This window comes from Ptychodera flava, chromosome 18, assembly GCF_041260155.1.
Source record: "Ptychodera flava strain L36383 chromosome 18, AS_Pfla_20210202, whole genome shotgun sequence".
Classification (NCBI taxonomy): Eukaryota; Metazoa; Hemichordata; class Enteropneusta; family Ptychoderidae; genus Ptychodera; species Ptychodera flava.
In genome coordinates this window covers 5,547,391-5,608,338 of record NC_091945.1, presented here as the reverse complement: position 1 = coordinate 5,608,338, position 60,948 = coordinate 5,547,391, and the positions used below count along the sequence as shown (strand labels likewise).

Sequence of the window (60,948 nt, the reverse complement as noted above, 5' to 3'; positions counted from 1 at the left end):
TATTGTTCAGATTGCTGAATGCATTGACATTTCAGCATGGTTTCTGAGATAAGGGGAGAACCATTTGATTTCTGGGGGGGGTATGGAGGAAGTGGGTATGGAGCAATTTTTTTTTCCTGTCAGAGTGACATCATTTTTTTTTCTACTGTCAGACCTGCATCAATTTTTTTTCCAAATGGAGTAGCAGTGCAATTTTTTTTTATTGGTCATCAAGTTTGGAATGCGTTGTATACAAGGGAGTCGTCATTATTTATGGCCTGAAACTCCCAAATTTCGATTGCCCCGCCCCCCTCGCCAACCATGATGAATTTGAGTAACCTCCCTCTCTAAATCTGAAATTTTGACTGATCCTCCCACTTAGAAAACATGTAATTGTAAAATTTACAAAATACAGCAACAGTAAAGACCTTTCAAATCCTGATGTACCCTGCTAGACTATCATCAGTTATCTCATGATGGTTCAAAAAAGGTGCATTAACCCATCAAAATGAAATTCAAAGTCACAATAAAATAAAGATATAAAAGCTCACGCAGTATCTAACAATATAGTATATTGTTTAATTTGGATAGGTATTTAATGACAGGGTTTTCACTAGAATATCTGACCGGGCAGAATTTGAAAGTACAGGGCGAGAACACGCGAGAGGCTTAGGGGAAGTGTCACAGGGGCTTTCCCCTATCTTGCATGGAAATTTTTAAGATATTGATTTCTGCAATGGTGCAATCTGGTGCAATCTGAGAGGTGTTTTTAAAATTTTTTACTAAGTGAAACTGTTAGAATACCCCAAGGGGGAGAGCACGAGAGGGGGTTCCCCCTGTCCTATTGAAAATTTTGAGAAATTGATATGTTTAATGGTGCAATCTGAGAGGAGTTTCAGTTTATTTTGCATTCGGTAAAACTGTTTGAAAATGACATTGAACACTGATATTTTTTACATTTTTTGCATGATCAGTGTTTGAGTCACAATATTCAACAACCAAACAATGACAATACAATTTGTGAAAAACAGTTCTGTTTGCCAGAGACTGAAGACAAATGAATATACAGGAACGGAAAATCTGTGACCTTCTTGTGTCATTTCTCCAGCTGCCAGCTTCTAATGAAAAGCCGGAATATGGTATGTTGAACTGTCAAAATGGTCATTGAACTGAGGTAAATTAAAACATGTTTCTGTGATAATAAAGGATGAATTCACAACAGTTTAGTTTTGTCCTACATCCTGCGAAAATTTTGAGAAATTGATGTGCGCCACGGTGCAGTGTAGTGCAATCCGAAAGGTATTTTCAATTTGTCTTTTACCAGTAAAACTGTTAGAAGACCCAAGGGGGAAAGCACGAGAGGGGGTGCCCCTCTCTCGCATTGAAAATTTTGGATGTGTGCAATGGTGCAATCTGAGGTGTGTTTCAATTTATTTCGCACAAAAAAATTGAGTAACCCCATCCCCTTCTTCCTCTCCACATTTTGAAGTTTTCAATTTTTTAGTGACCCCCTCCCCCCTCACATTCCTCCGAATACATGGCGAGACACCGGTGAATCGATAGTGCTTTGACCCTGGTCATGTGATCTCAGTCCCCGGTAAACCAGTTTGTTGATTGAGTGATTTGTCTTAACGGTGTCTTAACATTAGTTTTTTTTTACTCCTGTCTTGTGTTTTAAATTTTCACAATTTACAGAAGTCAAATAGTCCCCTTCAGATGCATGTAGTGCCTATGCCATTGAGATATTGCAATAGAAATCCTGAAATATGATTTCTTGGGTCAGAAAAGGGAAGGAAAACATTGAGTGTACTGAGGTGTAAAGTAGACCTATGTAGTGCATGCTTATATCATAAGTGCTAGGGAAAAAAACATAAGAATTGCTTGTGGTAAAAACATTTGCGCCGCCTATGGCGGCGCGCCGGCAAGGAATACATGAGAATAAGGTTTCCAAATTTTGCTCATTTCTGGTGCATTGTGACAATTTTTTTTCCACTTCTGTCTGTTATGACAATTTTTTTCTCGGGCCATGACAGGATCATTTTTTTCCCTTCTATCTCACCTGGTGACAATTTTTTTTCTCAAAATCCTCCATACCCCCCAAAAACAAATGGTTCTCCCCTAAATGCTTTTAACGAACATGTTATTGTCACACAGAAGAACCTGCGATCTTTCGTTACCGTCATCGGCTAAACAACAAAGAAAAAATATATACCATGATGGAGACAACAGAGTATCTTGAAAAGGGGAATGAGAATCATGCTTTCTAAACTATGGATGTCTAATAAACAATTTTAAATACCGCGCGTGTTTTTTTTGTGTTTTTTTTTTGAAAATGATAAATTTATTTCAACATAGTCACAAATAAAATAAATCTACATAATTGTGAATGCATTAAAATTACAATGCGTCTTGAAAAAACCCCAAATAATTAGCTGTTCAATTACAAAGATCGTCATATGAATGCATTCAGAATGCATTCTTCTCCTTCAAGTCTTACAAGGCTTGAAAACTTTGTGATAAAATCCTCAGTTTTGTTCATCATCTTATAAGGTGAAATACAATGTATTCATCCATGAGGAGAGATAACATTTTAATTGCATAACATAGGATTGAAAAGAAACTTTAATCCCATCAAGAGTAACCGAATTTCGAATATTCCAAAATGTATATTTTACAAAAGAAGTAATACAGTAAATAATATCAGATGTTGCATTATTATCATTTTCGATTCCTGCAATTGCTAGTCTTTTGATATTGATATTATTATCAAAGTTGTGTTTTCTGACAAAGAAAGAAACACATTTCTGCCAGATTTCTTTAACATATTTACACTCAAATAGGATGTGTTCCAGTGTTTCTTCTTGGCCACAAATATGGCATTTCCCATCACTTAAATTGAAAGTTTTGGCAAGGCTTCCTGTGACTAGGCCTCGATGGAAAATCTTCCAATTTAAATAATTTCCTGTAGAATTAAGACGGCTGAATAAAGTAGCTTTGTAATTGTCAGTGAGACTTAGATTCTCAGCCAATTTTTGACCAATCTGACCTTTGACTGCATGCCATTTCTTATCAACTAATTTCCAATAAAGTGACTTGGTTTTGACATCACTTTTTGTCAGACCATAATTCTCTCAGTCTAAAATATCATAGTTTTCTTCATTTTGGATGTTTGAAGTGATGATTTGTTTCCAGGAATCTGGAATAGCATTGAGGAGTGTTTCATACTCTGTCTTAATTTCCTCTTGCCCATGTCTATTTGTACCTCCTCTAATTTTTGCAATTATTTCCCATGGTTGAAGCCAGTCATTTCTGTCATCATTCCAGATGTCCTCAAGCCTTAAAATTCCACTCTTTTACCAGTTTTCATACAAGAGGACGCTTCCTTCTTTCTTAATATTGTCATTATACCACAGAAGATTCCGTTACTGTATTAGGTTTGGGCTATTGGTGTTAGAATTTAGCCATCGCAAGATGAAGCCGGGTCGGTTTTGTCAGAGGAACCAATCTGATTAAAATCGAGCTGTAGTGATGTGCTCGGTATTTTCGCCCTTACCGTTGTGGTTGTTTACTTCCGCGTAGCCTCGCCTCACTAGTAGTGAGGCGAGGCTACGCGGAAGTAAACGACCACAACGGTAAGGGCGAAAATACCGAGCACATCACTACAGCTGGATTTTAATCAGATTGTCAGAGGAACGTGCACTACACGAATGCAATATAACAATGGTCACTAAACGAGTACAAAATCAGGCCATACTAATAAATACATTAAATCACGTCTCTTAACACAATGTAATAGCCGATGGATCTGCGTTCCCTTATTCTATCATTTCTCATATTGCATATCTCAACGAATAATTACAAACAAATTACCTCCACGCAAAAACAATAGCGACACATCAGTGAAGGCATGGAGGTAGTACTCTACTACCTCCAAGGTGAAGGTAAGTAACACAGTGCCTTTGTGCAAAACGCCCCCAACGGATGTTTCAAAGTCGAGTTGAGAGGTCAAAAGTTCATATTATACACAAACTACAGAGCTTGATGCCGGTACCGGAGGTAGAAAGAAAGATCTTGTACTTGACACAGCCGTAGCCGCGGTTTTCGAGGAGTGACTATGGTTTAACGCAATCTCAGATTTGTTGTATAAAGATGAAGTCGGCGAAAATAATGAACAAGTACAGTCTTCTTTCGGATCTGGAGTCCTGTGAAAGAACAAACTGCAATGGCGGCGGGGGCAGTGCGTTCATCAACAACAACTGCGGTGGTCCACAAGCCTGTCAAGGTATGATCCATGCATGGAGGTAGGAAGAGACTTCCTACCTCCATAATCCATGTAAAGTGGAGGTGAAACACCCGTATATAGTGCACAGTCGCTCGTGGCATGGAGCTAGGAACGACTAGCTCCATGCTCGTGGTCAATTACGGCCCCAGGTGACACAGAATCGTCAGAAAGTATTTTTCAGTCGCCTGTTGGCCTTCGCCAAATGCTCAAAGACGACGGAGAGATCCTAGACTAGGCCGTGTTTTACCAGCTTTAGCCTTAGGACTATAACCACGTGAGGCTATAGCTGCAGTACTGTAGCTTGAGGTTTTGCCAGGGACTTTGGGTCGGATGCATGGCGCTATATTTGCGGTGAGGCCACAGCCCTGGAACGTAGCTGTGATATCGCAGCGGTACTTGTGGCGTGTATCGAACGCGCTCGGGTCATTGAGGTCATCGCCACATTTTTACATTTCATGCCATCTGGCCATTATAGTTTTTTCCATGTCCAGAGCCATAACTCAGACATATTTCCACTAACATCATAGTTAGTACAACTGATTTTATCCAAAATGATACAAGGACATTGACTTATGTCATACATATGCACTTCAATTTTGTGAGATCAAATACAATGGCTGCGTGGCGGCCATTATGTTTTTATTGTTACAAGTTTTTCATGTCTGCAGCCATAATGCAGACATGTATCAACTGATTTTATTCAAAGTTGATACAGTGACATTGATGTACTGTCATATTATGTAATAGATCTGCATTTCAATTGGTTCCACAATCCGATGTAATATGGCTGCCTGGTTAGTTACGTTTTCTCATGTACCAAGCCATAACTGAGACATATTTCCACTAATATCATTCAAATTTGGTACAAGGACATTGATATGCACATCAATTTGTTTCACGACCTGTAGCAGTATTACGTCAATTATTGAATTTCCATAATTAGGCTGATATGTCAAGAAATACTGCATCAAATTTGATGAAACTTGGTACAGATGTTGATCTCATAGTGTTGTAAATACAATTCAATGACACTTAGCAGTATCATTTAAATTAATTGCTAATTTGCATTTACATGATGAACTGTTGTTTTCAGGGTGAATGTCCAGAAGCACTGCATCAAACTTTATAAAATATGGTACCGGCGATAATCTATCAGTGTTATGATAGAATGCAAAAATGTTTGGCAACATCCTGTCGATTAATTACTAATTGACTCATTGAATGACCTTTTATAATTAGGATGGAGGCCTACATTGGTTTTATATTTTCAACACCTCATTCTCAGACATTAAGCCCCAGCTGTATCACAGTATTTTTAATCACAGACCTAATTAATGAATAGGACTCTATCCTCTCCGAGGACTTGTAATTAAAGTTGGGACTTTGTCATCAACGATGACTTGCTTTATTGACATTTGCTAACGTGTGTAGGATCTGCTTGTCCCCTTGCTATAGAAGTTGATTATCAATATGTATCGGATATGTACCGGTATGTTCCTAAAGATGACCTCCAGTACCTAAGTTGCAGACGTTATTTGCTTTTGTCATTCTTGTTTTTCTGGTTTAAATATTTCTTGAATGGACCAACTCAAACCGAATGTGAGCACAGTGTCCTTGAAAGTATGTTTCTTGAAACTCAGTTGTGCTGGAGCACATTGTTGTGGTGCTTATATTTTAAGTGAATATCCATGATATCTGATTATTTTGTTGTTTCAGTTACGGTACATCATAGATTGGCTGTTAATGTAACTCTATGACTTCTTAACGTTTAACCTCTTTATATCTCTTTCAGAGTGTTCTGAAATTTTCAAATCTCTAAAACATTTGGAGAAAATGCATGAGCTAGTGAAACCATTAGAGACACTGACTGAAAGGATGTGCCAACAATATCAAGACAATACATTATCAATGAAAGGTAAGGTTTTGTTATACAGGCAGTGGTGAGTTTGTTTGGTAGGGTATGTTTATATGCATGTGTGTGTGTGTTTGTGTGTGGATCTGACACAATGTACCACATAGCACACAGGTCTTCACCATTTTGTTTTTTATTGCAAGCTTATGATACTGGCTGCCATTTTGTCATGCTGATCTGTACATAACTCTATAAATTTTATTCCAACTTGAGTATGAGAGTGACAATGTTTTGCCATAAATGTCAATGAGTCTGGTATCAAACGAGTTGCCTAATAAAGATTTCGCTAAATCCTACCAAAATAAAGCTGAACTACAGTTAGGGTATGTGGCTGAACTTGTCTCATTCATAAATTTTCACGGGTCTACACGTATTTGTGCATCAGCACATCTAACTTCTTTGCACTCTGTCAAGGTTTATGCTATTTCCTTAGGATAAGGCTGATAATGAAATGCTGCATAAACGGATGTTACAGGACCCTGGGCGCACAGTAGGGGAATACTGATGACACAGCCATTTGCATACACTGGATGGGAGTTTTTGAATTTCATAACATCGCTTTGACCGTATAATAAATTTCAATAATCATGATGGGCACTTCAGTGACATATGCAAAGAGGGTTCACATGGTCGTACAGGGAAGAGATTTTGAAACATATGCGTTTTCTGACAAAAACGTAACATTTTTTCATTTTATTTTTGAATCAAGTTTTGTCCCTATATATTCACTGACATCATATGCAAGGTTCAATGACAATGATAGCCTGAAATTTTGCAATATTATGGGTTTCTGGAACCAAACACGGCAAATCCGACTGGTAGCGTGGCTTTTTTACATTTGCATAGATTAACGATAATCTGGCTTTTATATGGGAAGTTCCAGTTTAAAAAGAAATTATCTGACTTTGCACTTAATGTCATGTACTTCTAACTTTGCACTTAAGGCAAAATGTCCAAAAAATGCTTTTGTTGGCCACCATTGTATGATGTACCTAACATTACTAAACATTAATGAGTAATATATATGAATTCTGGCATTCATTTATGTTACTCATTAATATTTAGAATTATCGTTGGTGATCAGTCACTTAGTAAACGTGTACAATGACAAACTGCTTGTCAGACATGTTCACGTCTGACAAGCAGTCTTTTGCAGAGTTTTTTACTTGATATCGATCTTTGTGATCACCCATGATTTAAATACCGGTAGCCATGCTTTTATGTATGCTTGTATTGGACTGTAGTGTTAATATACATTGCTTTCATGACTTTGACTTTAATACAAGTGTACCTGTACTTATACTTTGCTGATAGTTTGTACCCTTGCTGTGCTGTGCTGTGCTGCTTTTGGTGTGTTCAGTAACTGTGTATGTGACAGTTGACCTATAATTTTTGGATTAAAAATTGGTATCATCCTATGATGGCTATTGCTTTGCTCTTAACTAATCACATGAAATCCATGAAAAGTGTCTCTATTTTGTCCAATATTATGTGAAGTTGTTAAAAGAAACATCAAAAGTCTACATCTCTCTGTCTTTTGTTGTTTACTACCTTACCCTACTGAATTCTTTCATATTAATCTCTCTAACAACAGATGCATCAATTATTGTACAGAGCATCATGCAACATGGCTTTATAACATTGGAATATGACATGTCCAACCGAGAGAACAGCAACGAAGACCTGACTCCAAGATATGAGGGTGATCATATTGAAGACCGAACTACATTACACAAAGACTCCTTCCATATGGTTGAGTGCAATTCTCATTATGGGGACAACTGTGATGGTGAAATCAGCACTGAGTGCGGTAAACTTTATATGAGAAACAGCAAAGATGGAGCACATAGCTTGAACTATTCAGGGGCACAGGAAAGTGAATTTGAAGAAAGTGTTGAGACATTCACACACAACATGCATCTCAAGGGGCTTGCAGTGATCAATTCTGATTTCATATCATTCCAACACAGTGAATGCAGAAAAACATTAATTGAGAATGGCAGTCTTGAGACACAAATGTTGACCAACCCAGATATCAGACTACATCAATGTGAAGAATGTGGTAGAACATTCACACAGGAGAGTGATCTTAAAAATCACATATTGACCCATTCAGAGATCAGACCCCATAAATGTGGGGAGTGTGGTAAAACATTTAAAAGGAAGAGCTATTTACTCAACCATATGTTGATTCATTCTGATGTCAGACAGCATGAATGTAAAGAGTGCGGTAAAAGATGTAAACGTAAATGCGATCTTAGGAGGCATATGTTGGTCCATTCTGGTGACAGACGATATATATGCAAAGAGTGTGGTCAAACATTCACACGTAAGTGTGATCTTAAAAATCACATATTGACCCATTCAGAGGTCAGACCCCATAAATGTGGGAAGTGTGGTAAAACATTTAAAAGGAAGAGCTATTTACACAACCATATGTTGATTCATTCTGATGTCAGACAGCATGAATGTAAAGAGTGTGGTAAAAGATGTAAACGTAAATGCGATCTTAATAGGCATATGATGATCCATTCTGGTGTCAGACCATATAAATGTAAAGAGTGTCCTCTAACATTCACACACAAGGGCTATCTTAAAAAGCATATGTCGACCCATTCAGAGATCAGACCCCATCAATGTAAAGATTGTGGCAAAACATTCACACGAAAGGGCTATCTTAAAATACACGTATTGACCCATTCAGAGATCAGACCCCATCAATGCAGGGAGTGTTGTAAAACATTTAAAAGGAGGAGCCATTTACTCAACCATATGTTAATTCATTCTGGTGTCAGACAGCATGAATGTAAAGAGTGTGGTAAAAGGTTTCCACGTAAATACGATCTTAATAGGCATATGATGATCCATTCTGGTGTCAGACCATATACTGGTATATGTAAAGAATGTCCTCTGACATTCACACAGAAGGGCAGTCTTAAAAAGCATATGTTGACCCATTCAGAGATCAAACCCCATCAATGTAAAGATTGTGGTAGAACATTCACACAAAAGAACTATCTTAAAAATCATGTATTGACCCATTCAGAGATCAGACCCCATCAATGCGGGGAGTGTAGTAAAACATTTACAAGGAGAAGCCATTTACTCACCCATATGTTGATCCATTCTGGTGTCAGACAGCATGAATGTAAAGAGTGTGGTAAAAGATTTATACGTAAATACGATCTTAATAGGCATATATTGATCCATTCTGGTGTAAAACCACATGAGTGTAAGCAGTGTGGTAGAACATTTACACAGAATAGCAGTCTAAAAACTCACATATTATTGGCTCATTCAGAGATCAGACCCCATAAATGTGGGGAATGCGGTAAAACATTTAAAAAAAATAAGGGCAGTCAAACCAACCATATGCTGATCCATTCTGATGTCAGACCACATAAATGTAAAATCTGTGGTCAAACATGTAAAAGGAAGGGCAGTTCTTAAAAGGCATATGTTGATCCATTCTGGGTGTCAGAAAACATAAATGTACAGAGTGGTAAAACATTCACACAAAACCACTTGTCTTGGAATGCATATGTTGATCCATTCTGGTGTCAAACATCATGAATGTACAGAATGTGTAAAAACATTCACACAGAAGGGCCATCTTAAAAGGCATATGTTGATTCATTCTGATGTCAGATAATGTTAAGAGTGTGGTCAAACATTCACATTTAGGTTCCATTTCAAAAGCCATATATTAACCTACTCAAAGACCATGTGAACACAGTGGCTCAAATATCTGACAGTATAAGAGCGTGGTGACACCTTACCTCAAAATATGATTCTATGAGACTTATATTGATCAAATTTGATGTGAAATCATACCAGTGCAACAAGTGTCATACGCCATTCAAACAGATGAACAAGCTTAAGTGAGCATGAAAGTTCACCAGTTTTTGAAATTTTCGCTTGTCCAGCCTCAGTGAATCTACATGTTAAACAATTTGGGGAATTCCTGATAGGACACAATGATAAGTTTTCTGTTGCTAACAACGGTCTAATCATTGCAATCCTAGCTCTTACAAATTAATAGAATGATGAAATACTGTGAGGGAACATTCTCATCACAGTATACCTCAAAAACAACGAAAGAGAAAGTACTAGTACATTACAAATTTTAAAATACCTTTAAGCTAAAAATAGAAATAATAGTGAAACAATTTGTCTAAATGGTAAAAAGGAAATGAGCTACAAGTCTTAATACCGCAGAACACATCATAATCATGTTTGCGAGTGTTTCAGTGAAAAGGATGCCTTGTAACAAACAGTATTTCTTTTTCTACATTTATGTAATTAGAATCGCTATGTTGAAAAGGTTCCTGCACCATTGAGTCCAATCAGTAACTCCACAATACATTTACAAGTGTATTTTGAACATGTAAGTTTTATATGATGCTGGTCTAGCCGGTCAATTCCCAAAGCTACTGCACTTTCACACTCACCTGTCCATCACGAATAAAAAAGAAAGATACATGACATTGCAAAGTGTGGTGATTTGTTTATGTTTCTCTGTCTGACATGCATGGAGTGGCCCTGGTGTGTTGTGTAACTGAGAGCATGTAGCTGATTAAAGATGTAAACAAGACCACATGAAGCCCAGTGTGTTAATGTCGTAAAAGTCGCTGATACACATCGATTAAAACAACACCTTGGTTAGTTTAGTTCTGCAGTTTGATCGAATTTCACTGTAACTGACTGTCAACTTCAATGTGTTTTTGGTACATAGGGATAACTATGGGAGCAAAGTTTTTTTGACAAAATGTCATATGACCAGCCACTTCCTGTACCTCATTTATTATGCACATACCTAATTCTGGGCTTAATAGTAGAGCTTGAGGTCTGATTTCTGGTATGTAGGGATAACTATGAGATACAATTTTAAAAAATCTAAACCTAACTCTCACGTGACCTTGATGACCTTTGACCCCAAATATACATATATGTCCATAACTCAGTAACCACAAGGGCTACACCCTTCATATTTTGTATGATGGGTGACCTTATCACGCCACAATCTGTACCTCATTGATTACGCACATATCTAATTTTGGGCAAGCCAATAGAGCTGGAGGTCTGATTTTTGGTATATAGGGATAACTGTGGAATACAATTGTTTTGACATGTCATGTGACCTCGATGACCTTTGACCTCAAATATAGATATTTCTCCATAAGTCAGTAACCACAAGGGCTACACCCTTCACATTTGGTATGATGGGACACCAAATGATGACACATCCTTTTCCTCATTAATTATGCACATATCTAATTTTGGGCAAACCAATAGAGCTGGAGGTCTGATTTTCGGTATATAGGGATAACTATGAAAAACAATTTTTGTACAAAATATTATGTGACATGAATGACCTTTGACCTCAAATATACCGTACATACATGGCCATAACTCAGTAACCACAAGTGCTACACCCTTCATATTTGGTATGGTTGGAGACCTTATGGTGCCATATCCTGTACCTTATTAATTATGCACATATCTAATTCTGGGCAAGCCAATAGTGCTAGAGGTCTGATTTTTGGTATATAGAGATAAATATTGGATACAATTTTTTGACAAGATGTCACATGACCTCGATGACCTTTGACCTCAATTTCACAAATAGTACTATACCCTATCATGTTTTTTGGCAAAATACGCTGTGTATGTGCAAAGACCTTAATTATTATTATTGATTACAAATTCATTCTAGTCTGGATATGAATTTAATTTTGAACAATAATAATGCTGTCTATACACATATGGCTGTGTTAGACTACTTTTCACCACACTTCAAAGAGTAGAACAAGAAAGTCCAGTAAATACAGCACACAAAACCACTAAGACTTTTCATCACGCTTCATAGTGGTGCGGCATAACCAAAATTTTCATAACAATTGTGCATTTTGTGATAAAAGCATGAAATTTGGTACGAATGTAGATTATCATGATATGAATCAATTTGGATACCGAGCCACCACGGGTTAAGCCTCGTTCTGGTGTGGCGGCCATTTTTAAATATGGCGACCATCAGTCACTATAAAATCCCATAGTTGCTGCTCTACAGATGATTCTGTGGTGAATAAAGGACGTATTTCCATCATGAATGCCTTTTAAGATTACCATTTGCATATTTTTTGTTTTAAAATCAATTTTGATACAGATCCCTTACAGGTAGAGCCTCGTTCTGGTGTGGCGGCCATTTTTAAATATGACGACCATCAATTACTGTTAAATCCCGTAGTTGCTACTCTTACGGATGATTCTGCAGTGAATAGTGGATGTATTACCATCATAAATGCATATTAAGATTACTATTTGCATTTTTTATTGTTTTATAATTTCATTCTACCAGAAAAACGGGTTCTCTTAATAAAATTATTGACAATATGGTTGCAACAAGGCAAAAGTGGAAGATTCAAAATTGTCAAATTGAATGTTTTATACGATGATCAGCTGTCAGCTGTTCTGTCTAGTTAGACTATCAGAAGGTACTATTCAGAGTTTTTTTTATTTATTCTTATTTGTAACCGTTGATGCACCAGTTTTAAGCATTTTTAGACTTGTAGCTGGTACGTGCGACACTCACCAGGTTTTGCAAATAGGCCTAGATCGGCCCATGGCTGTGGTGGGCAGAGTATGATGCGTCCGAGTGTAAAAACAGCGTGTTCCATGTTCTTCCAATGGATGGAGTGTTCTTGAGTAGAAATATTGAATATGTGCAATATTTTGACATTGACTAATTATCTTTTCTAATTTTTATTAGTCAACCATTGACAAGTTTTGCAGGGTGTTAAATCACAAGGCCTGACATGGAAAATTGTGGGGAAATTTAACCCAATCTCTTACTCTTGTTCATCTACATTCACTGTAGGCCTACATACCAAAAAGCACAATGATATTTACTGTATAACAAACCTTCTAGTTTTAACTTTAAAAACAATAACATTTTGGGCGGAAATCTCTTATATATCCCCATAATTGTCAATGTTAGAGATTTATCATGTAACTACAATTAGTACATAAGTGCAGCCGTTTAAATTTTGACCACGTGGAGAACACGATCATATTTTTATATTATTTTTTTGGCTATATGTACCATATTTTATACATCACTTTTCATTATTTATTTCAAATGAAACTGATCTTGTGTAATTTGATATCTATTTCATAATTTAAATATTGGTTTTAGAGTTATTTCAATGGTCTATTGCATAAATATATATATTGATTCATGCCTATAATATTTTGAACATGGTATATTTTGGTACTAATTTCTTGGTCGTACATAATTTGTTGTTGAAATGCAAAAACGTGGCACCATAAATTAAATTGTATTACTCCACTTTCTTTTTAACAAACATGAAAGGTAGGGAAAGCAAAGCTAAAGCACAATGCTGCACTTTTGTCCGTCATGTCCGTGCATGGCACTCCCCGGATCTCTGCTTGCTTTTACATGGCTATTCAGCTGGCGAGTATTTTATTCCTTTCCATGGTGTTTACATAGCCTAGACAACAAGTTTAAACGACAATCCTAAATATTTGCCAATCATTTTCTTGTTATCCACTTGACACATACACCCAAGACCTAAGCACGGTAGTGTTGGCTGGCCAATTATCTGATCAAATGGGAACCTTCCTATACAAACAGTGACACTCCAGTCAAAATTGAAACATAAACCTTAGAGATTTTACGCAGTTCAGTATTCACAATAAATCATTTGCACATTCAGTAACACACAATTACAGAAAAGCTATTACCAAATTTTGAACGTTTTCAACATGCCAGCCCAGCTAAATCTGAACTACTTTATAAAGTATACTGAGTGTAGAAGCAATAATTAGATCGATCAAGTATCAGATACATGCTTTTAAACTATAGAACATCCTTTGATTTAATTCGTAAAGATTAGAAATGATAATTAGATCGGTTCAATATCGGATATATCCTGAAAATATTTTACTGGTGAATGCCATAAAGTACTGAAGAATGGCTAGCTATATTTCTGCTTATTTATGAAGTTAAGAAATTATCATTAGAGCAGCTAAATATTGGACATATCCCTATTTTTGTTAATGAAGAAAGTCCGAGCTATATGACATATCTTTAGACACTTATGCTAATTTATGAAGTTTAGAAACGATAACTAGAGCAGCTAAATATCAGGTATATCTATTCTGAGGCTATAGAACATCCTTTGATTTAATCTATTCGGAGGCATCATGGGCCAGTGGCTAGAGCAGTGGACTCACGATCAAAGGATGGTGAGTTCGAGCCCCGGCATGGCTGTGGTGTTGTGTCCTTGGGCAAGGCACTTTATTCCTCATTGCTTCTCCCCACCCAGGAGTGATGGATACCTGGTAGGACAGAGGTTGTTATGTGTGCGTTTAGCTCTGCTGCGCTTATTGGCTGCACATGTGAGCTGTTGTCTGCTCCCCAGGGAGTTGAGTGGTATCATATTAGGTCCAGTGACCAGGGGTAATAATAATTGTAAAGCGCCTTGATCACATCTACTTGTGGATATGTGCGCTATATAAGAACCAAATATTATTATTATTATTATTATTATTCCATAATATTTTGTCAATGAAGAAAGTCCAGCTTTCTGATATATCTATACAAGTTTTCCTTCAGGAACGCCCTGGTAATTTTGATGTAATGTATAATGTTTAGAAACGATTATTGGATCAGCTAAACTGTTGAATTAGCTATGCTCATTGATACAGTTTAGAAAACAAAACCTGTAAAGGCTCAATTCCGCACCTTGCTTCTCATTCAGTTGGTTGTATAATTCTGTATAGTGCCTTTCTTTTTTCATCTCCATTACAGCGAGTAGAACACATACCATAATTAGTTTTCAAAAATTGTTCTGCCAAATTAAATTAGAGTTCCACATGAAAACTTTTCAGGTCAAATCTTACAAAACAAACTTGAAACAAAATAATTTAATATGCGATGCTGATAATATTTTGAGATCACCCGTGACCATGATTTTGGCTGACTTCTTTCATAAAGACGTGTTTGATAAAAATTTATATGTTTTAGGAAATTTGCCGTATTTGTGTACCCTTGAAATATGATCCCAGTGGCGACTAAATCTTATTAAGTTCACTTCATATTTTGACATACGTCTGATACAAACAAAACCGATTTCATATAAGCATGATATTGCCTTCTGTATTGTGTGGAGCAAAAACAAATGGTAGAACGTAAGATAAACCGTAATTTGAAATGTAATCTTTTGGGGTATTCGGTAAGTTTTGGTCCCATTTCATGAAAACTGTAACGGATATTTGTATGTTACAAAAGGTCAACTTAAAGAAAAATAAATCGCTTTAATAATGATACCCACAGCCAGGTTATGTATAAGTTAGGCTCGGCATATGACTTAAACAAAGACAGGTTTAACAAAATGTTCGTGGGTCTCAAAATCGTGATTTTGCGGCACCCTTCAACATATGACTGTGACAGCTGTTGCATCCCAATATTTTTTCAGTTAAAAGTCTATTTCATATTTGTGACATGGCCTCGTAGCAAATAAAACAGATTTTACACAAGGCATTGCCCAAATCTATTTCGTATTTGTGATAGGTTCTTATAGCAAATAAAACATTTCATACAAGGCATTACCCTTTATTATATGTCTAGGTTAAAAAATGGTAGAATTTGACGTTTAAAAAAAAGATGCGATTCGCAATACTTTGACTTTACAGTTCCCTTTTCCAATGCTTTTTCTGTTAAAAGTCTCTTTCATATTTTGATATGTCTCCGTAGCAAATAAAACAGATGGCATATAGAGAATTGTCCTTTTTAATATGTTTAGGTAAAAATTGGTAGAATTTGAGATAAGCAGTGACAGTAATTTGCAATATAAAGTTTGGGGTATAGGGTAAGTTTTGGTCATATTTTATAAAAGCTATGGAAGATATTGCATATTAAAATATGTCATCTAAAAGAAGAATAAAATCCCTTTCCAATGTTAGCCCACAAGCTAGGTTATGTAAAAAAATAAGCTCAGCAGATGACTTACAAGAAGACAGGTTAAACGAAAATGCATGCGAGTTGGCAATACTGTAATTTTGCGGTACCCTTCAAAGTATGACCGGTAGACCTATAGCATCCCAATATTTTTCCTATCAAAAGTCTATTTCACATTTTGACATGTCCTTGTAGCAAATAAACAGATGTCATACAAAGAATTGCCTTTTGTGTTATGCCAAGGTAAAAAATTGGTAGAATTTCAGATTTTTTGGGTATTGGGTAAGTTTTGGTCCCATTTCATAAAAAAATCTATCAAAGATATTGCAAATTACATATGTCATTTTAAAGAGGAATAAATTTCCATTCTAATGATATCCTACAAGTCAGATTACGTTAAAAAAACTTAGTAGATGACTTACATGTACTACAAGAAAAAAGCACATGGATAGCAAAATGGTTATTTTGCGGTACCGTTCAAAAGTCGACCATAACAGTTATTGCATCCCTATATTTTTTCTGTCAAAATTCTATTTCGTATTCTAGGGATCCCAAGTCTTCTAAAACGATAGGTTTGTTATCCTGGGGGTGCAAGTAGACTCCTCTGGCCCACGGTCTAACATATCTTGACTGCTTACATAGCGTCATACTTTTATAGGATCTAATACCGTGCATTTTATGCATAAGAATTGTGTTTTTTGCCCGTATTTACCCGTTTAACAAGTCAGGTGGTGAAAGAAATTGAAAATAATTTTCAAATAACACTTTTCACAGTTTCTTATTGAAATTATTCAACCTAAAGTTACCCAACGACTTATGTAGTTGACATTTACTAGGTGAGAAATACCTGTCTGGTAGCCATTTTGGGAAAATGGTTGCCATGGCAACGCTTTGGTAGATTTTCAGTGGCTCGGTATCTGAATTTGTTCAGCACATATTAAGACACATCTGAGCCAAGTTTGGTGCTTTTATCACAAAATGCACAATGGGTTTGCCATGCCGCACCACTATTCAGGGAGTAGAACAAGAAACTTAGAAGACTACAACAAAATTAACCAAACGTTACAGCTCCTTTTGGAGTAAAGTCACACTCTGGTCATGTAAATTGTCAATCCTCACCCATAAATCTGAGTTATAAAAAGGCCAGAGTGTGTATGCTGTTCTATTTGTATTCTGTGTCTCCCACTGCTGCAGTGCCAATACTATGGAAAGAGAGTCTCACAGGTTGGTTTAAAGTACGGTTTTCAAAGTTGCTCTTTAGTCTTGCAACTTTTAGATGTGACGTTTTGGTTTCAAAGTCCCTGCTATAGAATGCTGCAAAGGTTTTGGATGAGATGTTTCATAAATGCCAAATTTTGTGAATGGGTACAAGCGACTCGACCACTATAGTCTTTGTACAGCTTGCACTGATTTGCGGAACGGAATGAGCAGAACGGAACGGAACGGAACGGAATAGCACACCAAAAAGAAAAATAGTTTCTCTTAACTAGAGTCCATTTTTTTTCGTCCACCGAATATTGGAGCGGAATAGCATGGAATTTCGGATCTAAAACAGAAATTTGGATTTAAATAAAATATCATTTTTTCAACCCTTAAAGTAATACATCTGTTTTTCGAAGTTTTTCTTGCCATGATGAAAATCGTGAATAAGACTACTAATAAGAACTTTATTCCATAGAAACACACTTTGGAAAGTGTGGTAGAGCAAGTACAATAAATCAAACATCACACATATAATCAGGCGAGACTGCTCCCGAGACTGCTGCCGAGACTACTGGACTGTATGACTGTATGACTACTGAGAATGAATAAGACTACTGGACTGAAGCTATAATTCAAATCTGAAACTACACCTGAATCCAAACCTCACCCTGGATATCGCATCTGCTGGAGGATGCTATGGCTACCGTGAGGTGGCGGTCTGTGTATGAAATATTCACCTCGATGGCATGGCGCCAGATTACATTTGGCGCGGAGGTGAAAAACAAGGGAGGTGGTGACGGATTCTAACTTCTGATACATTGTAACTGCATTGCTGACTGTGTGTTCATTGGCGCGGATGCAACCCCTGACTAACTTACCCTAGGAGATAGGTGGCTTTAATCAGAATTTTAGGTGAGGAAGGTTTGAAAAGTCCATTCTATGTAAAAAACGGCGCTGATTCCAAAAAAAGCAGTCTTATTGACCCCACTCAAGACAAAATTGCCATTTGGCCACTTTTTCCTCAAAAAATGGTCATTTTGGTCAAAAACTGAAAATCACTTGTTTTTTTTGGAGATCAAATGATGTATGAAAAGTTCATTCCATGTAAAAATGGGTGCTGATTTCAAAAAAAGCAGTCTTATTCACCAAACTCCAGACAAAATTGCCATTTTGGCCACTTTTACCTCAAAAAATAGTCATTTTTAGACAAAAATAACTTGAAACGATTCGTTTTCTTCGCAATAATAGATAAAACGATGTGTGGAAAGTTCAATCCATGTAAAAATGGGTGCTAATTTCACAAAAAGTAGTCTTATTTACCAAACTCAAGACAAAATTGCGATATTTGGCCGATTTTCCCTCAAAAAACGGTCATTTTTAGACAAAAACGGAAAACCTATTGTTTTCTTCACATTCGGAGATCAATGATGTATGAAAAGTTCATTCCATATAAAAATGGGTGCTGATTTCACAAAAAGTAGTCTTATTTACCTAACGCAAGACAAAATCGCCATTTTGGCCACTTTTCCCTCAAAAAATAGTTATTTTTAGACAAAAAAAAACTAAAAACGATTCGTTTTCTTCAGGTTTGGAGATAAAACCATGTCTGGAAACTCTGTTCCATGTAAAATCGGTGCTGATTTCAAAACAGACAGTCTTATCGACCTCACTTAAGACAAAATTGCCATTTTGGCCACTTTTCCCTCAAAAATAGTCAATTTTAGACAAAAATAACTTTAAATGATTTCGTTTTTTCACATTTGGAAATAAAATGATGCATGGAAAGTCCCTTCCATGTAAAAATTGGTGCTGATTTCAAAGAAGGCGGTCTTATTGACCCCACTCAATAAAAAATTGCCATTTTGGGTACTTTTCCGTCAAAAACGCCCTTTTTAGTAAAAAAATAGCCACATCTTCATGATCTGTATTTGTGACTGTTAGTTTCGTTCCTTTCAAAATAAATGGCAAGCAATCGTCACCAGAAATTAAAACTTCTCCTTTCCCGTTACATTATCTGTCTGTCATCTTCATTTTTCTCATTGTTAATATGATCACTCATCATCATCATCATCATCATCATCATCATCATCATCATCGTTGTTGTTGCTGTGGTCATCATTGTCGTTGTCATTGTTGTCGTCATCGTCATCTTCATTAGTGATATCTTGTGGTTGAATGATCTGAGCAAGAATGGTTGGCATTTGATTACCAGTAAACCAGACTGGTAGAAAAACTCCATCAACCTCTTTCCAGCCATGATTTCTCCACCCTAGATCTAGTTTCCACAACATCAGAAAAAGTTTTTCTTTCTTTTGAATGTACCTGATATGATGTAAAGTTACTGTAACAACTACTGTGAAAACCATAATGTGGCAATGGTTCAACTTCAAAGTTAATAGAATCACATAAAACAAGGTACTTTGATCTCTTCTGATATGCTTGCCGTAATTGAGCTATCTCGCCTGCTGTCTCCCATGTCTGTTTTGTAAAATGAGTTACTGCCTCATTTAAATGTTCTCTATCACCACGCACATGCAGCACACACTGCAAAGGCAACTCTAGATTATCATTCATCTTATTAAAAGACAGGAAGGCTGTTTAATAAAGAGAATATAGTATGGAGGGATAGACTTGAAAGTAGACACCTACTTGATTTCTTTTTAAAGGTACTCAAATATCGATCCACTGTATTTTGTTTTTCAATTCAATCAGTTACAAATTGTACTGTATACTCTGAAGATTTTTTTGTATCTCGGAGCCACAAAGAGTTACTAGTAACTTGTTACTTCATTTAATAGCTGTAGATTGTTCTGATACAGGATTTTAGAGAAATTATCTGTAATTAAACTTTTATGGAAGCACAAGTGTACAATACGCCTATTATATCAGCACAGATGATGAAAGCTTTTCTCTCAGCTCTGCTTCATCAAAGCCAACACGAGTAACTTAAACGAGAAGAACATGAATATCTCGTAAAAATCTCTTGAACCTTATTAGCATTCAAATGTACTTGTAATTTTTCGTATAATGTGAATGTTGCTATACCTTTCTTTACTTTTTAGGAATAATGAAACAACACCAAAATCCGAACCACATGGCAAAGAAATCAATCTTTCATCACAAAAACTGCTAACATTTGGCGAACAACGTCATTCTATGTTCTAAATATAACCTATCTGATGTGATATATTACTTTTTTAATTAATATCGGTCACCGACCGGTCTTGATCCGACACTGATTTTCGGCACCAATTCGCCTCGCAAATAGTCGCACGTAGACAAACCTAATACGCCTCACTGACGTCACCAAAGTGAACTCAGTGGCGCACTGTTAGAGATGTTGCTATCCATATGAGAGTCTATTTACGCAAGGGGATAATTCACACTTACGCAACACACACGAACAGAAAGCACAAAACAATCATACAAAACCAGAAACAGTGGGTTTACGCCAAACATCGGGGAGCTTTTTAGTCCACCATGACAGAAATGATAGTGGTCAAACACACGATTTAATATGCATCAATAGATCTCCAATTGTGAAAAAAAAAATAATTTTTTCCTTAATTTCTTCTAAAATGATCTTTTTTAACAAAGAATTGGTAAAAATGGCAAGTAATAAGACTGCTTTTTTTGAATCAGCACTATCTTTTACATTGAATGGAATTTCCATACATCATCTGCTCACGAAATTTGAATAAAACATTTTTTTCATTTTTTTTTCTAAAAATGACAAGTTTTTTGAAGAAAAAGTGGCGAAAATGGTAATTTTGTCTTGAGTGGAGCAAATAAGGCTGTTTTTTTTCAATCAACAACAATGTTTACATTTGAATGGATGTTCCATACATCATTTGATCTCCAAATGTGAAGAAAAGAATAGGTTTTCCGTTTTTGCCCAGAAATGACCATTTTTTGAGGGAAAATCGGCCAAAATGGCAATTTTGTCTTGAGTTTGGTGAATAAGACTACTTTTTGTGAAATTAGCACCCATTTTTACATGGAATGAACTTTCCACACATCGTTTTATCTATTATTGCGAAGAAACGAATCGTTTTAAGTTATTTTTGTCTAAAAATGACTATTTTTGGATAAAAGTGGCCAAAATGGCAATTTTGTCTGGAGTTTGGTGAATAAGACTACTTTTTGTGAAATCAGCACCCATTTTTACATGGAATGAACTTTCCACACATCGTTTGATCTCCGAATGTGAAGAAAACAATAGGTTTTCCGTATTTGTCTAAAAATGACCGTTTTTTGAGGGAAAATCGGCCAAAATCGCAATTTTGTCTTGAGTTTGGTAAATAAGACTACTTTTTGTGAAATCAGCACCCATTTTTACATGGAATGAACTTTTCATACATCATTTGATCTCCGAATGTGAAGAAAACAATTGATTTTCAGTTTTTGACCAAAAATGACCATTTTTTGAGGAAAAAAGTGGCCAAAATGGCAATTTTGTCTTGAGTGGGGTCAATAAGACTGCTTTTTTGGAATCAGCGCCGTTTTTTACATAGAATGGACTTTTCAAACCTTCCTCACCTAAAATTCTGATTAAAGCCACCTATCTCCTAGGGTAACTAGCCCTGCGTACGATGCTGTGTGTTCAGCTACAGCTAACCGCCCGCTCACGGGGGCGATTAGCTGTAGCGGAACACACAGCATCGTACGCAGGGCTAATAGGCGAGCGGCAGGCTCACCTATTTTTCACACTTAATGTACCCACCTTACATACGGCCACATCATACATCATTTGAAAGCTTATTATCTCTACTTCAAGAAAATTGACGATGTGGAGCTGCCAAGTAGGGCCATAACCCCCTAATTTGCATAATTCACACGGGTACCCAATTTGCATAAATGTGATATAAAATTAGGTTATTTATTGTTAACTACTCTAAACATACTTTTAAACTATCGAGTGATATATCAAATGAAAGGTATTTACATATAGAATACAAAATTGATATCCAAAAAGATATTTAAAATGGTTTTACTGAAATATTTTCATATTTATATTGACAAAAATATTTTCCCCTTTTGAATAACAATATTTTAAAAATTTGAACACATACAGCCACATCATATAGCCACATTATACATCATTTGAAAGCCTACTGTCTCCACTTGAAGAAAATTAACAACATTCAGCTGTCAAGTACGGCCGTAGCCCCTAATTTGCATAAGTCCGACGGGTACCCAATTTGCATAAATGCGATATAATATTAGATATTTATTATTCACTACTCGAAACATACTTTTAAACTATCGAGTGATATATCAAATGAAAGGTATTTGCATGTAGAATACTAAACAGACATCCAAAAAGATATTTAAATTCATTTTACTGAAATATTGTCATATTTATATTGAAAAAAATATTTTCCCCTTTCCAATAACAATATTTAAAAAATGTAATACAAAAAGCCAAATCGTACAGCATCATCATACGTCATTTGAAAGCTTACTATCTCTACTTCAAGAAAATCGACAATGTGGAGCTGTCAAGTGTGGACGTCGCCCTAAATTAGCATAATTTACATGGGTGCCCAATGTGCATAAATGCGATATAAAATTAGAAATTTATTAACTACTATAAACATACTTTAAACTATCGAGTGATATATCAAATGAAAGGTATTTGCATGGAGAATACAAAATGGATATCCAAAGAGATATTAAAATGATTTTACTAACATGTTTTCGTACTAATGTAGAACAACATACTTTCCCCTTTTGAATAACGATATTTTAATAATTTTAACACATAGAACCGCATCACACAACCACATCAAACGTTATTTGAAAGCCTATTATCTCTGCCTCATGAAAACGAGGATATGCAGCTGACAAATAGGGCTGTAATTATTTAATTTGCATAATGCACACGGGTACCTAATTTGCATGAATACGATATACAATTACAAAAATCCATTGTTAAGTACTCTAAACTTACTTTTCAACTATCAAGTGATATATCAAATGATAGGTATTTGCATGTAGAATAGAATAATGAACTCCAAACGTGTATTCAAAATATTCTTATTGAATATTTTCAATTAAATCGTAAACATCTTGACTAGTTTTTAATATTCAAAATATTGTGTAGTAAATACGAATAATGCTCACGTTATGGGGATAAATATCTGAATTTGTTTTGCAATTGATTTTTTGTTTATTAAGGATACGCAGACTGGAACCTTTTCCTGTCTAATTCCCACATAGCTGAACAACAAGAATACATAAAACCAATTGGAACTAATTCGGGATAATTGGGTCTTCATATTTTGCAAATTTTCTAAAACGTGTTTTGTGCTCTATAGTTGAGTGTTGAAATATAACAAGTCACTCTTAAAAACAAGTAAAAATAAAAGCAGATGAGCATAAATTTGCAAATTAAACCGACATTACTTCACCATCCAATTATCCCAAATTAGTTCCAATCTCGTTATAAATAGCTGTGTGGGTGTGAATGGCCCTTTTGTATTATTGATGTCATTTTTGTTTCAATTTCTCTAGAAATCTTGTTTTGATGGAGACATCATTGGTTACTACATCTGTGTTACATCTGTATTTTCAGTTCAGTTATGTGGAATATGTAGACGGAAAGCACCATATTTCATTTATCGTATTTATATAATGTTATATAATGAAGGAAAAGCAACTCAACTCACCGTTCATATCTTCGTTGTTTGTATTTTGTGTATGATATTATGTATATTTTCAGTGTTTATTATGTTTGGCTGTTTTATATAAAGTGTTAATTAGCCATGGCGATTATTCCAGTTAACAGTAAAATACTAGCACCACTTACAAGTTAGTACCTCATGCTAAAAATACAAGTGAACAAAATGACGCCCACCAGGAAAGTTCGTGGGCCGCCCAATTATAAGTGGATGATGCAGTCCAACCTTTCACAGATCAAAATTCATTGACTATTTTCTCAAACAAATCTTGAAGAAATAAACAACATACATCAAAGATACGACAGATTTTAAACGGAAAATTGAGACAATGAAAGTTCCGGCCACAGCGACATTGGTAACACTAGACATTGTTTCAATGTTCACTAATACAACGCACAATGAAGCAATGGAATCAGTTGACAGAGCATTAAATCATGAAAGATCTTCAAATGATATTGCATAATCAAACAACCAACAACAAAATACATGATAGCTGTGCTGAAAATGATCTTGAAAAACAACACTTTGAATTTTACCGTCAGGTATTTGGGTTGCGGTATGGGATCTCAAGTTTTACCAGAAATTCCCGACATTACATTTTACAAGACGAAATGAGAATAATTCAGCAACACACTGAACAAATATCACTCTGACTGAGATTCAGAGACGATGTATGATTCTCATTGGAACTGAACAAGAGCTTAATGAATTCATATCAAACATGAACAAATGCATCATGCTTTCAAATTTTCGAAAGCTCTTCTCAAGAAATCATATCGTTAGACCTCATTATCTATAAAGGTCATCGGTGTAACAAAGAGAACATTCTCGACTGCAAAACACACACAAAACCAACAGATACAGTGCGGTTCATGTAACCAAACGGCAACATTTAAGGGCCTTGTTAAACGCGAAACATTACGATACATAAGAACAATCATGCGACAACAAGACAATACAGAATACAACTTGAGGATATTTTTGAGATAAAAGTAATGAAATGCGACAAAACGATTCTAAATCTTGTTTAATTATTACTAACTTTGGACAATCGGATGACATTTAAATGTTATTAAATTTTCATTAAATTAATTTCAAAAGCTTGGAATCGTAAAAAGTAAAAGGGAACCAAAACATTTTCAGGTCCCCTATAGGCAGATCAAAAACTCCAAGTACCCCTCTACAATCTCCCGAAAATTTCGAATCCAACCCGAATTCCTCGCTTCTCACCGTAATTTGTGAGCGTAGCCTAATCACATACATAAGAAACGGAAATATAAGCGTTACGATCATGCCAAACTTCCCAAAACCTACAACAGTCCGATCTCCGATTCAAATGAGCATACACAAATACAGCCTGAACGAACAGTATACATTCTGGCTTCCGTACTTGAACAAACTGAACTTCAGTAGAACAACTCGATTGGTAACACCTACAATCATTCAATCAGTGCATATGTTTTACCAAAAGAAAATGGAGAACTGATGAAGACAACTCTGTTCTCAAAAGGTAGCATCAAAAGATCGCAGTGTCACATTAGTCTTGCTACCCCATAGGGCAGGACACATAGATTAGGGCTATGTCTCGCCATGGCAAATCAACACTATACATAAAACGGCCAAACATAACATAATATACACTTACAATATACACAATATCATACACAAAATTCAAACAACTAAGATATGAACGATTTGTGGAGCTGCTTTCTCTTATAACATGTCACCAATTGTGTCTGCTGTCAAATTAATCTTCCCTGCACAGACCTTTGTTCCTGCCAAGGCAGCGATAACTGTGGCAACCCTTTTACTCATGACAATGCTGGTGAAGAAGAGGATGATGAATTCTACAATTACTAGATTTACTGGAAATGACATGAATGATTTGGATCATGAATCATGCCATTACTTTGACTGCAGCTTACTCTGACACATTGTTTCAGCTACAGAGCTACATTTCAAAAACTACAATAGTGTCGTTCATGTGGATCTTTTTGTTGCATTGATACTTTAGTTAATTTTTTTAATACCATTATTCAAAAGAGGAAATATTTATCAACAGAAATATGAAAAGATTTCCGTAAAATCACTTTAAATATCACTTTTGATGTCAATTTTGTGTTTAACATGCAAATACCATTACCAAAGACCAAAGATCACTCGATAGTGTAAAAGTGTTTTAGTATAGTTAACAATGAATTTTCTAATTTTGTATCTCATTTCTGCAACTCGCATACCAGTGTAAATTATGGACATAAAGGGGTACGGCCTTCCTTGATAGCTCAACATTTTCAATTTTCTTCAAGTAGATATAATAAGCTTTCAAATGACGTATGATGTGACTTTATTATAGGACTGTATGTGTTAAAATTTTTAAAATATTGTTATTCTAAAGGAAAAATATTTTTTCCATATAAATATCAAAATATTTCAGTGAAATCAATTTCAATATCTCTTTGTATATTCATTTTGTATTCTACATGCAACTACCTTTCATTTGATATATCACTCGATAGTTTAAACGTATGTTTAGAGAAGTTAACTATAAATTTATAATACTATATCGCATTTATGCAAATTGGTATGCGTATTGATTATGCAAATTAGGGGGTTATTGCCCGATTTGGTAGCTCCAAATTGTCAATTTTCTTGAAGTAGAGATAATAAGCTTTCAAATGATGTATGATGTGGCTGTGTGTTGTGGCTGTATGTGTTAAAATTTTTAAAATATTGTTATTCAAAAGGGGAAAATATTGTTTTCCATATAAATATGAAAATATTTCAGTGAAATCACTTTCAATATCTCTTTGAATATCTATTTTGTATTCTACATGGAAAGACCTTTCATTTGATATATCACTCGATAGTTTAAACGTATCGTTGGAGAAGTTAACAATAAATTTCAAATATTATATCGCATTTATGCAAATTGGGTACCCTTGTTAATTATGCAGATTAGGAGGTTATGGCCCTACTTGGCAGCTCCACATCGTCAATTTTCTTGAAGTAGAGATAATAAGCTTTCAAATGACGTATGATGTGGCCGTATGTAAGGTGGGTACATTAAACTCCTAAAATAAGGCCCTTTTTGTGGATTCGCCGCTCGCCTATACTGACTAGCGTGATGAGAGTCTCACAAACAGCCAGGCAGGGCGCGGAGTGGGCAGATCGTCCATGTAGCCAACACGAACACTGCCGCGGAGGTGGCAGGGCCAGGTACACCCGCAGCAATTTATAAGTTTTACTGACAGTGCGTCATGGCGAGTTCCTGGATTAATTCATCGAAACTGTCCAAACTTACGAAAGTTGTAAAGACATTCAGATCCTGTACTCTAAATCCGCTTGTTTTTCGAAAAAATATATAGATGCTCGTGTGGCGGTGACATCTTAAAACATTGCAATTGTACGTAACAAACAGAGTACACAATTACATGTTGGCCATAGACACGCCCTCTTTTGGGTTGACCATCCCCTCCACACAATGGTAGTGCCCTCTATAAGGTGTGATTCTCGAGGTTAGATTTAAATTTAGATGTAGCTTCAAATTGAAGTTACAGCCTCGTTTCCTGTGGTATTTGACATAATTTTCAGTTTGGAAACTTGAAAAATTAAGGTGCCTTACTTGTATAAATGATAAATTTTATTTAAATCAAAATGTCTATCTTAATTCCATTCTTTTAAGCTCAAAAATCCAGTGGGCGAAAAAAAGCTAATTTTTTATTTGGTGTGGCTATTCCGTTCTATGCCGTTCCGTTCCGCAAATTAGTGTAAGCCTCTTTGTACTGCTCTATAAAAACAAAATCAATGCTTCTGTCGACACAGAGACCAAACAGGCTTTGGCAGTTCATTGTGGTCTGTAATGATGCTAATGGGTGTGAGAAAGTACTCGTATGTTTGTGTATGTGTTCTTGAAAATAAATACATAACATTGAATGTATTTTTCCGTACAATTTATTTTTTTGTGACTTTTTATTTAAGAGACAACCAAACAAATGTTTCATATCAATCAGAGACAGCTTCATTTCGAGTTCCCTTTTTAAGTTTACAAATTCCTTCCATTGCCCAAACATACACTTAATATTTTCAAAATCTCGACAGCTTTTTATTTGACGTCAAAAAGGAAATAATTTTACTTTGTGGTTACAAAAACGGTATTTGGAGAGAAACCGGCTTTGGGATGGCTAGTTGACCGAGATTTTGCAAACGATTGTAAGTATGAAATTTTATAATGCACATGGCTGTTCTCCCATCCCTTTACAGAGATGCATATGAATACAACCTGTCTAAAGTTTTGATGGTTTTTTTCGCTGTAAATGTTTTTTTGATGTCGACTACAGTTACTTTTCTACTCTCCAGAGCGTATCCATAGTATTAAGCTTGCCATCTCGGCCTGGTCCGTACAAGAATTCAAAGGTTAATAATAACAATGCATTCTTCATGTACCGGTATAGAGTCACTTTGTAAAGAAGCTATATACTTTCATCTGAGTATCATAGGCGGACCGGAATTCGGACAGGGTCACATTAACACGATTGGAACTAATTTTGGATAGTTGGATGGTGAAGTAATGTTAGTTTAATCTGAACATGTAAGCATATCTGCTTTTCTTTTCAAGTTCTAAAACACTTGTATCTATGAGTAATTTGTAATATTACAACATACAGCTATTGTAACAGGGCACCTAACAATGTTGAGAAATTTGAAAACTATGAAGATCCAATCATCCCAAATCAGTTCCAATCGTATTCATTCAGTGCCTGTCGGGGAGTCAATTTTGTAAATATATTTTCAAAGTTAATACAAATGCTCAATATCCAAGTTCACCGGTTAAAAAAGGGACATGAACATGTAGCATGAAAGAACTGTCTATATAAATATTTAATACGGCTTAGGACTGTATTTTTACAAACGTTATTGAAGTTGTTAGTACTCTGCATCAAAGGAATACTTATATATGATCAAGTCCAGTGGAAAATGCATTAAAGTTTTAAAGTATTCTGTGAAAGGTCATACAAATGAGATATTATTGATACGGACTGTGACCCGCCAAGGGAAGGCCACTTTTTTGTGCATGGCAATGTGGAAGGATGCTAAATTTACCCTTTTTTCGCCGCATATAAATTATCTCCAATCGTTGTAAATCATGATCTAATATCTCATGATAGAGAGGCTTGAGTATGTCGCACTTTTGCGGTTGTTTTAAAGGCGGGATTCCTGCAATCGCGCATTCTAACACTACTATACAAAAAGTAATTCTACGTGTTTGTTGACAATTGAATGTGAAGACATATCTTTAAAGATCTTTAAAGATCCTGATGCTGTTAAGTGTTTGAATGATATCCATGACAAATATGTTGTCGTCCCTGCTGATAAAGCTGCCAATAACATTGTATTTGTCTGTAAGAAGTATTATTTTGAATGTCTTATAGACGAACTTGGTGTAACTAAGACCTCAACCAACTCCACTTACAGACAATCAATGTTCAACAAATCTGAAATTTTGGCAAACCATAAGTCATTCATGGATAATTTTAATATTACAACAAAGGATGACCATAATAAGTTGCCTAGCTTATACTGGATACCAAAGCTCCACAAAACACCTTACAAAGCTAGGTTTATCGCAGGATCTTCAAAATGTTCAACAACAGAGTTATCGAAGATACTGACTTCTGTTCTTTGTACTGTTAAACGGGGACTTCAATCATACTGTGATGTTGTCTTTTCTCGGAGTGGTATAAATCAAATGTGGATATTAAAAAATTCGAAGGAACTCTTGGAAATTTGAAATCAAGATCTGTTTCAAAAATAACATCCATTAAAACTTTCGATTTTTCCACGCTGTATACCACAATACCACATGATAAATTGAAAGAACGCTTGAAAAACATCATCAACCAAGCATTTTTCTACAAAAACGGTTCACGCCGTTACAAATATGTGGTATTAGGGTATAATTCTACATATTTGTTAAAAATACAACTAATGCTAAAGTGTTTTATACCGAGAAAGACATTATCAGTATGCTTGATTTCCTCATTGACAACATATTTGTTGAATTTGGAGGACACATTTTCCAACAGTGTATAGGAATTCCCATGGGCACTAACTGTGCTCCCTTACTTGCCGACTTATTTCTGTTCTCATACGAGGCAGAATTTATCCAGAACCTTATCAAGCAGAAAAAGGTCTCTGTAGCTCGTACTTTCAACCTAACATTTAGATACATAGACGATGTTATTTCATTGAATAACTCTGAATTCAGTAAATATCTCGCTATGATTTATCCTCCAGAATTGGAGATTAAAGAAACTACAGAAACGGCCTCTTCTGCTTCATATCTGGACATTTTACTTGAATTTGACTCCAATGGTCACCTTTCTACTAGGCTATATGACAAGAGAGATGATTTCAACTTTAGTATAATTAATTTTCCACACCTCATCAGTAATATTCCACTCTCACCTGCTTATGGGTATACATTTCCCAGCTTATACGATATGCAAGAGCATGCAGTTCATATGGTGATTTTGTAGAGAGACATGGCCATCTCTCTTTCAAACTGTTAAATCAAGGTTACACCAGAGCAAGACTTGTCTCTACATTCAAACGCTTTTTTGGCAGGTATCGCAAGCTGATAGATAAATACAATATCTCTCTTCGACAAATGATCACTGATGGCATCGGTGACATTGGGCCTTAGTTAGTGACCACTACCTATCTGACTTACAGATTGATATATGGCGGGGGCCACATGTGGGGCAGGATGCGCTTACTATTTTCGAAACACCTGACATCACTTCTTGGTCTTTTGGCCAGAGGTCCATATATCTTTCTTTCATGAATTTGACTTTGTTTGTACCGTCTATTTACTGTCTGTTCTGTGCTGTTTTGTGTCTATGTTTACAACTATTGTCTTACAAATTTTGACCTAGTGTTATTGGATTATGGATTGGTATGATTGCGATTATTTTTCCATACCAGAGATTCTTTTTCTACCCCCTCAATGGAATATACCAAGTATTCACTTCCAATACCAACACAAACTTTATAATTATATCTAACAACTAAATTGAATTGCAGTACAGCCTTAGTGCTGACTGTATAGAATAAAAAACTTTTGACAAGCCAAAAATACTTGATTTTACGGCGAAAGCAAAGTGCTAACACACCAAAATATAGAAAAATAATACAAAATTGCATCTACTGTCATTTGTCAGCAAAAAAATGAAATAAACGTATTGCTCAGGTTTGTTCAATAAGCTAACCTTGCCGTTTCAGCATGGTTTTGAGTTAAATTCTTGTCAAGAACATGTTATTAACACACAGAAGAACCTGCAATCTGTCGTTATCGCGTTAACAGCAAAACAACAGAGAAATAATACCGAGGTGCAGATAACAGAGTATCTTGAAAAGCGGAATGAGCATCATGCTTTCTTTCTATGGTGTCTGATATAAAACAATTTTAAATACTGATGGCAGCATGAGGTTGCAAGTGATATATAGAGGAAACTAAACAATTCTGAGATAGGTACATTTTTAATGAGCTGTTATAAATTGAATGAGACACTGTTGGATGATTTTGAAAATTGCACAATCAATAAATTTGCACACAACCAGAGTATTGCCTGTAACTGCGTAGTTATAATGCAAATATGAAAATCAGTCAGATGTATGGCGATTATTTCTTGAATTTGAAATTCAACACAGCCTGAGTATGATTATACGGTGTTCTTGAACAACGTTTGATCAACTAGCGGGCATTTGAAATGCATTTGAGGTTTTAGGATTGATTAAAAAATCAAGATCTCAATCGCAATTGCTCCAGCTGATTTCCGTCCGTTATTTGAGAATGCAACCTCACGATATGCTGGGGTAAGCTTATACACCGCGTACCGCGTTTCACCGTCAGTGGTGAAACACTGGGTGCCTTCCTGCAAAACGCCCCCAACGGGTGTTTCAAAGTTCAGTTGAGAGGTTCATATTATATAATCAAAGGCCGAGTCTATTGACACCCGGGTGTCAATAGCCATATAGAGCTTCTCCTGGCTATTGACACCCGGGTGTCAATAGCCAACCGGCCCTCTATTTGGCTATTGACACCCCTCCCGTTTTTTTGCCAGTCGGCCTCCAAATTCAACCAAACTTAGCTTAGTTATTCTAAACAACATATATTCTCAATAGAAATCCAAAAAAATTCCTTCGAAAAAGCTTCTTTCGTCGTCATTTTGCGGTCCCATAGTGCTACTGCAGGCGGCCTATACCAATGGGTGTCAATAGCCAACCGGCACTCTATTTGGCTATTGACACCCCTCCCGTTTTTTCGCCAGTCGGCCTCCAAATTCAACCAAACTAAGCTTATTTATTCTAAACAACATATACTCCCAATAGAAATCCAAAAAAATCCTTCTAAATAGCTTCTTTCGTCGTCATTTTGCGGTCCCATAGTGCTACTGCAGGCGGCCTATACCAATGGGTGTCAATAGCCAACCGGCCCTCTATTTGCTATTGACACCCCTCCCGTTTTTTCGCCAGTCGGCCTCCAAATTCAACCAAACTTAGCTTAGTTATTCTAAACAACATATATTCTCAATAGAAATCCAAAAAACTTTCTTCGAAAAAGCTTCTTTCGTCGTCATTTTGCGGTCCCATAGTGCTACTGCAGGCGGCCTATACCAATGGGTGTCAATAGCCAACCGGCACTCTATTTGGCTATTGACACCCCTCCCGTTTTTTCGCCAGTCGGCCTCCAAATTCAACCAAACTTAGCTTAGTTATTCTAAACAACATATATTCTCAATAGAAATCCAAAAAAATTCTTCGAAAAAGCTTCTTTCGTCGTCATTTTGCGGTCCCATAGTGCTACTGCAGGCGGCCTATACCAATGGGTGTCACGGTCAATAGCCGACCGGCACTCTATTTGGCTATTGACACCCCTCCCGTTTTTTCGCCAGTCGGCCTCCAAATTCAACCAAACTTAGCTTAGTTATTCTGAACAACATATAGGTCTACACCAATGGGCCATGTACAACCATCTTCACTATTTAAGTTTCATGATATCAAGTCTACTTCTCATAGTAGTGCAAACCAAGGTCACCAAGAATTGCTTCATTTGATGTATAGCTGCATGCTTTTAGGATGAATTTACCCACTAGTCGTTGCATTCTTTGAGGACTTTCTAAGTATCAACATTTTTCCCGCATATTTTTGCTCTGACGTATAATATGATTCCATAATGTCAAATCATAATCATTTCCTTTAATGTTTGCATGATTTCCAAAGATTGCTTTCATGGGAGGAAACAAACTGTCAAATTTTGATCTTATTTCCATAAAATGAGTATGGTGAGAGAGATTACGTGACGTCCATTAGCCTAGATACTTATCACCGATGATTATTTATTTTTAACTTCACCGTTCGTCCATTTTTTGTATTTTTCAACTTTCTCATTTACTATTAAAATATTAGACTGCTCTTCATTAATTGACATTTTCCATAGTTTACAATACTTATTAGCAATGCATAACATAGACTTCATTTGTTTTTCATTTGGTGCCATAAGGACTACATTATCAGCAAAAAAAACAGGCCACTTATGAGTTCTGAATTAAAGTATACCCCAAGCAGTGATTCATTAAGCAGCTTCTTGAATGTATTGATGTACACTAGTACTGCAACTAAAATTGGGGCTTAAACACATCTTGCCTGACACCCTCATTTTGGTCAAAATTCTTTCAATGTCATCAAAAGACACTTTACTTTCAATATGATCGTATGTATGTTTTTAATCACACGCCACAACTTCCCTTTGATTCCATTGTTCTACAATTTGTACCAAACCCACCTCTCCAAAAGCTGTCATAAGCTTTCCAAAAGTCTAAAAAAGCAAATGAAAATTTGATCAATGGTTCGCCCATTTTTCCAAAATCTTTGAATTTCACCAAAAATATTTAATTCAACTAAATTTGTTACCTCTTTTTGTATGATTCTATTGTACATTTTTCCAATAATTTAGCTCAATAAAATACCTCTATAATTATTGAGATTCCTGGTGTCACCTTACTTATGTAGTTGTTTAATATTTTCCCCCCATTCTTTCCTTCACCCACTTGTCTGTTTCCTGCTTGATTTCTTTCTGTCATTTATTGCCATTTTAAATTCTGTACAAAATCACGGTTCGGATAAAGTTTGTATTTGTTTCCTACCAAAAACATTAGTGCCTGCATGGATAGTGAATGTTATCATAATCCCTCATGTAGTCTGCCATATTCTGTACTAGCTCCATTTTTCAAATCAGGAATGTATTGAAATAGTATGTATGATTGACAACGAATAAAACAGGAATGAGCTCACTGTAAAAGGGGAGTGTGTACTCACATACAGGGATAATAGCTTTGAATAGCTTAGGGAACCGTGTGTCGATAGTTTTGATATAATTTGGAAGATGTAGGCAAACAATTGTACTGCACATCTCATTTAAAAATTCACAGTATTCACAGTTACTTTACCCCATTAAAGCTGTACCCACGACAGCAGAAAAGTGGGCATCAACTTGTCTGGAACAAGAAATGAACAACGTAGCTTAGCTCGGTTCTGAAGGTATTCGAGTAGGGTCGCGGGTCGAGGGGTGTCAATAGCCATATAGGGCAGCTTCTGGCTATTGACACCCGGGTGTCAATAGACACTCCGAATAATTCAAAACTGCAAGTTGGTGCGTACTCGACACAGCGGAGCCGCGATTTTTGTGCGTGACCATGCTTTGACGCAATCTAGATTTAAATGTTATGTCCTTCTAAAATATTTTTGCTGCAAACTTTTTACTTCTCTTGTAAGATGAAATCGTTGGAAATGATGAACAAGGACTGTCTTCTTTCGGATTTGGAGCCCTGTGAAAGACCAAACTACAATGGCGGCGGTGGCACTGGAAGTGTATTCAACAACAACTGCGGTGGTCCACAAGCCAGTCAAGGTATGATCCATGTGAAGCGGACTCGAAACACCCGTAGTGCACAGTCGCTTTTGGTCAATGACACGATGGAAGGCCTATTTCAGTCCTCTTTTGGCCTTCGCTAAAGGATAGACCCTCGTAGCTCTGCATGGCAAGGCTGTGCGTTGCCGGCGTAATACGGCCTCCCACCATATCTGTGATACCGCAGTGGTACTTGTGGCATACATGTATATCGAACGTCGGGTCACTAGGGTCATCGACTGTGGCGATGACCCCAATGACCCGAGCGCGTTCATACTAGTAAGGGATGGACCATTAGACCTTGGGAGGGGGGGGTGGAAAATTTTTTGTTTACTATTGTAAATTTCTGAAATTTTTTTTTTCCAATTGAGATTAGCTGTGCAATTTTTTTTTTTCAGAGTAAATTTTCAGATTTATAATTTTTTTTTCGTTCGTCGCTGTCTGAAGATAAAGAGGGCAAACATGTGGTGCCAAGCACCACAAGCGGCCACACAAGCGGTCACTTGGAAGAGGTCAGGAGAGGGGTGTCCCCCTGCTGCTGTTGGAGCTTTTGAAAAATAGAGATTAAAATGGTGTTATTTGGTGGCACTTGGGGAGTATTTTTGCGGGGGGAGGTCAGGAGGGGGTGTCCCCCTCCTGCCGTTGGAGCTTTTGAAAAATAGAGATAAAATGGTGTTATTTGGTGGCACTTGGGGAGTATTTTTGCCCGGGGGAGGTCAGGAGAGGGGTGTCCCCCCTCCTGCTGTTGGAGCTTTTGAAAAATAGAGATTAAAATGGTGTTATTTGGTGGCACTTGGGGAGTATTTTTGCGGGGGGAGGTCAGGAGGGGGGGACACCCCTGCTGTTTGAGCTTTTGCAAAATAGAGATAAAAATGGTGTTATTTGGTGGCACTTTGGGAGCATTTTTTTCGGATTACACATCTTCCTCTGAAACATGGTCTTCTTGCTCCTCAGTAGCTTCGTATAGTTTTGAAAATTGACTATTTTGGTTTCCTGGCTTCCCTTCCTACTGCGTGGTGAAATGCCCACATTCACCCCACCAAACATCATGCATATCTCATGATTTACAATTGATTTTGACAAGCTGAGAAGCTAAAATAAGCTAAATAATATAGTGAAATTTGCATATTTGTGTTTTTAGAGCAATTGTTGCCCTTTTTTGATCAAAACATCTATTTCTCTGTAGCAGCATGTCCAAATTGATTGGATGTGTATAGGGGTGTTGAAATTTCAATATTTGTCTTTTTGGGCAATTTATGCCATTCATGGTCAAAAAATCTGTATTCTCTGAAAGGGCTTGTCCAATTTCTTTGAAATTTGCTACACAAAAACGATTAACCATGCAGATTTATTCAGTATTTGCTATCGAGAAACTTTCAAAGTTCAACCTTTTATGTGTTTTTGTGTTGGGCTTTGTTGGATAGATGGCATTCTACGTAGTGTATTGTGGAATGTTAAAACATGTGTTGCTGTTGTTATTTGAGGCTGTTTTTTGAGAAAAAAGAATTGAAAATGCCTTTTTAAAAGCAAAATAATACATAAGACTTGATATGTTGTTTTATCATTATTGACGTGTTTCTACTTGTTCACCCATTCTTGCATTCATCATTGTAATAAAATGCTGTGAAAAAAATGAAACTGATGTGGCCTGCATCTGTTTACCTTGATCTTAAAAGGCAAATACAACTTTCTGTCTTGACAACCATACCATAGTTTCAATGTTTTACCTAGTGTACCTGCTTGGTTTGTACGCAGGAAACAAGTAGAAAACAGGCTCTATAATTTCATAATTTTCAAGTGATCAGAATACAAAAGTCCTGAAAAGATAAGATAATCACAACTTCCAGTATAAGGGATACAGTCACTCTAAATGTATAAATTAAAATTAAAAATGTGCCGGGAAGATGTATTAAAAATACAGAAAGTTGCTTACTGTCGGTAAAATCTAAAAAAAATTCAAAATTCTAAAGACTTTTGCAGATTTTTTTTTACGCCTTTGTCTTCTTATTTATTAGTTCCAGAGACCAGCTCTGGAACTGTTAGTTTTTGCTCACTTTCCTTCTTTCTTTCTTTCTTTCTTTCTTTCTTTCTCTATTTCCGGTTTTACTACCATAGAACATGCTATACACAAATTTTACCTTAATTACCCAGAATGCATTGCGACACGCTTATGACGTCATCGCTCAGCTCGGACGGGTTTTACGGGCATTTCTTGTTTGTTTATTTATTTATTTTTTATTTGGCATTGCTCAACTATCATATTGCGTTCAGTTATTAATAATTCTAGCTTTCTTTCGCTTTGTTTTTTGTTGCTTTTTGATTTTATTTTTCTCTAAATACTCGCCGTACGTGGCTATACTGTTTCGCCCGAATGCTCATGAGACAACATGGCGGCGTATCAGCGCCTCGCTCGCACAGAGAGAGAAAATTAGCCTTTCCCTAAGTTTACAAGCGCGGCTGGGCACATCGTGTACCTAGGCGAGGTGGGTGTGCTCGAAAACGATGATCAATGCAAAATTTGGACTCAAAATCGGCTGTTTTGGCGGAGAAACTGCCCGCCGTATTTCTGAGGAGCCACCAGCGGTTTTCCTACATCAATCTGCGGGGCTGTGGTGGGAGGCAGTTTAACCCCGGTAACACACAGCCCTGCCATGCAGAGCTAGGCATTCATAGTGAACGTACTGTCTGTCATGCACCGGCATGCGTTGGCTGCACGTAAAAGCAACTCAACTTTCCAAGATCAAATGGTCAGTATCTTGTGAAAACAGCGACATAGCAATGAAAATTGTTTTAGTCTGTGCTTTTAATCAAATGAAAATGCATGTGGCTCAATTTCAACGGCCTAGGTCCGATGTTTCCTTCTCATCGTTGTAAATGACACGCCTCTTTACGGCAACAACTCAGCGCTACCCGTCAAGCGATTGATTTTGCGTAGGTCAGCGGAGCGAAAATTATTGCTCTGGCTCGCGAGAATGTCGTCTGATAAACATTTCCGTGCGTTGTCGCCCCCGTATGTATCTGTTGCGTTTTTACCATACATGTAGGCATTTGTAATCTGTGTACTGTAATTCCCCGGACTGCCTTGCTTTTAGTTGTATTATGGTGTTTACTGCTATCAGCCCTGAATATTAAAATCCAAAGCACTCTTTCATTCTGCACCTATCTTTGTCACACATTCTCTTGTTTCTTCCGCTGCTCTGGTCTCTGGAACTTCGCTTTTGCTTGCAAATGCTTTCTAGTTTTTTTTTATTTTCCAAACTAGTTTGAAGATTTTTTTTTTCCTAACTTTCTGCTCTGAAAATTTTTTTTTTCTGTTTTTGACTACCACACGAATGTACAGAGTGTGGTAAAACATTCACTGAGAAGTGCAATCTTAAGAGGCATACGTTGATCCATTTTTGTGACAGACCATATAAATGTAAAGAGTGTGGTAAAACATTCACACAAAAGGGACATCTTAAAAAGCATATGTGTTGACCCATTCAGAGATCAGACCCCATAAATGTTGGGAGTGTGCTAAAACATTTAAAAGAAAGGATGAGGTACTCAAATCATATCCGTTCTTGTGTCAGACCACATGAATGTAAAGAGTGTGATAAAACATTCACATTTAGGTACAATTTTAAAGCCATATGTAAAACAATTCAAATATCACATAAACAGTGTTACACAGCAGCTCAAATATCCGACTGTATAAATACGAAGAGTATGGTGAAACTTCCTCAAAGTGATTCTATGAGACATATATTGATGAAATTTGATGTCAGGTCATAATCATTTTCATAAACGTCATACACCATTCAAACAAGAGCGTGGTCTTGAGAGATATGTTTACCATACAAATATAAGACCTCATGAATGCAAAGAATGATTTAAGACATTGGATGCAAGAGTTTCACATCTAAAATATCAATGTATGAAAGCAGGTAAAATATTATCATTACAGAACAACCTTAGGCAGTCAATCCAATAACACATCAGACCTTATGAAAAGAGTTGGAGACTGAGGAGCATGTGTACGTTGTTAAAGATAAGGCCTTGCTAATGCTAAGAGTATGGGGGAAATAATCCCAACAACAGAACCATCTTCACATACCTAGATGTGGGCACTAGAATACCTGACCTCGTGAAATAGAAATTTAACATATGCACAACTCTTTCAATGTCTAGATTGTTCACAATGTGTTCCTGACGGTATCTTCAGAATTTCGTTATATAATGTTTTTGATATCTTCAGAATTTCGTTATATAATTTTTTTGGAGGGATGTGTCGTCATAGTGTTTCACTCATAAAAATAGTATAAATTTATGTTTTAATTTAAAGGGATATAGTCGTCGGAACTGCACCTGTGCGAGTTTCTTGCTTACAAACAATGTATTTCGTGCACGATATCTAGATGCATCTCATCATCATAGCTGCAACATTTCAATTATACCATGATAGATTATGACAGACATGTTTTAACTTTCATCAATCACCATTGTGCCTTGAATACATTGTTGCCATGGGTCGTATGGGTCCCATACGACCTTTGAGCGCAGTTCCGACGACTATATCCCTTTAATGTACCAAGACTGTCATACGCTTTATCCTAGATTATGGCTGACAAGATCTAAACTTAATCTCAGTGAAATAACACTTTTGGAGCTTTAAAATCATTTAGTTCTGCTGTATTCTTTGACAGGTCTGCAATGAAGGATATTTTTGTATGATGTAGCTCTTAGGGGGGGGGGGGCTATTAGAATAAAATGTTTTAAAAATATTTTGCCTTGTATTTCCATGTGTCAGGTCGGTCATTGTATGGTTGATGTATCAGCACTGAGAAGGGTAAGTTTGCTGACTGTAACTGTGTCACGAACATGATGTATTGAAATCATTAAAGTACACTTTCAGATTATTTTTTGAGGGTAGTAAAATACAAATTGAAAATGCCTGTCACATTCCTAACACCAGACTGCAACATTTTACACATCAATTTCTCACATTTCCCATACAAGATAGGGGACAACCCCTCCGACACTTCCACTAGTCTCCCACGTGTTCTACCCTTGAACTATAAATTTCTGCCCTGTCAGATATTCTAGTGAAAACCTGTCGTGATACCATCAAAAGTAATTATATTTCAGGACTTCTTGAGATATAACAGTGAGATATAACAGGTGTCTGGCCATTCTTTCTTGAACAAGTCATTGACAATGACATAGTTCCCACTTGTAATAGGAGTATTAGTCTTGATGGGGAAGGGAAATGTGGTCATTAAGAAGTATCACTGGAGTGTATATGTTGAGATCTATGGGCACATAGGTCTATGTTGTTGTTCACAATTTGAAACACATGAGGCATGTTTAAGTTATGGTTCTAAATTGGGAAAAAAGATCAGACCTCTAGCTGTATTGGCCAGCCAAGAAATACATATGCGCATAATAAATGAGGTACAAGATTTGACATCTTAAGGTCTAATATCCTATCAAAATTGAAGGGTGTAGAACTTGTGGTTACTGAGTTACGCATATATATTTATAATCAAGGTCAAAGGTCATTTTGAAAAAAAATTGTATTGCTAATTAATCCCTATATGCCAAAAATCAGACCTCTGGCTCTATTCGCTTGCCCAGAATTAGATATGTGCATAATTAATGAGGTAAAGCATGTATTGTCATAAGGTCTCCCATCCTACTAAATATAAAGGACATAGCACTTGTGGTTACTTATTTATTGACATAAACGTACAATTTAGGTAAAAGGTCATCGAGGTAACATGACATTTTGTCAAAAAATTTCTATCCTATAGTTATCCCTATATACCAAAAATCAGACATCCAGCTATATTGGGTTGCTCAGAATTAGATATGTGCATAATTAATGAGGTACAGTATGTGGCGTCATAAGGTCTCCCATCATACCAAATATGAAGGGTGTACCACTTGTGGTTACTGAGTTATGGACAAATATGTATATTTGAGGTCAAAGGTCATTGAGGTCCCGTGAGATTTTGTCAAATAAATTGTATTGCTAAGTTATCCCTAAATACCAAAAATCAGACCTCCAGCTCTATTGGCTCGCTCAAAATTTGATATGCGCATAATTAATGAGGTACAATATGTGGCGTCATAAGTTGTCCCTTCATACCATATATGAAGGGTGTAGCACTCAGTAATACTGAGTTATGGACAAATATGTATATTTGAGGTCAAAGGTCACCGGCGTTTTGTCAAAATATCTGAGATATCTGCGTGAACGGATGGACTCACCACCGTCCCTCTGTGGGTGGAGGGACGGTGGACTCACCGATGGATGAACGGACAGACATGACCCAATCTATAAGCCCCCTGGACTTCATCTGTGGGGACTAAAAACTGTGCCACTGCATCCATTTTGCAATATGAATACGATGAGAAACTAAATTTTTATTTGTCTTGGCCTTATACATGGGAGTCTATGGAGAACTGCTTTATACATGGGAGTCTATGGAGAACTGCCTTATACAATGGGAGTCTATGGAGGTGTAAATTAAAAAGTCCTCTAACACGGCCAAATTTGGTCGAATTGTGAAACAAATCGACATGCATCTGTATGGGGTAGGGTACTATCCTTGTGCAAAGTTTGAAAGAAATTGACCAGGGCATGTCTGAGATATCTGCGTGAACGGACAGACGGACGGACACACGCACGCATACACGGACACACGTACATGACCAAACCTATAAGTCCCCCTGGACGGTGTCCGTGGGGACTAATTACCAACTTTCAAAGATAGCCAAGATTGAGATCAGCAGGTGGTCATTGATTGTGATGTGCACTTTGATGTGCACAATTGCACTGTATGGTTGGATGATTATTATAGCATCAGCTTTTATATCCACTTTTTGTTGCAACTTTGAATTTCATTTTGTTTGTTTCACCTTTTTCAATCATCATGAGATAACCAATGATTATCTAGCAGGGTACACCAGGATTTGTAACGTCTTTACTATTGCTGGATTTTTGTAAATTTTACAAATACACACATTGATATTTAACTATTCTAAGAGGGGTCTGTCAAAATTTCTTTGTTTAGAGAGGTTGGTACTCAAATTCATCATGGTTTGCAAGGGCGGTACTCGAAATTTCAGTTTTCAATGAAATTCCTCGGACACCTCCCCTCCAGGCCCCGTAAATAATGACGGTTCCCTACGAGGAAAGTCCTATTTGCAACAGCAGTTTTGTGCACGGCTAAGTTAATGTGGGTCATATTTTATAACTAGCTACGAGCATATCGACCGATAAACTAGTATTGTGCCCGTGTGTTAACTCTGCAAGTTATGTGCAAACGTAATTATATTATAGATCACCTAAAACGGTAGACATATGTTGAAAGAGTTCACCATCGCTGGGATTTAGTTAGCAACATTTCAATTCAAAATTGCTGCAACAATGGCGGGGGAAAAAAACTTCTACAATACCCATTTCCTCCAGCTCCCCCCCCCCGAAATTAAAGGGTTCTCCCCAAATTTGTTCAGCAATGTTACAATAAGGCTTCATTAACAAACACCTTGAGCTGTGGGGAGGAGGACAGACAACCTAAAATAAAATTCTTTTTTTCAAATGCACCCCAGCATACTCAAAATTCTAATTTGTAATGTAATACTAGGTTGCTATGGCTTTGAAATCTTCCCTCCAAAAAAAAAATCGGCCTGATTTTTGGATTTGACAGCCTGTGTCTGTGTCAGCGCCTGTGTGTTTCTCTTTATGGGAAGGAGAATGTTGTGTTGACGTATTTAGTCTTGTAGGAAAACTTCGTCTTGTAAAGCAAAAGAACAGGGATCACATAAAAAAAGTTTTGGAAACAGGATGACTTCCGATCCCTCATCTGTCAGGAACACTGTAGATAATTGCCATAATTGTATAAGGGGGATATTTATGGTGTCCAATCCATGCCAAAATTACTACTTTGATTTTACAACTTTACATGCAACTCCATTTTCTATTCCACTACTCAACATGCTATTCCACTGCTCCGTACCCTTTTCCACAACATTGTATGCTATTCCGTTTTCTATTTCATTTGACAAGTCCACATTCGATTCTGAATTACATTTCACAACACATCATGCCATTCCGAATTCTATTTCACAATTCTGAATTTCATTTGACAAGTCCACATTCGATGCTGAACTTCATTCTATTTCACATGTTTTACAACCGAACATCTCATTCTAGACCTAGCTCTGGGGAGCAGGGCAGTGTTACTGGCTATCGAACGAGATTCACAATGGCGGACGCGAAATGTTCCCCTCGCACAGAGAAAGACATGCGAAATTTGCATAAGTCTTAGCATATTGTGTATCTAAACAAGATGAACATGCTCGTAAAAATCGAATCGATCACGATTTTAAATGAAAAATTGGCTGTTTTTGGACAAGAAACCGCGCTACTATCAGTGATTTTGTCTATGGTGCATGGTGGGGGGGGCTTATCGAGTGCGAGGCTCATGGGACATGACCAAGATTCACAATGGCATCTGATACGGATATGGTCCCATCGCATAGAGAGAGAAAAGTGGGCTTTGTGTAAGTTTAAAAGCACAGCTTAGCACATAGTGTATCTAGACAAGTTGAGCGTGCTCAAAATAGGAGATTGATCACGATTTTTGATGAAAAACCGATTGTTTTCGGTGGAGAAACCGTGTTGCAACCAGTGGTTTTGCCCACATGCTCTTGACTCAATGCTGGCGAACCGCCATGCCAGCCGTCATTTATTGCGTCGTTTATTGCATCATTTCGCGTCCGCTCCTGTAAATCTCGTTCGAAAGCTAGTAACACTGCCCTGCTCCACAGAGCTATAGGTCTGGAATGGGATGTGGAATTGTGAAACATGTCAAATAGAATTTGGAATGGCATGTTGTGTTGTGTTGTGAAATGAAATTCAGAATCGAATGTGGACTTGTCAAATGAAATTCAGAACAGCATACAGAATTGTGAAATGGCATGTTGTGTTGTGAAATGAATCCAGAATGTCGACTTGTCAAAAAAAATTCAGAACAGCATACAGAATTGTGAAATAGAAAACGGAATGGCATGTTGTGTTGGGAAATGAAATTCAGAATCGAATGTGGACTTGTCAACGAAATTCCATAAAGGTGCGGGATTGCTGGATTGCCAAAATAGCTTAATTTGAGCTATTTGGCAGCTAATGAGCTGGGATAATTTATAGCTGTAGCACGCGATATTTAGAAGCTATTTAGTCATAATACTTTTTAGCCATTGGCCGAGATATTTAGCAGCTACTTAGCTATAATAGTTAATAGAAAAAATCGAGATATTTAGAAGCTATTGAGCTATAATATTTAATAGCCATTAGTCGGGATAATTAGCAGCTATTGAGCTAGTATATTTCATAGCTCTAACTTGGGATATTTAGCATCTATGACAGCTAGAACATTTAATAGCCATTAGCTTTGATATTTAGGGGATATTAGTTATTAGCAATGGAGCGGGATATTTAGCAGATGTCCAGCTATCAGCTATTCAATTTCCCTGAATAACCCTAGCAATTCAGCTATTCAAGCTAATAGCCGTTTTTAGCCGCTATAAGCTGTTTGTAGCAAGCTATTAGCTTGCTAACAGCTATTCAGATCATTTGGCACTGTGGGCGCCTCTACTCAGTTTTTTATGACTTTCATCGTTTTGATCATCATATTGTGGAATACTTTATTTTCACAAATTTTCTGCACATCACTTTGATATCATTTTCACTCTTTCTTGTCAATGCATGTTTAAAGAATGAGAAATAAGATTTTTCACAAGAATTTTATGTTAGCGGAAAATGAGTCCAGCGAAAATCGTTAAAATAAGTCTTAAGTGAAGGTAAAGTATTTCACAGTACTCGACTCAGCTATCCCACATCGCACTCATTACATTCATCATTTGGCATTCATCGTGTAAACATCACACTACACTCAGCAAATGCTGCGTACTCATACTTTCACACTTTTTTCATTCAATACGTTATTGACAATAATATTTTTTGGTTAAAAGTTTTCATGCCATGAAAATGATAGATTACACTAGAAATAACCACACAAAAAATCCTCCTCAACTAACTCTAAAAATTGTTAGTTTTCGCTTCACCAACTAATTATATCAAAATCAATGTTCGTTCAATTTTCAATCACTGAGTCATATTTTATATACAATCATGATTCAACCACGCTACAGTGTTCGTTAATGACTACTCGCCATTAACGTTCTCGTCCTCCTCCATATCAGTGTCCACGGAGAACTTATTGACATCAACTTTATATCTTTTTAGTAGATCTCTCTCAGCTTCGTTTAGTTCCGCAAACTTTCTCTTACAAAAATGAATTGATTTTCGTTTGTTGGTCGGGTGAACTTTCGATTCTACAGTTGCAAGGCCGCAGCAACTATCTCGTCAACGAATTTCTTTGCACCTTCAGTGCTGAACATTGTTTTACTGTCCTTTTGTCTTGGCATGACTTTCTTCTGGCTTATTGTAGACAGAGAAATTCTCGGCGATGGAAACTCAAGCAATTTCTTGACCTTGTCTGCATGTCGGTTCATTAGTTCTTCTGCAAGTGTGCTGCTATCATCCTCGACTCTGCGGACTTCTTCTTCTATACGCACTTCTGGCGGCATCAGAGCAAACTTCTGCGCTACAGCAAAATTAATGATATATTTTGCCCGTCTCACAGTGTCCATCTTTATCACAAAGTCCCACTTGTCCTCTGGGTCCAAATTCTCGTCTGCCGCTGCAAATGCATTGTCCATAGCCTGTAGTATGCAGGCTACACGTGCCAACTGCCAAACTGCTTTACTGAGTACACCACGTCGGTCGTCATATCGTCACGGATTTCGTTTTTCCTTTCATACAGTTCATCGTGACATTCGCCGAACAGCTCTAACGCTTCGTCATCCAAGGTGTACCTTTTTGCATCGCCATCTTCACTGCTGTGCACGTTTCTTACATTTCGAAAACTTTCTTTAGGCTGGGTATATCAGATCGCATTGGAACTTTGTATTCATGAAACGAACAGTGTTAACTCTGCAAGTTATGTGCAAACGTAATTATATTATAGATCACCTAAAACGGTAGACATTTGTTGAAAGAGTTCACCATCGCTAGAATTTAGTTAGCAACATTTCAATTCAAAATTGCTGCAACATTGGCGGGAAAAAAATTTTACCATACCCATTTCCTCCAGCTCCCCCCCCCCCGAAATCAAATGGTTCTCCCCAAATTTGTTCAGCAACGTTACGATAAGGCTTCATTAACAAACACCTTGAGCTGTGGGGAGGAGGACGGACAACCTAATTTTTTTTCAAATGCACCCCAACATACTCAAAATTCTAATTTGTAACGTAATACTAGGTTGCTATGGCTTTGAAATCTTCCCTCCAAAAAAATAAAATCGGCCTGATTTTTGGATTTGACAGCCTGTGTCTGTGTCAGTGTCTGTGTGTTTCTCTTTATGGGAAGGAGAATGTTGTGTTGACGTATTTACTCTTGCAGGAAAACTTCGTCTTGTAAAGCAGAAGAACAGGGATCACATAAAAAAAGTTTTGGAAACAGGATGACTTCCGATCCCTCATCTGTCAGGAAAACTGTAGATAATTGCCATAATTGTATAAGGGGGATATTTATGGTGTCCAATCCATGCCAAAATTACTACTTTGATTTTACAACTTTACATGTAACTCCATTTTCTATTCCCCTACTCCACGTGCTATTCCACTGCTCCACATTACAAATAGTTCCGTGTTATCCGTACGAACCTCAATTGCAACCAGTCTCGTGTCCTCCAGATGTTTAGCGCGCACTTTATTGCCCAGGGACTTCCGCCAAAGAATAGCCACGCCCCCATAGGGCCGTGCAACTCGAATACCAAGCTCCTCATCCATCGCAGAGACGCCATATGCATTGAAATCATTATGGATTCTTGAGAGCATAGAAAGTTCTGCCTTGCTGAGCCAGTGTTCTTGAATTAGTACAATGTCATGTGATTGACAGAGTTCACGAATGGCATTAACAGATGATTTAGCACCTCGACAGTTGTAAGTAACAAGTTTCAAAGCCATGGTTATTAGTAGTATTTTCGTATGAGGATACCATCTGGCGACATTTTCGGGTTGATAATTTGATCAGACGATTCTCTTGAAGATTCAATCAGAAAAGAAGAATACGTATCATATTTTGTTTTCAATTGTTCACTTCCCACATCTAAATGTAGCGACCGTTTGACATAACTTTGGATGTCCTCAATCTTTGTCGTTGGATCCAGTCTTGTTACGAAATTCTTAAAAGGTTGTCGCGAGTGTGCCACTTTAATAGAGCAGTTCTCGCCGACCTTGGCAGTTCCTATTGTATGTTTGGGACGACGTCTACGTCGTCCTGTGACAGCACAGGGGGCTCCAATGTTTATTTGTGTTTGTGTCTGTTTATTTGTTATTTTTAATAAAATAACAGCGAAAAGCTATTTTGTTAATATTTGTCAATAAAGAGCAGTTTATTTATTTGTTTGTTTATTTGTTTGTTTGTTTGTTGGTTGGTTTGTTGATGTGTATTTCCGATGGTTGGGGTTAGGGTTAGGCTTAGGTTAGGGTTAGGCTTAGGTTAGGGTTAGGGTTAGGGTTAGACTTATTCACTCCCTCTATATATTGAGAGGCTCGAATGTTTATTTGTGTCTGTGTTTGTTTGTGTGTATGTGTTTGTGTCTGTTTATTTGTTATTTTTAATAAAATAACAGCGAAAAGCTCTTTTGTTCATATTTGTCAATAAAGAGCAGTTTATTTATTTGTTTGTTTGTTTGTTTGTTTGTTGATATGTATTTCCGATGGTTGGGGTTAGGGTTAGGCTTAACCCTAACTAAAGCCTAACCCTAACCCCAACCATCGGAAATGCATATCAACAAAGAAAGAAAGAAAGAAACAAACAAACAAACAAACAAACATACAAACAAACAAACAAACAAACAAACAAATAAACTCTTTATTGACAAATATTAACAAAATAGCTTTTCGCTGTTATTTTATTAAAAATAACAAATAAACAGACACAAACACATACATACAAACAAACACAGACACAAATAAACATTCGAGCCCCCTGTGGTGACAGTGACAAAGTCGGTGTTGCCATCCGGTTGTTTATTATCCCCAGCTTTCCTGATATGCGGTCTCGTTCTTTTGGACGCATTCGCCATTACTCTATCTGCATACGAAGGTGTCGTTCTTTCTTCGTTATCACATTGATGATGAACCGAGTCGAAAGCTGCGTCTGATCCAGCTATTGTAGGATCGTCTGACAAATCAATACACTGGTTTACACCTGTCGGCTGAGGTGAACCAGTGTCTTCATTGCATTTTCCAACTCGAACATCAAGATCCTTCCTCCGCTGACAAATATCATGACGCAACCTTGAATATCTTTCTCCAGATTACAATTGGATTTGTGTACTGGAATGATTCTTTCAGAGAACTCACCTCCCTCTTCATAGCTTTCATCTCGCTCATCCATACAGAAACATCTATATGTGTTATATCGATTGGAGGCAGTCGATTTAAATCCCGGGCAACAAAACAGGGCAAGTCCTCTTCATCAATCTCGTGGATCAGTTTAACTATATCAAGGATATTATTTTATCTCTTATTGTGCCCCTGCTTCTTTATGTACCGTGCCTAGCCTGTTCTTTACCACAGAGATCAAATATCAACTTTTTTTCAGCTTCAATTTCCCCATCCTTATAATGGTCACAACATAACTTGATGAGAGCATCAGTGGTCAGGAGATCAATTTTGTTGACAACAAAACATAGTAATTCATTGATGATTACACCACTGTTTGTCACTCCAACAGCAGACGACGGATTTCCTCCATTGTTAGTTTTCAATCTTGTAAAAGTTTGCTGTTCATCTTTACCAAAACGTTTCTTATTGCAGTCGGGACACAAATCGAGGTCACCCTGACAGCAAGATACTCTCGATGACATTTCTCCACAGTCTGTACATTGCAAAAACGTCAAAGCTGAAGATGTCGATGTCTCTATGAAGATTTGTTACTTTTTCATACAATGCCATGCCCTTCTCACACTTTAGATTAGTTCAACCGCCGATAAAAGCACATTGCCGTTTAGAATTATTTTATTGTGGTGAACACGATTATAGTCCTAGGAAACTTTTCATAGTCACGCTGGATCAAATGCATGGAGCGACTATTATACTGCAGGTGCAAGTCATAAATAGAATTCGTTCATGATATTAGGAGATACACAATTATTGAGAGCTGCAGAACACAAACTCATCCAAAAATATTCCAATTAGATCGATTCGCTGAAATTCTCGCGTAAAATGTTAGCGGAATGTGGTTCTCTGCGGTCGCGACCTCGGGTGAACCGAAACGGCAAAGTAAACTAAGTCTTTTTGTACGGTATTAACAAGAGAGTCAGTCCAACTACAACTATTGAAGCCTTCGGTGGAAAATGGGAGCGCACAATCATAGCATAAATTCGGTAGAAGAAAACAAGTGTGCTCGACCAGTGTTTCCGTCTTCAAGGAAGATTACTATTAAAACCAACGTTTCGGCAGTACACAGACTACCTTCAGGGTTACACTAATGGAAAAAACATGAAAATACAACCTAGATTAAGTCTTTTGTTGTACGTCTTTTTCTTTTTAAAGATTGCACGGCATTTAAATACACATCACTATTAAGCTTTTTTTAAGTCAAAACTTTTCTTACATATTGTATTTTTCTAAGTAGTTATTGTTTCATTTTTTGTATGTGTTGCCCTAGAACCGAATTGTGAATGGATGCATTACAAAGAATTTACTTCCTACGGCCTGATACTAGAAATGTAACAATTTTCATTCCGCGATAACTGGCGACATTTCCGAGGCGCGAATTTTTTTGTCAGTCTGGTATTATTTCTCACTCACATCCATGGCAAGAAAGAAAAGTAATTTCAGATCCCTAAATATTTAAATTTGTAATGGCCAGGCAGCTCGGAATAAATTAATTGGTCCTCGGAATCACCGCTTTTAGTTTAGCAGATTTTTTTTCGGAAACATGACGTATTTTCACCCACTTGGTTTGGTCTGTTCTCGCATCTTTAGTCCAAAAAATCAAGCTTACAGCATTTATGTTTTCAACTGCCCGCAAATGTACAGTATTAATTATGTTAAAATACACGATATGGAATATGCTGTGTAACATTAATTTTCACCATCTTTACCTGATGGTGAAATATGGACTTGGCAGGAAAAGGGATACTGTACGATAGACCTGATCATGATTATTGATAAAAGACACCTTCTAAAGGTTTTATAAATGACATCCCATTACATATATTAGGGAGCGTTCAGTTTTTACGGCTGGGGGGGGGGGGCCCGGCAAAATCTTGTCGCCGGTGTTCAAAAAAAATATAGCCCCCCCTGCATTTTTCGTGAAAAAAAGATGACCCCCCCTTTGTCAGACGAAAAAAATTGATGACCCCCCCCCCTCGCTTAAAAATAACTAAAACCCATACGTCAAATTTACCCGCATGGTTTGGATTTGAACTCCGGTACGCCGCGCACTTTATTCGTGTAGCAGAAATGCCAGTGCACAACTTCTCAGCCACATCCATTGAAGGTCTGTTAATTAGACGACTGTAAAGCAATTTTTAACTTCATTTCAAAAGACAACTCATGTCCATGGACATTGTTATAAAGTGAACTTTATTGTTGGTATTATGTTTTTGAAAATGTGGTGACCCCCCCTTTCTTACCAGTGAAAAAGCGATGACCCCCCCCCCCCCCTTTGCGGATTCCAAAATTTTGATGACCCCCCCCCCTGGATTTTGCCGCCCCCCCCCCGGCCGTAAAAACTGAACGGTACCTTAGACATCTAGCCATAATTCTGAAACCCGCAGCCCGCAACCCGCAGCCTGCACTTTAGCAGATACCTGTACGAAATAGGAGTGACACAAGAGAAAGTATTATAAATGATTTTATTTTTTTAAATTCACCGACTTGAACCAAGTCGAAAGGAAGCCGCGGTACCGTGATTGAATACAGTGTGCTTTTGTGCAAAACGCCCCCAACGGATGTTTCAAATCGAGTTGAGAGGTCAAACGTTCATGTTGTACACAGCTTGGATGCCGGTACATCTTGTCATGAAGGTAGAAAGAAAGCTCTTGTACTTGACACAGCCGTAGCCGTGGTTTTCGAGGAGTGACTATGGTTTAACGCAATCTCAGATTTGTTGTTTAAAGATGAAATCGGAGGAAATAATGATCAAGGACTGTCTTCTTTCGGAGCTGGAGCACTGTGAAAGAACAAACTGCAATGGCGGCGGCGGGGGCAGTGCATTCAACAACAACTGCGGTGGTCCACAAGCCTGTCAAGGTATGGTCCATGAACAGGACAGTGTGACTTCCAGCGTTTTATCAAATGTATGGTGCAATATTCACATATTGGTCAGTCATGGAACAGGTTATAGAGCTACGTTAAAAACTTTCAATGTTTACAAGGAAGTGATGAAGAGGTGTGCCCAAAGTGTGGTGGAATTGTGAGCCGAAGTTGGTGTAGCCCTGCGTACGATGCTGTGTGTTCCGCTGTGTGTACAGCTAATCGCCCCGCGCACCACAGCCCTGCAAAGACCCGTACGTAGGGTCGGTGACTTCAAGTCCATTTTGGGACTTGACGTAAAAAGCCAAATTACTGCCGAAATTCAGCGTTTTTGGGCCAAGTTGTATCCCAGCCTACCTCAGCTACTCGATCGCTTCCAAAAATGCCAGTCTTTTATTCACTTCTCGTAAATAACCGTCGATGTCGGCAACTCTCTCGCTAGCCCTGCGTACGATGCTTTTCTTTATGTCAAGCCTTCTCTGGCTGATTATTTTATTGACATTTGCTATGAGTGTGGATCTGCTTGTCCTTTTGCTATAGAAGTTGATATGTATATTCCTAAAGATAACCTCCAGTACACTCAGTGTGACATTTTTCGGACGGGTACACTCAGTGTGACAGTTTGCGGACGACCTCAGTTTTCGGACATTTAGTGACATGCTGTTAGTTACACTCACTTCGCTCCGTGTCGATAGCGTTTTACAGGTCTTGTGACCTCATATTAAGTCAGGTGACACTGTTGTCCCGTTTTCGATAGTTTTTTTGGTAGAAGCTATTGAGTTCACTACGAGCGGCGGTCACAAATTGTCGTCTGACACCGCGTCAGTGATACTGTCAACATACTGCCGTCAGGTCAAAGTAACTGAAATTTTGAATAAAGTCCTGATTTAGCATTGAATTTTGAATGTGGGGGAGAATAATGATTTTGAAAATATTCTTTCCATTGTTCGCTACGATTGCATGTAGTTTTAACAAAACCTGCGCAGTTGTTTCGAGAAAAAAGTACATTTAATGAACGTAAGAAGTGTACAAGTTTTCGGACAGACAATATTTAGCATAATTGTGTAAACGTAGTAAGTGACTTACAGCGTAAAACCTTGACAGGTAAATAATTCCATACGATGAAATATACTCGCTATTTTTATTAAATAATGCCTGTGCGATTCTAATACAAACAAAATATGCAATAGAAACAATTATAAGTAATACTCGCTGAACAAACTTAGCGAAGTTAGCCACACCGTACGATACAAGGTGCCGAAAGCAACACACACAGAGACAGCCCGTGTCCGATATCTAAGCGCTATACACGTCGAAATATAGTTGAGTCGTCCATGGATTAAACATAACTAATTATCATGAAATATTCTTATATACAGTTTTCAAAACACATCGAAATTAAAAATCGGTGGTTTTAAGTTTCAAATTATCAATACTTAGCTCCTAATCACATTCCAAACACGACGTCCGATTTCTGGGTTGCAGTCCGATTACTACGCCATCGACATGGGGTCAAAACTTTGACAATTATGACCCCGAAATATCACCCCGTCGTGTCAACTCAGTTTGAGGATAACCATAGTAAAGTTTCGAAAGGTGTGGTAATAAGATTTCGTATTGCTGGTCATTTACGAAACGACTTTGGGCGAAATTTACTACCCTGTCCGAAAACTGTCACACTGAGTGTAGTAAATTTCGCCCAAAGTCGTTTCGTAAATGACCAGCAATACGAAATCTTATTACCATACCTTTCAAAACTTTATTATGGTTATCCTCAAACTCAGTTGACACGACGGGAGTGGTATTTCGGGGTCAAAGTTGCCAAAGTTTTGACCCCATGTCGATGGCGTAGTAATCGGACTGCAATCCCAGAAATCGGACGTCGTGTTTGGAATGTGATTAGGAGCTAAGTATTGATAATTTGAAACTTCAAACCACCGATTTTTAATTTCGATGTGTTTAGAAAACTGTATATAAGAATATTTCATGATCATTAGTTATGTTTAATCCATGGACGACTCAACTATATTTCGACTGTGTATAGCGCTTAGGTATCGGACAGGCTGTCTCCGTGTGTGTTGCTTTCGGCACCTTGTATCGTACGGTGTGGCTAACTTCGCTAAGTTTGTTCAGTGAGTATTACTTATAATTGTTTCCATTGCATATTTTGTTTGTATTAAAATCGCACAGGCATTATTTAATAAAAATAGCGAGTATATTTCATCGTATGGAATTATTTACCTGTCAAGTTTTTACGCGGTAAGTCACTTACTACGTTTACACATGCTAAATATTGTCTGTCCGAAAACTTGTACACTTCTTACGTTCATTAAATGTACTTTTTTTCTCGAAACAACTGCGCAGTTTTCGTTAAAACAACATGCAATCGTAGCGAACAATGGAAAGAATATTTTCAAAATCATTATTCTCCTCCACATTCAAAATTCAATGCTAAATCAGGACTTTGGTCAAAATTTCAGTTACTTTGACCATAGACCCTCGAGTTTTTCTCGAGGGTCTATGCTTTGACCTGACGGCAGTATGTTGACAGTATCACTGACGCGATGTCAGACGACAATTTGTGATCGCTGCTCGTAGCGAACTCAATAGCTTCTACCAAAAAAACTATCGAAAACGGGACAACAGTGTCACCTGACATAATTATGAGGTCATATGACCTGTAAAAACGCTATCGATACGGAGTGAAGTGAGTGTAACCATAGACCCTCGTAACTAACAGCATGTCACTAAATGTCCGAAAACTGAGGTCGTCCGAAAACTGTCACACTGAGTGTACCTAAGTTGCAGACGTTATTTGCTTTTGCCATTCTTGTTTTTCTGGTTTAAATATTTCTTGAATGGACCAATTCAAACCAATTGTGAGCACAGTGTCCTTGACAGTATGTTTCTTAAAACTCAGTTGTGCTGGAGCACATTGTTATGGTGCTTATATTTTCAGTGAATATCCATGATTATATCTGATTATTTTTGTTGTTTCAGTCAGGGTACATCATAGATTGGCTGTTAATGGCTCATTAACATTCTATGGCTTCTTACCATTCAATTTTTTTTGTTTCTTTCAGAATATTCTGAAATTTTCAAATCTCTAAAACATTTGGACAAAATGCATGAGCTAGTGAAACCATTAGAGACACTGACTGAAAGGATGTGCCAACAATATCAAGACAATACATTATCAATGAAAGGTAAGGTTTTGTTATACAGGGCAGATGGTGAGTTTGTTTGGTAGGGTATGTTCATATGTGTGTGTTTGTTTGTGTGTTGATCTGACATGAATGTACCACATAGCACACAGGTCTTCACCATTTTGTTTTTTATTGCAGTCTTATGATATGGCTGCAATTTTGTCATGCTCTGATCTATACATAACTCCATAAATTTAATTCCAACTTGAGTATGAGTTTGACAATGTTTTGCCATAAATTTCAATGAGTCTAGTGTCAAATGAGTTGCCTAATAAAGAATTCGCTAAATCCTACCAAAATACAGCTGAACTATAGTTAGGGTATGTGGCTGAACTTGTCTCATTCATAAATTTTCACGCGTCTACACGTATTTGTGCATCAGCACATCTAACTTCTTTGCACTCTGTCAAAGTTTATGCTATTTCCTTAGGATAAGGCTGATAATGAAATGCTACTTGAACGGATGTTACAGGACCCTGGGCCCACAGTAGGGGAATACTGATGACACAGCCATTTGCATACACTGGATGGGAGTTTTTGAATTTCATAACATCGCTTTGACCGTATAATAAATTTCAATAATCATGATGGGCACTTCAGTGACATATGCAAAGAGGGTTCACATGGTCGTACAGGGAAGAGATTTTGAAACATATGCGTTTTCTGACAAAAACGTAACATTTTTTCATTTTATTTTTGAATCAAGTTTTGTCCCTATATATTCACTGACATCATATGCAAGGTTCAATGACAATGAATGCCTGAAATTTTGCAATGATATTATGGGTTTCTGGAACCAAACACGGCAAATCCGACTGGTAGCGTGGCTTTTTTACATTTGCATAGATTAACGATAATCTGGCTTTATATGGGAAGTTCCAGTTTAAAAAGAAATTAGCTGACTTTGCACTTGATGTCATGTACTTCTAACTTTGCACTTAAGGCAAAATGTCCAAAAAATGCTTTTGTTGGCCACCATTGTATGATGTACCTAACATTACTAAACATTAATGAGTAATATATATGAATTCTGGCATTCATTTATGTTACTCATTAATATTTAGAATTATCGTTGGTGATCAGTCACTTAGTAAACGTGTACAATGACAAACTGCTTGTCAGACATGTTCACGTCTGACAAGCAGTCTTTTGCAGAGTTTTTTACTTGATATCGATCTTTGTGATCACCCATGGTTTAAATACCGGTAGCCATGCTTTTATGTATGCTTGTATTGGACTGTAGTGTTAATATACATTGCTTTCATGACTTTGACTTTAATACAAGTGTACCTGTACTTATACTTTGCTCATAGTCTGTACCCTTGCTGTGCTGCGCTGCACTGCTTTTGGTGTGTTCAGTAACTGTGTATGTGACAGTTGACCTATAATTTTTGGATTAAAAATTGGTATCATCCTATGATGGCTATTGCTTTGCTCTTAACTAATCACATGAAATCCATGAAAAGTGTCTCTATTTTGTCCAATATTATGTGAAGTTGTTAAAAGAAACATCAAAAGTCTACATCTCTCTGTCTTTTGTGTTTACTACCTTACCCTACTGAATTCTTTCATATTAATCTCTCTAACAACAGATGCATCAATTATTGTACAGAGCATCATGCAACATGGCTTTATAACATTGGAATATGACATGTCCAACCGAGAGAACAGCAACGAAGACCTGACTCCAAGATACGAGGGTGATCATATTGAAGACCGAACTACATTACACAAAGACTCCTTCCATATGGTTGAGTGCAATTCTCGTAATGGGGACAACTGTGATGGTGAAATCAGCACTGAGTGTGGTAAACTTTATATGAGAAACAGCAAAGATGGAGCACATAGCTTGAACTATTCAGGGGCACAGGAAAGTGAATTTGAAGAAAGTGTTGAGACATTCACACACAACATGCATCTCAAGGGGCTTGCAGTGATCAATTCTGATTTCATATCATTCCAACACAGTGAATGCAGAAAAACATTAATTGAGAATGGCAGTCTTGAGACACAAATGTTGACCAACCCAGATATCAGACTACATCAATGTGAAGAATGTGGTAGAACATTCACACAGGAGAGTGATCTTAAAAATCACATATTGACCCATTCAGAGATCAGACCCCATAAATGTGGGGAATGCGGTAAAACATTTAAAAGTAAGACCCATGTTCTCAACCATATGTTAATTCATTCTGATGTCAGACAGCATGAATGTAAAGAGTGTGGTAAAAGATGTAAACGTAAATGCGATCTTAATAGGCATATGATGATCCATTCTGGTGTCAGACCATATAAATGTAAAGAGTGTCCTCTAACATTCACACAGGAGGGTGATCTTAAAAATCACATATTGACCCATTCAGAGATCAGACCCCATAAATGTGGGGAGTGTAGTAAAACATTTAAAAGGAGGAGCTATTTACTCAACCATATGTTGATTCATTCTGATGTCAGACAGCATGAATGTAAAGAGTGTGGTAAAAGATGTAAACGTAAATGCGATCTTAATAGGCATATGATGATCCATTCTGGTGTCAGACCATATAAATGTAAAGAGTGTCCTCTAACATTCACACACAAGGGCTATCTTAAAAAGCATATGTCGACCCATTCAGAGATCAGACCCATCAATGTGCAAAGAGTGTGGTCAAACATTCACACGTAAGTGTGATCTTAAAAAGCATGTACTGACCCATTCAGAGATCAGACCCCATAAATGCGGGGAGTGTAGTAAAACATTTAAATGGAGGAGCCAGTTACTCAACCATATGTTGATTCACTCTGGTGTCAGACAGCATGAATGTAAAGAGTGTGGTAAAAGGTTTACACAGAAATTCAATCTTAATATCCATATATTGATTCATTCTGGTGTCAGACCATATACTGGTTATACCGTATGTAAAGAGTGTCCTCTGACATTCACACAGAAGGGCAGTCTTAAAAAGCATATGTTGACCCATTCAGAGATCAAACCCCATCAATGTAAAGATTGTGGTAGAACATTCACACAAAAGAACTATCTTAAAAATCATGTATTGACCCATTCAGAGATCAGACCCCATCAATGCGGGGAGTGTAGTAAAACATTTACAAGGAGAAGCCATTTACTCACCCATATGTTGATCCATTCTGGTGTCAGACAGCATGAATGTAAAGAGTGTGGTAAAAGATTTATACGTAAATACGATCTTAATAGGCATATATTGATCCATTCTGCTTTCAAACCACATGAATGTCAGCAGTGTGGTAGAACATTTACACAGAAGGGCGATCTTAAAAATCATATCTTGACCCATTCAGAGGTCAGACCCCATAAATGTGGGGAATGCGGTAAAGCATTTAAGAAAAATAAGGGCAGTCAAACCAACCATATGCTGATCCATTCTGATGTCAGACCACATAAATGTAAAATCTGTGGTCAAACATGTAAAAGGAAGGGCAGTTCTTAAAAGGCATATGTTGATCCATTCTGGGTGTCAGAAAACATAAATGTACAGAGTGGTAAAACATTCACACAAAACCACTTGTCTTGGAATGCATATGTTGATCCATTCTGGTGTCAAACATCATGAATGTACAGAATGTGTAAAAACATTCAGAGAGAAGGGCAGTCTTAAGAGCCACATATTGACCCATTCTGGTGAGAGATAATGTAAGAGTGGTCAAACATTCACACGGAACCACTATCTTAGAACGCATATATTGATTCATTCTGGTGTCAGATAATGTTAATAGTGGTCAAACATTCACGTTTAGATTCCATTTCAAAAGCCATATGTTTAACCAATTAAAAGATCACATGAACACAGCAGCTCAAATATCTGACAGTATAAGAGCGTGGTGACACCTTACCTCAAAATATGATTCTATGAGACTTATATTGATCAAATTTGATGTGAAATCATACCAGTGCAACAAGTGTCATACGCCATTCAAACAGATGAACAAGCTTAAGTGAGCATGAAAGTTCACCAAGTTTTTGAAATTTTCGCTTGTCCAGCCTCAGTGAATCTACATGTTAAACAATTTTGGGAATTCCTGATAGGGCGCAATGATAAGTTTTCTGTTGCTAACAATGGTCTAATCATTGCAATCCTAGCTCTTACAAATGAATAGAATGATGAAATACTGTGAGGGAACATTCTCATCACAGTATACCTCAAAAACAGAACGAAAGAGAAAGTACTAGTGCTGTTACAAATTTAAAAATACCTTTAAGCAGAAATAATAGAGAAACAATTTGTCTAAATGGTAAAAAGGAAATGAGCTACAAGTATTAATAGAACACATCATAATCATGTTTGCGAGTGTTTCAGTGAAAAGGATGCCTTGTAACAAACAGTATTTCTTGTTCTACATTTATGTAATTAGAATCGCTATGTTGAAAAGGTTCCTGCACCATTTAGTTCAATCAGGAACTCCAAAAATACATTTACAAGTGTATTTTGAACATGTAACTTTTATATGATGCTGGTCTAGCCGGTCAATTCCCAAAGCTACTGCACTTTCACACTCACCTGTCCATCACGAATAAAAAAGAAAGATACATGACATTGCAAAGTGTGGTGATTTGTTTATGTTTCTCTGTCTGACATGCATGGAGTGGCCCTGGTGTGTTGTGTAACTGAGAGCATGTAGCTGATTAAAGATGTAAACAAGACCACATGAAGCCCAGTGTGTTCTGGGCAAGCCAATAGAGCTAGAGGTCTGATTTTTGGTAAATAGAGATAAATGTTGGATACAATTTTTTTGACATGATGTCAAATGACCTTTGACCTCAATTTCACAAATACTACTGTACCCTTTAAACTTTTTTGCATATTTATTTCTCTATTGCCCCTGGTCTTCGCTGCTTTGCAGCTATATTTGATTCTGCTTTTAAAATACCAGCAAGTCAAGGTTTTCATTATAAACCATTACACATGGACAAATTAAACACTCTACAAACAAAATATATGAATTTATCAGTTGTCATCATTGATGAACTAAGCATGGTTGGTAACAGTTTATTCAATTTTATTAATCTCCGTCTTCAAGAAATCAAAGGAAATCAAGATATTTGGTGGTGTGTTAATAGTCTCTGTAGGTGATATGTTGCAACTCAAACCTGTCATGGATGGATGGATTTTTAAAGATCTATACCAGGGATATGGCCCTTTATCAATAAACCTCTGGAAAGAGTATACTTTACAGAGCATGAACTGACAGATATTATGCGACAGAAAGATGATAAACATTTCGCAGAATTACTTAATCGTCTCAGAGTTGGCCAATATACACAAGAAGATATAAACCTACTTCAGCAAAAGGCTGACAAATTTTCTGGTCAAGCAGATCAATGTGAAAATGCAATTCACTTGTATACTACAATTGTAAATGTTGAAAAACACAATGAAGCAATTTTCACTGGAGTGCTGCCAGAGAAATTACGGTGGCTCACCTGCATTCCAATGCAGTAAATGGTGCTTACTCACTTTACTAGTTGCCTGATAATAAATTGCCACGTACGCCATTAGGACAGATTGGTGTTAAAGTATGCAACATATTAATGAGCCAAATCATTCCCTATATACAATTAAATGTATCTAACACAAATCTCGTGTATCCCCCATGCCTCCAAGTCAATTACTGCTTACCAACAACGAACTACTTCAACTGACCTCACACTTGAGGAGCTTCAGTGTCCTTGACGCTATTTTTTTGTTATTTTTGTCATTTTAAGTAAAAATTCTCTGAAATCGCTTGCCCACTTGCTCTCAAATTTGAGTTGGATATTTGCAAGGGTGTTATCCTTCTAATTTGTGGAAATTACGACAAAATTGGTGAAATTACCATTTTGGGGCAATTTTTGTCATTTCTCATCAAAAAAATCATAAAAGATCTTTTTTCTTGAAAACTGCTGGACAGACAGCTTATATATTTGGTGTACTTATTCCCAGGGATGACAATAGTTGGATATGTGGAAATTGTTCTGAAATATGAAAAGTTGTATTTTTAAGAGAATTTTGGTATTTTTGGTCAAGAAAACGCATTTTTAAGACAATTTTGTCATATTTGGTCAAGAAAACTTGTTTTCAAAAACTACATATCTGAGAGCTTTGTAATTTTGTGTATAATTTTGTCAAATTTCGTATTAATTTTTAGTGAAATTTGATACAGAAAACAAAGCTAAGATTATTCTCAGTCCATACAGACACCATCCGAGGGGACTTATTGGTTTGGTCATGCCTGTGTATTTGTCTGTGCATGTGTCCGTGCTTGCGTCCTTGTGTGAGTCTGTCCATTCATGCAGATATCTCAGAGATGCCTGGAGCAATTTCATATAAAATTGGTGCAAGGATTACGC

At 37.1% G+C, this 60,948-nt stretch overlaps 1 protein-coding gene across 3 annotated transcripts; it reads left to right on the top strand.

The window, feature by feature from the left end:
- Window positions 1–3,977: 3,977 nt before the first annotated feature.
- LOC139116728 (zinc finger protein 665-like) lies at window positions 3,978–59,173 on the top strand. 3 transcript variants are annotated; one of them, XM_070679344.1, is made up of 5 exons: window positions 3,980–4,261; window positions 6,054–6,176; window positions 54,477–54,599; window positions 56,192–56,680; window positions 56,929–59,173. In XM_070679344.1, exons 1-5 carry the CDS (start codon window positions 4,129–4,131, stop codon window positions 56,934–56,936), a joined length of 876 nt encoding a protein of 291 aa, XP_070535445.1. In that variant the 5' UTR covers window positions 3,980–4,128; the 3' UTR covers window positions 56,937–59,173. The 3 variants fall into 3 exon arrangements, with proteins under 3 accessions (XP_070535444.1, XP_070535445.1, XP_070535447.1); XM_070679346.1 differs by lacking the exons at window positions 3,980–4,261; window positions 6,054–6,176 and adding an exon at window positions 51,102–51,390 and having other exon boundaries at window positions 56,929–59,171; XM_070679343.1 differs by lacking the exons at window positions 54,477–54,599; window positions 56,192–56,680; window positions 56,929–59,173 and adding an exon at window positions 7,768–11,783 and having other exon boundaries at window positions 3,978–4,261.
- Window positions 59,174–60,948: the final 1,775 nt, after the last annotated feature.

Bases quoted from the DNA above. Each gene is read 5' to 3' on its own strand.
- LOC139116728 (XM_070679343.1), top strand. From the start codon at position 4,129: ATGAAGTCGGCGAAAATAATGAACAAGTACAGTCTTCTTTCGGATCTG. The intron at 4,262-6,053 runs GTATGATCCATG...TATCTCTTTCAG, and splicing joins TGGTCCACAAGCCTGTCAAG to AGTGTTCTGAAATTTTCAAA. The intron at 6,177-7,767 runs GTAAGGTTTTGT...CTCTAACAACAG, and splicing joins CAATACATTATCAATGAAAG to ATGCATCAATTATTGTACAG.